The 61,957-nt window shown below is 32.0% G+C and overlaps 5 protein-coding genes across 10 annotated transcripts; 2 read left to right on the forward strand and 3 right to left on the reverse strand.

Annotated features, from left to right (window-relative positions):
• Nucleotides 1-5,754: 5,754 nt before the first annotated feature.
• Nucleotides 5,755-7,627, reverse strand: LOC110660768 (pentatricopeptide repeat-containing protein PNM1, mitochondrial). Its single transcript, XM_021819195.2, has one exon. The coding sequence runs from the start codon at nt 7,541-7,543 to the stop codon at nt 6,011-6,013; it is 1,533 nt and encodes a 510-aa protein (XP_021674887.2). The 5' UTR covers nt 7,544-7,627; the 3' UTR covers nt 5,755-6,010.
• A 5,721-nt stretch (nt 7,628-13,348) lies between these two features.
• LOC110660771 (cytochrome P450 78A5) lies at nt 13,349-16,023 on the reverse strand. Its single transcript, XM_021819198.2, has 2 exons — nt 14,791-16,023; nt 13,349-14,294 (listed from the first exon to the last, which is right to left on the reverse strand). Exons 1-2 carry the CDS (start codon nt 15,775-15,777, stop codon nt 13,689-13,691), a joined length of 1,593 nt encoding a protein of 530 aa, XP_021674890.2. The 5' UTR covers nt 15,778-16,023; the 3' UTR covers nt 13,349-13,688.
• Nucleotides 16,024-33,572: 17,549 nt separating this feature from the next.
• Nucleotides 33,573-43,393, forward strand: LOC110660772 (uncharacterized). Of its 6 annotated transcripts, none has more exons than XR_002496006.2 (12): nt 33,577-33,989; nt 34,959-35,108; nt 35,328-35,495; nt 36,813-36,965; nt 37,136-37,288; nt 37,783-37,947; nt 38,086-38,256; nt 38,997-39,183; nt 39,289-39,505; nt 40,345-40,470; nt 42,798-42,991; nt 43,128-43,393. XR_002496006.2 is itself a non-coding variant. In XM_021819199.2 (11 exons), exons 1-10 carry the CDS (start codon nt 33,800-33,802, stop codon nt 40,462-40,464), a joined length of 1,674 nt encoding a protein of 557 aa, XP_021674891.2. In that variant the 5' UTR covers nt 33,577-33,799; the 3' UTR covers nt 40,465-40,470; nt 42,798-43,393. The 6 variants fall into 6 exon arrangements, 4 of the variants coding, with proteins under 4 accessions (XP_021674892.2, XP_021674891.2, XP_057988363.1 ...); XR_002496007.2 differs by having other exon boundaries at nt 42,798-42,970; XM_021819199.2 differs by having other exon boundaries at nt 42,798-43,393.
• A 782-nt stretch (nt 43,394-44,175) lies between these two features.
• On the reverse strand, nt 44,176-51,040 carry LOC110660773 (protein SPIRAL1-like 3). The gene is made up of 3 exons (XM_021819203.2): nt 50,911-51,040; nt 49,785-50,086; nt 44,176-44,531 (listed from the first exon to the last, which is right to left on the reverse strand). Exons 2-3 carry the CDS (start codon nt 50,046-50,048, stop codon nt 44,451-44,453), a joined length of 345 nt encoding a protein of 114 aa, XP_021674895.2. The 5' UTR covers nt 50,049-50,086; nt 50,911-51,040; the 3' UTR covers nt 44,176-44,450.
• Nucleotides 51,041-52,810: 1,770 nt separating this feature from the next.
• On the forward strand, nt 52,811-60,637 carry LOC110660774 (uncharacterized). Its single transcript, XM_021819205.2, has 6 exons — nt 52,811-53,101; nt 53,550-54,939; nt 55,191-55,367; nt 55,720-56,551; nt 56,713-59,167; nt 60,286-60,637. Exons 2-6 carry the CDS (start codon nt 53,664-53,666, stop codon nt 60,313-60,315), a joined length of 4,770 nt encoding a protein of 1,589 aa, XP_021674897.2. The 5' UTR covers nt 52,811-53,101; nt 53,550-53,663; the 3' UTR covers nt 60,316-60,637.
• The last annotated feature ends 1,320 nt before the right edge of the window (nt 60,638-61,957 follow it).

The following is a 61,957-nucleotide window of genomic DNA, read 5'->3' on the forward strand; positions in this document are numbered from 1 at the left end:
TTTAATTTTTATCACCTAACAACATATTTTACCCTGCCTTTTACTCTATAATTTTATACATAACATGTTTTAATTCTGTTCATGTTTAATTTTATATTTATAAAATAAAAACTTTCATTTTTATATAAGATAATTTTCTTTTTAAATTTTTTTAATATAAAAAATAAGGGAATAAAAATTCGAATATAAAATTACCATATTAATAATATAATTTGAATTATTAAATAAAATAAATTAGACAATTTTCTTTTTAAATTTATAGTATTTTTCAATGTAGAAAAGCATGATTTAAATGCAAAACAAAAGTTAATTGGGAGAATTATCCTGAAAACTATTACTTGTACAAATAAATATTCTTGGAAGGCATCAAAAGAAAGCACTGGTTTAAGTAATGATAATCACCATGAAATAATGATAAATAAACAGTGTTGGTTACTTCAAAAAAAAAATCTTCAAAAGAACTCTTTCCACTAACTTGTTTCTCAAGCTTTGTTCAACTAAAAACATATATTAGTAAGTCTTTCACAAATTACAAATATTTTTTTTTATCCTTTATGTATATATAAATATTTACTATAATTATTCATCTCATATTAATTTAAAATAAAAAATTTATGTTAAATATAAATTAATTTTTAAATAAATTTAAATTCAGACTGCTTCATATTTTAATATTAAATTATGTATCTGTAAATTTTATACTTTAAATTTTCATGTTTAAATATAAAAGAGTATGTCATCTTATATTAATTTGAAATAAGAAATTTATACTAAATATAAATAAGATTTTAAAAGGAATTAAACTCTGATTTATTTTTATATAATTATCAATTTATATGATTTAATATAATTAAATTAAATTTCAATAAGTTAAATAAAAATAAATAAATATGGAGAGGGGATAGGGACAATATTGGTAGAGCGGCAAAATAATTGGCGAAGACAGAGGGGTGTAAAATGTAAGTACCGACAGCAGGAGGGGTGAACCAGCAAGCACCCTAACATTATTCCCTCGCTCGCTGTCGGTGGAGAGAGACATCCGTGACTTGATTTGCTAGAGTCAAGAGAGATATATTTATTATTATTATTATAATTGTTTAACCAACTAATTACTATAATTTCCTATTTTATTAGTACCCAATTATTTGGCTTTTCTTACGTCATTTCAAATTGCAGTCAATTTTTTTATGATTTTCATTATGACCAGTTTCTCACCAAATAAAATTAATTTGTTACTCCAGGTAAGATTTAAAATGAGATTACATATTTAATTTTTATTAAAATTTTAATTTATAATTTTAATTTTATTAAATGAAAGTTTATTAATAGAAAAAAAAATGTTATTTTAAAATATGATGATAATAGGAACAATATATAAAATGATTGATGTCACAGTGTGACCTGCGCTTTTGTTTGACAAAATATTTAATGGTTATGACAGCTGTGTTTGGGGGCTGGAATTTCTTTGTACCATACGTTTTTACCTAGATCAAATCAGACGAGCAGGCTAAGATTTACAGTATGTTTGATATTATTAAAGTTGTTATTTTATTTTAAATTAATGTAAAATAAATTTGAAATATAATAATCATTTGTTAATTAAGTATTTAAAATTTTTAATTTTTTATGAAAAAACGAAGAAATAAATGAGGAAGGAAAAGAATTGTAATGTTATGATTGGATGCATTCTGCAATTCAAAGGAACAAGCCCACCTCAAATTCATCCCCATTGGTGATGGATGTTCCTTCAATGTAAAACTTACTATTATTATTATTGCTCCTTTTATTATTATTATTATTACTCCTTTTTTTTTGAAATATATTTTTTTTCATACTTTTAACATCTGATCTTTACAAACATCATTAAAATTTAATAATGGATGTTGTGTGTGTATATATATATATATTAAATTTAATAATGGGGTGTTTATCTTATAATATAATTTTTTTAAGGTTAAAGATTTAAATTAGCGCATTAAATGTTCTTCAATATTCAATTGATTTCTTAAAGAAAGTTTTGAATCAATTGAACTTCAAAATTTGTTATAGCTATTAAACCATCGTCACTTTTATTGAAAAAAAGAAAGATGTAGTGAGTGGGTAATAGCTTGTTTATAGGATGGCAAGGTGCAGTTTATCCGTGAAAATTATTCTATCTAAATTAAAATTTAATTTAGATTTTTAAAACTTAATTATATCTTAAATTTGATTAAAATTTATTATCAATTATCAAATTCGTTTCAAACTCTATTATTATTACTAAAAAAATACTAAATTCATTTAATTTTATATATTTTAATTAATAATATAAATAAAATTTTATTTTTTATAAATAATTTATATTTTAAAAATTTAATAATTTCATAAAATATTTAAATTCTATTTTATTTAAAATAAAAATGTAAAACTTATAAATATTATTATAAAAAACACATATATATTTTATATTTAATTAAATATTTATATAAATAGATTTGGTTAATGAATACTCAACATGTAAAACTTAAACTTGTCACGAGTACTATTTTTTAAACTCAAATTCATCTTAAATCCGATTATATATTACTCAAATTCATCTTCGATTGGTCGAGTACTCGAAAAAACCCGATCAATTGTCATCCCTATTTGTCTAAAAACTACAAGCCCACTTCTTCCTTTGACAATGATAAACTTGTGTTTGCACTTCAATTGAATATTAATTTTTTTTTGTCTAAATTAATTATGGGTGGTTCAAAAATTAAAATTAAATTATCCACATAAAATGAATCGGCTCAAGATTTAAGTCAAATAGCAGTAACTTTCTTGGAGAGGGCAACTAGAAATGCAGTTCCTGAAATCAAAAAATTGGTTACTGAAGATGAGGAGCAGTTACATGAATCAAGGAGCATCAACATGTTCATTCCTAAAATCAAAACACAGTGAAGGATGTGGTTGCACCACTTAAGGAGCAAGTTTGTTGCACCTTTTAGAACAAACAAAAGATAAAAAATCAAGTAATTTTTATGGCAAAAGGCAAACTAGAGCTGAATCAGAAAATATAGTAATTACATTTAAAAATGCAGAGACTGGTTGGTGCAGTGGATGTAATTTGCTCGTCACCAAATGGCCTCTAAGCAAACAAGTATATAAATAGTGGAACAATCTTCATTTACAATCAACACAACAATAGACTCTTATAATGTTTTATGCCTTAATTATCATGTTGCTATTTTAGCTTTAATTTAGCTTTATACTTTTAGATTCAGCTTTCAATTTATAGTTTTACATCTACTATGACTTTTAATTTCAAATATTACGTTCTTTTGGTTTCAGTTATGCTTTTTACATTTCAACAACCAATTCTTTAGTTTTCAAAACTCTCACATATTTCAATTCAATATTCAATTTACTGTTTCTTGCACTTTAATTTTTATCTATCAACTCTTTAATTTCTAATGCTAGTTTATAATTTCTTGCAATTGTTTCAATTTCAGTGATCAATTTTTTAGTTTCTAAAGCTTTCATTTATTTTTATGCACATATTTTTATAACTCAATTTTACAATTACAATGCACATATTTCCATTTACAATTCAGTTTAGCTTTGTTTTCAAATTACAATCAAGCTACATATTTTCCTAGTAATTTTTAGCAATTTCATTTTATATCACCCTTTGGTTCACAAATCTCTTTCCTAGCTTAGTATTTCTCAAATTTCCAAGTTAATATAGTAAAGATTTTAATAAAGTGCATCATAGTAGAGTTAGGAGACGTAAGGGAAAATTAAGTCTATTTTTTCTTTTCACAATTGTTTAAATTAAAAGTTAGACCTGCGCATTCACACCACATAATTGAAATTTTAGCATTTTTGTCACAATTCCAATCTTACACAGGTGGAAAAAAAAAGGCCAAAATATTGAATGCTTCAAGCTACTCCCTGCAGGTTGTTTTCAATGACACTGGAGAATTTGTACCATCCATGGATGAACAAAGCAATGACGTTTATTCTGCTTTACTTGCATGATATCATGTATTTTTTTTTTATTTGGATTCTTATCCATTGGTGGCGAATGCAGATTGTTGTCTGGGATATGCTCCAACAGCAGAGAAAGTGGCAAGGTGGCCGTCCAAACTTAATGGTGCACGCCATTGGATTGAGCACTCTAAGATAGAAGCTGCCATTATTTCCTGTAGGACTGGAGGTCAGTCCGCCTCTGGAAGGAAACTCTCTAAGTAAATGGAAAGAAATCATAGCTCTCTGTAACATCTTCTGTAAAATTAAGTAACTATGAGATATTAATTGGTGGCTAGTTTTCCAGATAGTAGACCTAGCGACTATTCTTTCTTTAGTTAGAGAATGTTGTAGGAATTTGATGCAATTTTTCAGATTCTTTGCCTTCGTTTCTGCTGCAATGCTGGTGGCACTTCCATGAAATATATCTAAATTTATTTTATTACTGTTCAATGATGATTTTAAAGCCTATATCATAAAATTGCTGATGTTATGTAACAACTTGGACCCTTGAATCATACATCATAACTAATTACAACACTAATGGACAACACGGAGATATAACTGAAATAATTTTATCCTTATTAATTTGTGGAAATAAGAAAGGTAAATGACCTTTATCAATGTCCATAAAAAGTCCAACTATTTGCAGCAAAAGGGTAAATTCAATAGTCAAACAGCTCTAGACTGGGATTATGGAGAAACAAAGAAATCAAAGACAATTGGAAAGATGACCTTAAATCCCTGGTAGTTTTGGAAGCCCTTGGATAGCAGATGAAGATGTTAGGTATGGCCTGTGAATGCCCTGATAGCAATTGTTCTGTTTCTTCCCCTAGATAACTGATAGAACAAACCAATACAGAACTCTTGATTGGCAACTTCTGTGAATGCCTGTTACATTTGAAACTGCCATATTATAGGTTGTTTACCTCTGAAAAGAAAGGGTTAGGCCCAAAATCTAATATCAGAAAATCTAATGTCAGATTTCAGGCGCACTTCATGCGGATATGTACTCTTTGTATTGCATTCCACGAAATCTCGTGCTTAGCATACCACTTGAGAAATCAAGGTGACACCCATAGTAGTCATATCATTTTAGTGGACGAACAGCAGAACAACAGGGCACCAGATTCGAATGCCGGCTGTACCAATGCCAATCAAGCACAAAACAACCTGAGCTATCAAAATCCATCCTAAACCGGGGAACACCAAGCACCCAAAAGAACGGTCGAAAGCAGCACTTTCACAACTACATAAATACAGAATTGAATCCAGAACTAAGATTGTTATGATTGCGCTGGACATAATCAATTTTAAGGTTAGCCAGTCTCAAAACAACCTGAACACGACTATGTTGGCTTCAGGTTAGTAAAAGAGAAACAAGACAGTAGCCTACCAGATCAAACTGAAAGTAAATGCTGCTGGGCCTGCAGAAATATTATCAAGATCATGATAAACTACATTCAAATGCCTAGATAAATCTAATGTTCTTTTATCGCAATACTTACTTCTCCTTAGTTTTAGCAATGCAAGACTAAGAAGCGATCACCTGAACCATTAAAAAAGAAAAACACTATGCCACCTTTTTGCGTCTTGCGAGCAAAGCCATCTATTGCAAGGGCTTTTTCATGCTTCCAAATGTTCCTAACCAGTCTCCCTATCTCAACAAACAGATACACTGAGAAAAGGGAGAAGTTGCATCAACTTACTCATCCAAAAAAAAAAATTACACATGAACATAAGCTTACAGGCACCTTGACAATATTCAAGAAACATGGCAAGTTTGCTTATTCAAATTATCATACCACCTGAAACACATGTGAGTTAGAAGATTTGATTTCAGTTATCAATACAATGCTCATGTTGTTTAAAGTAAATATATGCCTGAAACAAATTCTTATTCCTAGTGTTGCCAACAAAAACTGCATCAGTATCAAAAAGAAATCGCTGCAATTGACCAACTGACTTCAACATATCACAATTCCACTTGCTAGAAACAATTCAAGTATGATCAGAAGGCTCAACGCATCATTTTTCTTGGCTTCTTCACAAAACTTAGCTTTATCTTCTTAAGACGTAGCCTCTTCCTTGCCATTTTCTCAGGCAATGTCTCCCTCTTCTTCTCTTTCTTCACAGCCTTTGGCTTCAAAAACTTTGCATCCACTCTATACTCTTTGGGTGTCACTGGCACCCCATTACTCAAAGCTTCATTAAAGAGGGCATTTGCCTTATCGAGACGATTATGAGCACACCACTTCCCAATCAACAAATCATAAGTTTTTATCCCAGGTTTACATCCATCTGCCTTCAACATCTCAAACACAGTCATGGCATGCTCAAGCCTCTCAATACCGCACAAAACCTTCAAAAAGCTGTAATAAGCCTTCTTATCAAGCTTATCTCCATACCCAGCACTCTTCATTCTATCAATCATCTCATCCCCCTCTCCCACCCTCGCTGCCTGATACAAACTCTTAATCAAAACAAGAAACGTAGTCTCATCGGGATTACACCCCCATTCCCCTATCCTGTAAAACAAATCCAAAGCATCCTGAGTTTTCCTCATCTTGCATAAATTATTGATCAAGACATTGAATGTCTCCACATTTCTTGGAACCCCACGAGAGTCCATTTCTACCAATACCTTCTCTGCCTCAGAATGTAACCTAAACGGATCTTTTGCCCTACAAAGCTTGCAAACACAATCAAGAATCGCATTATAAGCCATTGTACCGATCTCAAAACCACCACTATACATCTCCCCAGCCAACCTTTTAGCCTCCTCAAGTTTCCCATCAACACACCAACCTTTGATCAACAAATCACAAATTATCTCATCTGGGAAAATCTCATTAGCCAAGTTTTTCACCATTCTCTCTGCATAACTCGCGTACCCATTGTCACACAACTTATTCACTATCAATGTAAGAGACTCCCTATCTCGCTTAAACCCATAATCTCTGTCCATCCTATCAAAAAACCCAACAACCTTGGTAGGCCTCCCTGCCCGTACAAGCCTATCAACCACTGATTCCAGACTTTTAGACCCAATGACACCTTTACCTTCACGAAGTAGCTCATGGGTAGATTGGAAATCCTTCCTTCGACCAAAGTAATCAACGAAAAACGATATCGTTTCATCCGTGTGCTTAAACCCAGCAGCCGTGACCAGCCACTGGTGAAACCCTACCACTGTACGTCCAGCATCAGGGGAGAGATTGAGCGTCTGCAGAACCAACGACGGGGTTATGGAGTTGGTGATGTGAGAGAAATTGAGATTGAGTCTTTGCGAAATTGAGAGGGAGTCAGTATCAGGGCTTTTGACGAGCTCTGCGGATATTGACTGGGCTATGGGATCTGGGTCACTGCTAGGTTTTATGGTCAGAGAGGAGAAGGGTCTACAGAGAGGAAGTAGCAAGAACGTAAATTTAGTGAAATGGGTAGGGGTAAAGCAGGAAGAGGAAGCGGACTGAGTGAGGAATGGAGCAGGAGAGAGGCAGCAACGGTTTAGGAGGCAACGAAGTTGCAGAGAGGTGAAGGGAGGCATTTTCATTCCAGAGAGAAGAAGGAGAAGGAGAAGAAGAAGCTGCTCCAAAACTCTGAAGCGGAGCAATTAGTAAACCTAGCTGCTTCACTACTGGAGCATTGATCTGGAGAGGGAGAGTGCACGACAAGCTTTGTGGGCACATAGGTCCAAGCCCAAAGTGAATAATGAGGTTGCTCTTCCTGGGCCTCACATCTATAGTCTGTCCATTTAAATCTACAATTATTTTCATCATCATCAAAGAAACATTTTCAAATCCTAAAATATATACTAAAATTATTTATATTTTTTATTTATTGAATCCTTTGATTTTGGCATAAATGAAAATAAACCAAATTTATTTGTGATATTATTTTACCTTAAATCTAGGAAAAACATTTTCATATATATAATTGTTTATATATAAGTGTCTATGCATTGGGTAATTTATAATTAAGTGAAAACAATTTGGTTTTCAAAGTTTAATTATGTTAATATTAGTCTGATTATTTTTTAATATGAAATAATTTATTTTTTGAAATTTTGTTTCATCGGTAAAATAATTAATATATCTAATTTTTATTTAAATAATTTTATAAAATAATTTTATTAATAGAATAAAACTTTAAGAACTAAATTATTAGAATTGAAAAAGTAATTAAAGGAGTTAATAGTCAATTTAGACTAATTTGTATTAAAATTAAACTTTAAGGACTAAGTTGCCATTCAAAAACATACCGGGGACTAATTGTGGATTTTATTATGCTTCAAAGACTTAATTATAAATTACCTTTATATATTTTATATTTAAATTAGATTTTAATAATTTATCTGATAATAATTATTCATAAAATAAAATTTATTTTATAAAAAAGTTATTATATATATATATATATATATATATATATATATATATATATATATATATATATATATATATATAACAAGTATATGAGACCCTTTCAAAAGAAAAAAAAAAAAAGTGTATGAGACATTTTATTAGACTAAACTCTTGTTTTAGACTTGGATTTTCCAAATTTTTATTGGGTCAAAAAAATGTAGCCCAATGTTCATATATTTAGGGCTAGGCTCAGAACATCCAAATTGAAATCACTGGCCATGAAGGCTCTATGTCTCTTGCTCACTTTCTAATATGGTTTAAATTAAACTCTTTTATATTTTAAAATAAGCATTCAATTATTGAATTATTAATATAGTGAACTTTAATTAAATAATAAAAGAAAAAAGAAAATCAAAATAAACAACTTTGTTGTACCCTAGTATGTATACATATGCGGTCCACATAATTTCATTAGTGCTACGCACAATCCAATCTATCAAAGTATAGTCTTTTTTTTTTTTCTTTCTTTAAAAAAAAAAAATCTTTCTTATACTCAATTATTGAAATTCGTGTGAAAGAAAAATTCTTATTTTAGATTTTTTAAAATATTATTCACTTTTTCTTCAATTAAAGAAAACAAAAATTATTAACAGCTGATTAGATGAGTGATGTGAAATTGATTTCAGACGAACTTTACTTGTAAGGTCAAAGGTTTAAATTCTGTAGTCTTTTATTGTTGGAAAGGGTTTACTTGAATATCAATCTAAATCGTGTGAAAAATCACACACATAAAATAAAATTAATTATTTAAGGGATTAATTAAATTCTAATAAATGGTCCAATTCTCCTACTAAACATCTTAAGAACAAGCAACCCATATAGACTAAGAAAATGGGTGTGAAGATTGGTACCAATGTGAATTAAATTATGGTCCAATTATTTGTTCTCTTAAGTCAAATAAATGTGTCAATTCTCCTAATTGGAATATTATGATTGTAGTTATCAATTAATTAATGAATAAAAATAAGTTTAATTAGCTTTCATTATGTTAATTAAAGTGGCTTTAATCCATTTGTAATGTGCTTCTCATTTGGCACTAATTTGTATTAGTTTTGCTTGAATAATATATCCAACTTATAGCTTTTATATATCCCTAATTATATATCAGTCATCACACTTCAACTGACTGCATAATCGATTCACATTCTTTTTTTTAATAAGAAAATGGGGATAATATTTAAAACTAGATAATAATAATAATAATAATAATAATAATAATAATAACCCCAATAAAAATACTATAAAGCCGAGTCAAAATTTCAATGGGTAAGTTTTACTCATGGTATATGAAATTATTATACAATATTTTTAGAAAATAAAAAATAAAAAAAAAATTATAATTTAGTTGGGAGTAAAGCAAGATTTTCTAATGAATTGTAAGATTTAAAAAAAATTTTTTTTTTTTTTTGAATTTCTCAAATTGGTAAATTGGAGAAATTTTAATATCATACACATAAATAATTAAATTTAGAACATGGAAAAAAAAATAGTGATAATTGTAGATGAAGAAATGTTGGATGGGAATCGGGATGTCAACATCATTTTTATTTTCATCATGATCATCACTTCATAGAAAAATATTCTGAAATTGGACTCAACAACTTTAATTCACGGTCCCAGGTATTTGGGTAAATCACCATCTTTTCTCTTCCACCTACATTACTTTTTGTCTGAAAATGTTTGCTATTGATTCGATATTGCCATAGTATAGCAAGTATAGACAGGATTTCATACTTAAACTCGATATATCATGAATTTAAAATACAAATTATTTTATAAAATCGTGTCTTTAATTTACGATGAACGAATATAAAAATTAGTTATAACTAAAAAAAATTAAGAGAAAAGTAGTCGAATTGGATCCAATAATCAGGTGGAAACTTAATCAAGCATTCCTACTTCTTAAGCACATTGATAATCTTTCAATAATTATTCATCTCTCTCCAAGTAATGATGATTATTAAAATTGTTCCTGTCATGATTGTCATCACATAATGGGTGAAGATAATTATAATGAAGAAGATGCAAAATTAGGTATTATAGTAGGGCATGTGGAACCCATATTACACTTGCTCACCCACAAATTGATAAACTCATATATATAATACTAAGTCCTAACTATTGCATGTAGACCTAATAAATATTAGTATGAAACCTTTGAAGCAGCCGCCAATAAATATATATATATATATATATACACTTCCAACAGTGTTTGATTGTGTTCCTATCTGGGATTTGGCAAGACAATTAGCTAGCTGATTAATTGATTGCTCCATCAAAAGCACTTATGTGGGAAGATATGATTAAGTAATCTTAATTAATTAAGCACTATCTATAAGGTTTAATTTTTGTGGTCCATCAAATTAATTAATTAGGAGCATAATAAAAAGAACTTTTCACATAATGTTTGATTAACGTGTGAAAGCTAATGTTGGAGAAGCATCAAACAAGAGAATATTATGATGGTCACACACACATTATTATATTATATACATATATCAAAATCTCCCACTACTTTACCACGCATGCAAATGCAGTGTCCCATTAATAACATTAATGAAAGGATTAATTTATTATTTTTAATTAATTATTTCAAAATTATTTATCTTAAATACATCAAGAAGTCAGGTAGATGTACAAAAATATACTCTTAAAATTACTTTGAGGGGGGTGTGTACAAGCTTACAAATGTTGTCATGTATTGGGGTGTTATTTTTTTGGAAGCATCATATTCACATTAAAAAGCTAAGAAAGAATAGAAAGTGATGGAGAATGGAGACAAATATGTAGCATACATGGAGAGAGAACTTTCTTTGCAAATAGCCAAAAATGGTTCCATGTTAATATTCGAGTTAAATAAAAACAAAGAAGAGAATAAGGTGGCGAGGCATGGGATTTGCTTCACAAAAATCTATTGGTGGTCAAGGGAATATATAATTAATTAACAATTATTTTCCTTATTATTATATATATTTTTGTGGCACTAGCTAGCTATTAGCTAACACAACATATTACATACACACATTCCCTTTGCACCCAATAAGAAAGACCTCGAATACTTTGATGCCTCTAATCGAATTTCTTTTCCCTCTCTTTTAATTTATATGGAACATTAATTTCATTTATAATTAATCAGGAATTCTTGAAGTTAATTGGCTTCCCACATTAGTATTAAAATTTCTTAAAGAGAGACTATTAATATTAAAAGTTATACTATTTATAATGATTTTAAAATCTTCTTTAAAACTGTGTTATAATGAAAAAATATTCGATTATTAAATTATATATATTGATCAAATAACTTTATAAACGATAATGGAATCCCAAGCTTTTATGCCATCGCAAGGAATAAATGTAGAGCTTGTGTACGGATATATGCGGTTTGAAAATTACTGTATTTGCAACTACGAGGTAAATAACTTTTTTTAAAAAAATATTATTAATAGGAAAAATATATATTCTTTCTTACATTGTTTTTGCATATATGTGCACGTTATGAGATTTGATGTGAAGGAAAATTCACGTTTATACTTAATTTATTATAAATTCAAAACAGAAGTGTGTAGGTAAGTCTCACCGTATATTTTATATCTTAGATTTATACAATAAATTTAATTCATAATAAATCTAAAATATAAATATATTTTAATTACATTAAAAAAATCTTACTTTACTTTCAAAAACTTGCTCTCAAACCAAGTGCCGGGAGGTCTTAAGAAGCCAGAAAAATCAAGGAATGGAAAGGAGGCAACTTGCATTCAAGGAATGGAATGGAAAGGAGGCAACTTGCATTCAAGTGGATATAAATCCGAAACCCTATAATGGTTTAATTTTTGTATATCCAAATCCAAGATGCATCTTTCTTTTGGAGGTGGGACAAAAGGAGAAAAGCTTTTCCACACAGCAATGCTAGCTGCTTCCTTCAAAATATATTCTTGGCAAGGATTTGGATCCTTATAAAAGAGGCGAACCATATCATTGTTATTCGGCTTATCTCTAGGTTCTTATTCTTCAATCATTTAAAAGTTTCTGCACTGTGTTGAGATCATATCGAAAAAGAAAGGAACCCTCCCCAAAAAAAAAAAAAAAAAAACACCAAAAAGACAAAAAATTCTGTGTTTGCGATTTATTGGAACCCTTAACTGAGGAATCTTGGTTTTGTTTAATGCACAACTATAATTAACCTAGCTCTTCACTTCTTTTTCCCTTTTATTTCACACACAAAAGGCTATATTCAAGGGATAAAAATGCAGCAGGAATCATCTGAGAATAAAGATAGTGAAGAAATAAAGATATTCCTTAGAATAGATTATTTTTTTTTGGACCACCATGCATGCAATTAATTTCATCTAAGAAAACCTAATGCATATGAATTAAAACAGACTTGCTCTAGATTTTTTTTTTATTTTTTTTTTTTGCAGATTTAGACGAAACCCTATTCCCTAGAATCATAAATTCCACATGGAATTATTTCTATTTTTTGAGGAGTTATCTACATTCCTCTGATAAAAAATTTTTGATCATATTTGGAAAAACCCATGTCAGATTGGTTAGAAATGATGATGGGAAGCCCTTGTCATTCTTGTTTTGTGCAGTTGAATTGTTGCAATTCTCATGTGGTAAGGTCAAGAGCAATCATCATAACATATATTTAATTAATGGTGATCTTGAATTGATAATATCGATAATATTGGCTTAATCTGATTAGCAGTCCAAGTGTAACCGATATTCACACATTCTTAATCTGTAACCAAACTCTCAACTGAAATCAACTCGTTTCCTTGGCTTAAAAATCATTTCATGAGACACACATGACCAATATATATATATATATATATATTCACATGAAATAAACATGACCGCGATGGATAAATATTCTAATTTTAATTTCACACATGCAATTAACTAATTTAATCTGGAATTACAACACAAAATACAAACTGATCATATACTGCATTACGTCAAATGACAAACTTGTATACACAAGCGAAAGGAAAGTTTTCATGCTTAGTCGACATATTAGGGTTTTACACAGAAAGCCAAGACCTAACATATTAAACAAGGATCTTTTTTCACAAAAACATCCAAATACTAGAAAACCAACCCACTTCCTTGCACAAAAACCTAATTAACGCCCACAAGACAAACTAACTTAGTTTAATTATTGGGTTTGTTTTTTTAATCTCCCCCATTCCAGAGCTTTCAAAATTCAGAGGAGATTTAAAAGCAAGCCAAGCCAAGCCAAGCTTTGATGACATCCATATTATGTATGTATCAAACAGAAACCCTAGGCACAGCTTTGCACACCAGGGAGTTCTTCATCTCCAGGGAGAGCTTCAGGATTTCAGACAAATCGACTGCAGACTCACCAGCTACCCAATTCAGATTCTGGAGCAGTTGAGCAAGCCAAAGCTCCACAGTTGCTAAGCCCATAGCCTTACCAGGACAAACCCTTCTACCTGAACCGAAGGGAGCCAACCTGAGATCACAACCCATGATGGCAACATCTTCCTCCATGAACCTTTCCGGCTTAAATTCCTCCGGCTCCGACCAGAACTGCTCATCGTGGGTTATAGACCACATGTTGACCATAGCAGTGGTGCCGGCAGGGATAAAATGGGGGCCTATCTGGGTGTCATGGATGGCTAACCTAGCCCAGGAGAGGAGAGGACCTGGTGGGTGCATTCTTAATGTTTCTTTCACAATGGCACGGAGGTAAGGGAGATTAGGCAGGTCAGAATCGGATACTGGCCGGCTAGTGCCCACGACAGTGTCGATTTCAGACTGGGCTTTGGCTTGGATATCTGGGTGTAGAACCATTCTTGCAAGAATCCATTCAAGAAGGATTGCCACTGTATCAGTACCCCTAAAGATCATTTCCTGATAACAAAGAACTAATTTCAGTTCTAAAATATAATATTAGCTAGTTAGGGCATACATAATAGGGTATAAAAACAAAAGAAAGTGAGAGATAGCATCTACATAAAGCATGAGAGCTACGAGACAAGAGAATATTGTCAAGGGAAAAACGGGAGAAAATATTCAGATTCGCAAGTTGTTTGGATACCAACGAACCATGTTTCAAGCATCTACACAAGCAACAGCTTCAAGGAGATTTCTATATTATAAAACAACAATTCATAAAGTACATAGAAGGATATCAAAGAAAGGAAACAAGAAATTTTCTGCTGAAGAAAAGTTCAGAAACTAAACGTAGCAGTCAAATACAAGTGTCACATGTGGTTAAGGATCGAACCCCATTCAAAGCATTTTTTACTTGCAACAGTACTTTTCAATGACAATAAATCAAAAATTATGAAAAGATCTAACTATACGAGGCTATATCAATCTTTTAATAATGAGATTCAAGGCATACCCATAAAACAGCAATCATATCAGAGTCGCTGAGCCTGTTTTCCTCCTGTAAATCTAGCAACAAGTCAACAAAGTCACCTGAATTTTCATCAACACCTCCTCCATTCTCAGCCCTCCTCACCTGGTGTTCCTCTATGATCTTCCCTACAAAAACATTCACTCTTGAGACCAGCTTTCTACACCTCTTCCTCACTCCTTGCAAATCCAACCAACCCAGGAAAGGAAAATGGTCACTCCAGTTAAAAATTCCAAGTAATTCATAGCCTTCACTCACCAAACCCTCAAGCTCACAGGCATCGATATTATTGTGATCATTGAACTCATAACTCCTCCCAAAAACACTTCTCATGACATTGTTTAGTGACCCAAAGTGCAACACCTTCCTAACCTCAGCCACGCCATCTCTCTCCACTAACCCCTTTATCTCAGCCACCATTTTTTGCCCTATATCTGCCCTAAAGTGGCCAAAAGAAGCGATTCTCTTAGGGCTAAACAAATGGGTAGCTGATATTCTCCTCAAATTCCTCCAGTACTCCCCATAAGGTGCAAAGCCCATTGCCCTATGGAATAAAAGCTCATAAGCGGATTCTTTGACAGGTCTATCAGCGAAAGCTGAGCTGTTCAAGATCTCTTTAGCCGTTTCAGGATGGCTAGAGATAATGAAGCGAGTGAAGCCCACAGAAAAGGCCATCAACGACTTCGATTTGACCAGCTGAGAGGTTTTAGCAAGAACTCTATGAGTCAAGGAACCAGTAAAAGCCAAGACCATCCCAATGAAAGGCCAACCTGCAGGGCCAGGAATAGCTGTTCGGGATTGAACATTAAACTTTGTCTTGTACAAGGCCCAAGCAAGGCCTCCTGGAGCTAACCAAAAGGAGAAAATGGAAACAAAGAGAACGAGGCAGAGAACGACCTCCATACTGAAAAATGGCGAAGACCCAGTACGAGAAATGAAGGGAAAACACTCAAACACGAATTCTGGTGACATTTTTGGTGATGGTTAGTTGACAAATGGAGAGACGCTAGAATTTTTTTTTCTTTTTCAAGGTGCTGAGATAAAAAAAAAAAAAAAAAAAAAAAGGCTGTGATGCTAAGGAGTAGGAATATAAACACGGGAAAGCTAAAGAGTAATGGGGGTGCAAAATGAAGGAAAAAGGGAAGCTGAAAAGGCAGTGAAACTGAAAGCTTTGCAAGGAGCGGGAGAGAGGAGGAGAGGGGAAGGCAGAGAGAGCCGAGAGGTTCCAGATGAAGGGGAACGTAAGTGATGGCGGCTTTATAGGAACGGTTTAGGGAATTAATTGACCATGGTTAAAATTTATTTACCGCAGTTATTTTTAAACTAGTCCTTTTTTTTTTATGGCAACTCTAGTCTTTTATTTAAAAATAAATAAATATCGATACAAAAGTTTCTGCCACGTTTGGCTTTATTCCTTGGAGGGCTTTGGGTGCGTCTGATTATAGGAGTAATTACATGATGAGTAATTATATGCTGTCATGGGATTTATATGAAATGATAAATTAATATTATAATAAATAATAATAAAATTTATAAATAATTTATATTTTAATGTTTAAAATTAATTATTTTTAAATTATAATTATTTTTTTATTTAATTATAATATTGTAATTAATTTATTATTTTATGTCTTAATCTTGAAATAATAATAGAACTATGATATAATTTCTCCTTATTATAGGGTGTGTGTGATTGGATTAGGATTGGATAGAGGCGTAGATAAAGATGGTGGAGGCAATCATTCGGGCCCATGTTAGATTCAATTTTGATGGTCTTAAATCAAACTGTGATCGGGCTCCCTCTTGCTTTGGAAAATATTTTTTATAAAATATTTTATATATTTTTTTGATGTTTAATTTTTTAAAAATTTAATTAATAAAAAAATTAAATTATTTTTTAAAAAATAATTTTTTAATTAATAAAATGCCATTTTTTCCTTTAATAATCTAATTAAAAAGCAAAAAATATATACACACAATATTATTAATTTCACTTTACAACTAAACAATAAAAAAAAATTTTCATATAAAATATTATAAAAAAATATATTTTTATCAAAAATATTTTTTATACATAAATTATTTTTTATAAAAATTAACAGGGCTCAAATAAAAAAAACCTTGGTAAAAAATTTTAAATATTATTATTAGCATTAATATTATATATTAGGCCTAATTTAATTGTATTGGTTTATTCATCTATAATCCACCACTGTAATTAGAAATTTTATGTGAGAAATTAAAAAACAATTATCAAAATCAGTTAATATATGGAAAATTTTACATGAATGATTAATTTGATTGGAGAAATAATTAATGGTGGAAATTGAAGTGGCAAGTCAACATTATGTTATGAACTGGTTTTGTGGACTCTAATGATGCTTACATAAAAGCAGTTTGATGATATAATAATTATGTAACAATAATATCTTTATAGACATTAACATATATAAATTTAGTCTTTTAATGAGAACCGCACAATCCACAATTACAAAGGGTAACGTAGGGCCATCAATAATGAAAATTTTCAGGGTGTCATTTGCAATTTTATATGAGCAAATTAATTAGGCCTCGTGTCCATTTGACATTGCGTTTAGAGGACTAAAGTCATTTTTTTGAACACAAATATTATTTTAGATGACATTTAAAAAAATTATTTTAAAAAATTATTTTAATATTTTTATGACTAAAATTTATTAAATTTAATTTTAAATTATTTTTAATATTTTCTAATTAATATATTTAAAAAATAATTTTTTCAACACCAATTTTAATAGTAATATAAAACATACCTAAATAATTAAAATAATTAATTTTTTTAATAAAATTTAATAATTTAAACTATTTTATACGTCATAAAAAGTTTTGAAAGAATAATGTTATATTTTGCTGTTTAAAATGAAGAAAAAAATAATTACTAGCAAAAATATTATTTTATTTATCTAAATACTCCAAGGAAAAACATTTACTGCTCTAATCACACTAAATTTAATTGAAATTATTAAATGATGATATTTTCAATTAAAGACTTATTTAGTATTATTATTGGAATTATTGTGAAGAAAATAATTTTAAAAATATATTAATTAAATAATATTAAAAAATAAATTAAAATTAATTAATTTTAATAATAAAATAATTTTTATAAATAGCTTCCTTTAATAATATTTAAAATAATATTTTTATTTAAAAAAATAAATTTAATCTCTCAAATTTAATGGGAAACAGGTAATGAATTACTGAGCCAATTATGGAATCAAGATAATACTGTGAGGAGATTCCATCACCACTGTCAATGTGGATTTGAAAATGACATCCACTTCGTCGTTAACTACGTACAAGCATCAAAAACAGTTTAACATATCATAATCGAAATCGGTAAAGAAGAAAAATGGAGTAATCGACAATGCTTGGGCAAGAGAGAGAAAGATAATGGAGATTGGTCAGGTTGGTCGATGATCAAGAAGGACGATCTCATTATCAATTTGAATTAATTCGGTTCAGCTCTTATTAAAATCATTTCAATTTAATTTTGTATTTTAAAGATTTAACTCATTCAATTTGACCAATTCGACTTAAAGAATAACATAAAAATTCATATCTTTCATTTGAATTTTATATGACTTTATTTATGATTTTATTCTTGTTAATATAAAGACTTGTGTCTTTCATTTCAATACTCTATGACTTTAAGGCTTTGAATTAAAAAAACACTTTTCATAAAAAAGCATTTCATAGTTCTTATAAATAAAACATATTAAAGTTAATTTGAAATCAATTTTTAATCTCTTTTAACTAACATATTAAGAAAAAGTATTTTTTTTTTAAATTAATGCTAAATAGAAATTGTATGTATTTGATATTGAATTTGAAGGATTAAATGAATAAAAGTATTATTTTAAAGTTGTAAAAAATTATTTCAAAAAAATTATTTTTTTAATTTGAGTATGCTCATAACTAAATTTTATTAAATTATTTTTTAATACTCTCTATTTAGTATATTTTAAAAAATATTTTTCTCGTTTTAATAGCAATATTAGATAAATTATTTATAATTAACAAAAAAACAAAGAAAAAAAATTATGGAAGAACCTTAAATATAGTTTATTGGACTTAAATTATAGAAGATAATTAATTAATTTTTTAAAAATAAAAAAAATTTACATGTGAATAATTACAAAATCTAAAAATTAAATAATAATCTCTAAATAGTTGAATTTTATATATATTTCGTTTACTTCACTTGACTCATACTATATTTTGTAATTGGTATTATTTGGGGTGTACAATAAAATATTTGGTTAATAAAAATTATTTTTAATTAAAATTTAGAAATTAAATAATTTTAGATTTTGTAACAGTCAATTTAGTATTTATTAATTATTCATTTTTTTTTAAAGTAGGATTAATTGTTGAAACAATCATCCATATTGGACAATAAAGCGTCTAATGGTCATTTCAATCCACCAAATTTTTTATATTTTTTTCTTTTTTATAATTTTTTTTAAATAAATGAAAATCTAGTAAATAAAAATAAAATATTTAAAAATTGAAATGAAGAATCCTAAAAAAAACTAATTTTCATTAATTTAATTTATTTATTTTTATTTATAATGACAAGTAAACTAAGCATTGATAGTTTAATTTAAACATCACTTTAAACTACTCAATAAATATCTAACTTAGTTTTATTTAATAATTAAAAATATATTACTTACTCGATAAGTGTTAATTTCAAATTTCTATTAAACTTGGAGAAAATTAATATCATAGTAATGAGATTTAGTTAAAAAATAAATAATTTTTATCATAAGGATGATATTATCACATAAATATCTTATAATAAATTAATAATATTTTAACATGAAAGAATTTTAATATAATATTTTTAAAAATTAAATATTTTATGATAATAAATTAAAAATAACGAATAGACGTGAAACAATTTTAAATTTGAGAGGCTAATAGTTAAGTTTACCCTAAAATAATAATAATAATAATAATAATAATAATAAAACAAAAGGGTCAGCATCTCTTTGCTCTCTTCATTCAACCCAACCATAAGTATACAGCTCCTTCAAAGTTCTCAGTTCTACTGGAATTCGTTTCCCTGAGACCTTTTTTTCTTCTTTTCTTTTTATAAATATCCGCATAAATTGAATTTGAGTTTGAGTTTGAGTTTGAGAGCTTATTGATAGAAATTTCCCCTTAAAAGTTGATTCTCTGAGAGACGAACCTTTTAACCCTCAAAACGGCATGTCGAGATGTAGAAGGAAGCTAACTTGGTCTGAGCAGAGGTATATATAAATATATATATTAGGTAATCTGAAATTGTATATAAATGGGGGTGGGAAAGGGAAGAAGATCCTCTTAGTTAAAAAAGAAAGTATTATTGTCAGCAAGTAATAAAGAAAGAGTAAATGCTAGTGTATATATTAGGACAATGCCATGCATGCACGCTATCGATGTTATAGCTGATGACCTCCCTGCTGCAATCTCTTTATAGTCCCGCCCCATAACAGGGCAAGGTACCCTAAACAAACTAGTGTAAAAGTGACCCCTTAAAAAGAGTGTGATCACGCGCACTGCAACAGCTTTAATAAGCTGAGCACTTGCAACACGCAGAGGCAGAGATGGTACATATTGACAGATATATCGCACTTGTAATCCATGATTCTTTCCAATGGATTCTTGAATATCTGTGTCTGACCACCCTATTCCCTACTGCGATCTCCGCCGTTTGCCATTAAATAAATTAAAGAAAAAACTCACTACCCAAAAAATCATTCCCATCATTAATGGGCTGTTCAACTAATCCATCATTAATCCAATTAAAGAATCCATCTTGGACTTTCACTGCTTAAATCTGGCTGCTATTGATACAAGACTCGATGAGATGTATTGTATTATGAGTAGACCACTCTCTAAACATTTAAATAAGATGTGAAAGTTTGCTGCATGCATGCAAGGTAGAAATCTTTATAGTTCTGTAGCTAGGCAGCTAGTCTAGAGAGATGGAGAGGTAAGGAATAGAGTTTGAATTAATAAAAAGAAATTAATTAATGGAAAAGGCATCACATGGTTTGCTATAATTTGCAGAAGAGCTAGAGCTGACCTATCATATCCAACACCCTTCTCAGTCTAGTGTGATAATTGCGTCGATCGAGCTATTTAAAATTTGCTTAATTATTGGATCTCCCAAGTTTAATGTGATTAATAATCATTAGTTCAGTTAATGCAACTCATTCATGCCATTTTTTTTTTAAACAAGAAAAGGATATAATTCATTGAAGAATAATATCAATGGAAGACTCTACCCCAAAAGAAAAATTAAGCAACCTTAAATCCGAGCCTTGTTAGCAAAATCTTGTTGTTTGAGTAGATCTTTCTCTAAGATAATAAATTCAAAACAGAATATTAGATATTAGTTTTGGAATTTTTTTAATAATAAATTAAAAAATATTATTATATGTAAATGTGAAGAAAAAAAAGAAGATAATTATATATTTTTATTCAAAATTATTATTTATAAAGTATTTATATTCTTTTAATAAATATAATAATTCACTATGTATCTATTAGAATAATTATATTCGTTCACTTACCTATTTTAAAATAGATATAATAATTCATTTCATATCTCTCGAAATAATTATATCTATACACTTAAATTTTTTAAAATAAATATAATTTCTAAAATAAATATGATATAGGATAATTTTTTTTTATTATTACTAGCCGTCTCTAACAAACCTATAATAGCAAGCCCAAAAACCTTACCATATGCCTAAAAACCACCAGGTACAACCCAAACATCAAATTCCAGCAGTCATGGCTTTGGAACTATACATCGCTATCGCTGGTCAAGAATCCCAACTATAAGGAAAACTACAAAAGTTACAAATAAGAAAGCACAACAATCTCCTTAGACATAAGAGAGGCTCAAATTAAAACACAACTTCCTTTCATAGCCAAAGGTTTTCCTAAGACAGCCTTCAACCTTAAAAACACGAGGTAAATAATGCAACAATCAGTGTTTATATAGAAGCTAGAAGCTTTGGCTGGACAAGCCGGGAGAGGAATAGCATAGTTACGGGCTTCTCAATCTCCTATAGCCCTTGCAAAAACGGTGGCCAACTGAGGACAACGCCTTCACTTCCGAGATACCAACAAACAAGAGAGACCCTGTGAATATGCATTGATCATCCACAAGTAGATCGAATCACCATTTTTCTCTTATTTTTTAAAATATTTATTATATTTATACCTACCAATATAATAATAATAATAATAATAATAATAATAAGTTATTAATAAATTATATAAAGTGTAAATAATATCATCATATAACATAATAATCTCTTATTCTTTCATAGATCATGTACATGATACAATATGTGAACAAAGAAATTGAAATTTAAACTCCTTTTATTTTTTTCATATTTCAGTTTGACCAATAAAAAGGATACCATAATTATTAAGTTAAATTTAATTACTGATTAAAATTTAGTTGAATTAAGATTAAATTTTATAATTTTCACAATTTTAAAGATAATTTTTGTATTATTAAATTAAAATTTATTGATATATTGTTGTGAGGGCTTAAATGGTCATTGAGGGTAGCTTAGGCATGCAATATTCGAGCAACAAAAAGTGATGTCACTTAGAATGGTAGAATCGATTCTCAAACCCATAGAAATCATAATATTAATATTTTATAAAAATTGATTAATTTAATATAAATAAATCAAACTATTTGAATTTGAAATTTCTTTTACCCTCTATGTTTTAAAGATAGAAAAATAATAATCAAAATATTCTTAAATCAATCAAAAATTAAAAACTATTAGAGCCTACAAACTTATTATTTTTCTATATTCTTTTCCTTTTTTTTATTTTTTATTATTCAGTGAATATTTTTATCAGATGCAATCATTTTATTTCTTTTATATTAATTTTTTATTTATATTAACTCTTAAATTTACATATATTTGAAAAATTTTAGACATATCTCATCAGATTTATCATTATTATTAAATTTTCTGTAAATAAATTCTTAAATATATTTTTATTAGTGGATATTGAGTTTCTATATTTAATAGAATATATATATATATATATATTAAATAGAGGTGCATATCATCCATTCAATAAAAAATATAAATTTAAATGTTATCTTATTGTAGTCATAAAAAACTATAGGTTCAAAGAGTATAATGCATAATTCGTCTATTGTGCTCTATTTATAATAAATGAAATATTTCCTAATTCTTAAAAAAAAAAAATCTCAAATTACTATATATAATCATCGTGAATGGATTTGATTCTAGTGATTTTGTGAGCTTCACCAACACATTAAAGCCATAGCCTACATAGCTTTTTTTTTTTTTTTTTTTTTTTTAAAGATATGATTGATTGAAAGGCCACGATTACATATGTCGAGGATTGAAATAAAAAGAATCATCTAATAGACATTTTCTAACTAAACTATATAATGCTCCATTCCTAATTCTTGACATGAAGAAAATTCTAGCTACTAATGCTTGACCGATTGATATTTATTTATATACCTTAAGATCTATATGTTTATATTGTAAGTGACGATCCAAGCTTCGTGTGTAATGGCATTGCACCGACAAATAGAATATTGTACTCCAAAAGATTGCTTTAAATATAAGAAATATAATGTTTCATTAATTTCCTTTCGATGTAAGTAACTAAGCATGTAGCATAATTTCTCTTTAATCTCGTCTTGGTTAGCTAATTAATTAATATTATCATTTTATAACTTGCAAGTGCAGCGTTCAAAGGAATCATTCTTCATACAATTCAATGGTTGGAGGCATGGCCTCTCGAAGTTTTTAAAATTAAAAATTCACCTATAATTCTTAATATATACATGCACGTTAATATGTACATTCTCAAACGTGTAATTTAGAATTATAATAATCATGGTAAAATGGACAAAAAATCAATGGCTATGGTAGCTAGTGATCTCTATTTTCTAACCCAACTAATAATATATAATCTTCAAGTGGACAAAAACTTGAGACAATATCTAAAGTTAATGATTTGGACAATATATATGTTGGAGGAAGAGGAAACCTTCTTGTTTTGGTCATAGCCATTTGGTGGCCAGCTTCATAAATCTACTACCTAATAAGGGGTAAGCAAGAGAAGCAGAACACAGATTTTCATAATGCTTTCCACACATATATATATATATATATATATATATATATATATATATATATATATATATATATATATATATATAGTGGTTTTATGTTTCCCATTGAGGTTTTAATTGGATCATATTCATTTTCTGTATTGTTGATTGGACCTTTTTCCATTCAACTATACTACAAGCAAATGGATTTGAACAGATCTTTTTTGGGAGAAAACAGATTATAAGGTCAATCATTATTAAAAATTTGTTTCTCAGTTTCCCAAGCTTTTGAAAATCATGCAAACCAGGGGCGGGCAGAGACTCAGTTTTGTTCTTATATAAAGAATTGGAATCCAGTAAGAATCAGAACTGAATCCAACAAGAATTCAAACTCGATTAAACTTTATATATATATTAATAATGTAATAATAATTTTTTTTATTAATTTAAAATGTAATTTTATTCATTTAATTTTAATTAACATTTAAATCATCAGATTAATCTTTAATTTAACAGACCATTTAAATTCAATCATAAATCAAATCAGATGAATGAATATATATACATAAGCAAATTATGAATCCCCTCTGATGTGGTAAGTCGACAGTGGGTGATGTTTCCTGTTTTGTTTTCTTCTTCGTTTGTCATTTAAATAAATAAATAAAACCATTGACTGTAAAACAATGTGCAACCGTTGTTTTTCAATGGTGTCATTTTAATGCTGACTTCACTCAAATTAATAGGTGAAGAATTGCTTAATTTAGTAACTTGGTTTAAAAATGGCATTTTACTCACTTGAACTCTCAAGTTACAATACTTTGACCAAAAAAGCATGGCGATAATAATAATAATAATAATAATAATAATAATAATAATAATAATAATAATAATAATAATAATAATAATAATAATAATAATAATAATAATAATAATAATAATAATACTCAATTCAACTCAACTAAGCATTTATTCCAAAAATTTGGGGTCAGCTATATGGATTCGCTTTCTCCACTCTGAACGATTTTGGGTTAAATCCTCAAAAATGTGTAATGCTTCTAGGTCATGTTGTACTACTCTCCTCCAAGTCAATTTAGGTCTACCCATTTTTTTCTTTCTATCCTCTAACCTAATGTGCTCTACTTGTCTAACTGAAATCTCCGTATGTCTACGCTTCACATGACCAAACCACCTCAATCTCTCTTCTCTCAACTTATCTTTAATTGTCACCACTCCTACCTTTTCTCTAATACTCTTATTACGGACTTTATCTAGTCTAGTATGGCCACTCATCCACCTTAACATTCTCATCTCTGCAACTCTTATTTTAGATGCATACAATTCTTTCAGTGCCCAACACTCACTACCATATAATATAGCCGGTCATATGGTTGTACGGTAAAATTTTCTTTTCAATTTATTGAGAATCTTACGATCACATAAAACTCTCGTGGCACGTCTCCACTTCAACCATCCGGCTTTAATCCTATGACTAACATCCTCCTCACATCCCCCATCTACTTGAAAGACTGAGCCTAGATATTTAAAGTGATTATTTTGGGACAGTATCACTCAATTCAAACTAACTCCTACCCTATCACTAGTTTGGCCTTCACTGAACTTGCAATACATATATTCTGTCTTTGTTCTACTTAACTTAAAACCCTTTGACTCTAGAGTACTTCTTCAAAGTTCTAGCTTTCTATTGATTTCTTCTCGTGTCTCATCTATCAGAACAATATCATCTGCAAACATCATGCACCAAGGAATACTCTCTTGTATATGTTTCGTCATCATCTAAAACTAATGTAAAAAGATAAGGGTTTATGGCTGATCCTTGGTGTAATCTAATTGAGATCGGAAAATTTCTTGTGTCCCCTCCCACTGTGCACACAATAGTAGTTGCTCCTTCATACATATCTTTCAATACTTGTATGTACCTAATAGATACCCTCTTTTGTTCTAACACATTCCATAAGACCTCTCTTTGAACACTATCATAAGCCTTCTCCAAATCAATAAAAACCATGTGTAGATCTTTCTTTACATCTCTATATTTCTCTATCAAGCTTCTAATGAGAAAGATCGCTTCCATAGTTGAACGACCGGGCATAAAACCAAATTGATTGAGAGAGATAGAAGTATCATGACGTAGTCGATGCTCCACAACTCTCTCCCACAACTTCATAGTATGGCTAATGAGTTTAATCCCCCTATAGTTTGAGCAACTCTGTATGTCTCCCTTATTTTTAAAAATAGGTACTAAAATACTCTTCCTCCATTCATCAGGCATTTTCTTTGAGTTTAGAATCTTATTAAATAATTTAGTTAACCATGCCACTCCCATATCTCCCAAATACTTCCATACTTCAATTGGTATTTCATCGGGTCCACAGGCTTTACCCACTTTCATTCTCTTAAGTGCTTCCTTTACTTCTAAATATCTAATCCTTCTAGTATAATTCACATTCTTTTTTACTGTTCTATAATATATATTCACGCTATTACCATTTTGACTATTATTAAAGAGATCATTAAAATAATTTCTATATCTTTCTTTAATGTCCTCATCTTTTACCAACACTTTTCCTTCTTTATCCTTAATGCACCTAACTTGATTGAGATCTTAATATTTCTTTTCTCTCCTCCTTGCTAATCTATAAATATCTTTCTCCCCTTCTTTAGTTCCAAGTTTCTCATATAACTTTTCAAAAGCCTATGCTTTTGCTTGACTAACTGCCTTTTTTGCCTATTTCTTTGCTATCTTGTACTGTTCATATGCCTTATTATTATCACATTTAGGTAATTTCTTATACCATTTCCTTTTTCTCTTCACTACCTTTTGTACTTCCTCATTCCACCACCATCTCTCTTTTGAGGTTGGTCCATGTCCTTTAGACTCTCCAAGTACTTTTCTAGCTACTTCTCTAATCTTTGATGCCATTTATATCCACGTATTATTGGCCTCCATATCCAGCTTCTATACTTCGGACTTGAGAAGCTCATTTTTGAACTTCACTAGCTTTACTCCTTTGAACTCCCATCAATTTGTTCGAGCTACACTATTTCTTCTGACCTTACTTGACCTTACTTGAATTGTTCCTAAACTTGACATCCAAGACCACCAACCTATGTTGACCTGTTAAAGCCTCTCCTGTAATGACCTTGCAATCCTTGCATAGAGCTCTATTTGTCTTCCTAGTTAAGAGGAAGTCGATTTGACTTCTATGTTGCCCACTTTTGAAAGTCACTAAATATGACTCTCTTTTTATAAAGTAGGTATTTGCTAGTATTAGGTCGTATGCCATAGCAAAATCCATGATGCTTTTTCCCTCCTCATTTCGACTACCAAAACCAAAACCTCCATGAACATTCTCATAACCTTATCTATCACTTTCTACATGCCCATTCAAATCTCCACCAATGAAAACATTCTCTTCATTCTGTATGCTTTGCATTAAATCATCAATATCTTCCCAAAACCTTTGTTTACTCTCACTGTCTAGTCCTATTTGTGGGGCATAAGCACGGACTATATTTATTGTTTCTCCTTCTAGTACTAGCTTTACTAGTATAATTATATCCCTACTCTTTTCACAGCTATTACTGCGTCTTTCAATGTCTTGTCTATGATTATGCCCACCCAATTCTTGTTTCTCTCCTTTCCGGTAAACCACAGTTTGTACCCTGAATTACCCATTTCCTTACTTTTCTCTCCTACCCATTTAGTCTCCTGAATGCAACCAATATTCACCCTTCTCCTTTCTAAGGTATCCACAAGCTCCATTAATTTTCCTGTAAGTGATCCAACATTCCAAGTACCAACTCTGATCCTCCTCCTATCCTGCTCATTCCTAATTGATCTCCTTCTATGATATCTTCTATTGTTTTCTATGTTTATCTTGTGTTCTGTTTCACTATTTATTCTACTATCTGTCCTATGGACTAACTTCTTTACCCACACCCGTCCATGATGTGGGAACCCTTGCTCACTTAACACCACACCCGGGCGCCAGCATGGTGCGTCGCTTTCGGTGAACGCCCTACACCCTTGCATATTTCTCACTACACCCGGGCTCCGATGTAGCGCGTCGTTAGTAGAGGACGCCCCAACGTTTATATCATTTGAATCCATATCATAGAGTGTGACGAAATTTTTACGCTGATTGTCACCTACCGCAACCCTCCTCCTTTATCCGGGCTTGGGACTAGTTAAGCGCAAACTACTTAGGCGGAGTTAATAATAATAATAATAATAATAATAATAATAATAATAATAATAATAATAATAATAATAATAATAATAATAATATTATTATTATTATTATTATTATTATTATTATTATTATTATTATTATTATGAAATTTTGAATGGAAGGGTGTTGAAAATTATTAGCATAATTTAATTATTGAGTTTAAAATTATTTTTATCAAAATGGTCTAAACTAATTAAATTTGACTCTTCCTTATATTATTATTATTATTTTTAATTTCTTAAACAGTATAACAATGTGATTTGGCTGATCTACTTGTAAATAAAAATTTTTGAGTATTAATATGAAGATTGAATTCAAAACCTAATAAAAAATTTTAAAATCACAGACAATTAAATCAACTTAATAATTGTATATTTTTTATTTTTTTATATATATATAATTTTTTTTAATGTATGATTAATATTTCATAAATAATAAAAATAGTTACCAAATTAGAAAGCTTTTTATATATTATTCATAAATATTGAAAAATATTTAATAATAATATTTAAGATTAAATGTTTTTATATATTATTATAATATATGTAATATAATCTAATAAATATTAAAATTTTGATTTTAAATAATTAAAATTTAATTAATTATATTTATTTATCTATATTAATGGATATTATGTCTAATTAATTTATATACTTAGTTAGTTTTTAAATAATTTATTGGCTAAATTATCTATATTGATAAGTATTATATTTAATTAATTATCAGCAACACTTAAGCGTGCACGAAATGGAGAAAGAGCCCTGTGATCAATGGGTTAAGCTCTAAGCCTCTGATAAAAGCCCAAGGCAAAGGACTAGCCCTGAATTTCACGTCTACGCTTGCTCGCCTATTCAATAACCTTTTTTCTCAACTAAGAAATCCAAAAAAGAAAACTAAATACACCAGTTGCTGCATGGAGGCACTGACAAAGAATACGCCTGTCTGCTGATTGAAATGCTAGTCACTGTACTAAACTCATGCATGCTCCAGTCTCCACAGGGAATTCTGTTTCAGCGAAATTTGGCCTCGACAAGAAGTGCTAGGCAATTTGACTTGGTTAGTTGTCCATTGATTCCTCACCATTAACTGTTTTCAGAATTTGAGCAGGACACCTATGATACTCTCCATAGCATAGATGTACATGCCAGGATTTGAACCCAACTTCAACTTCAAACCAATACTCTCCACACCATAGGTGTCCCTGCTACAAAGCATCCAAGAGTTGTGGAAATTCGACTTCACTGCCTGTTATACATGCCAGGATTTGAACCACGTTTGAACACATAACAACCAATATCGTTAATAGAGGAAGAAGAAGAAGACAATATTTCACGATCAGCATATGTTTGAGGGGTGCTGCAGTTGCAGCTATATAGCATATACTCGAATTAAGAAGGGACGTTTGTGAACTCCTCAGATCAAGATCAACTAACATCTGATTTCAACTTACGCCTGATTTAGTTTCAGTTATCTTTTACTATAGAACGTCCCCTTGGTTTCATATTCCCAATATTGTAGATGTCAAGAGAAGTTATTTCCAGTTGCTTCTGTCTTGGGTTGAACTTCTTATTCATTATTAATAATGGTTAGTTTACACTATATACATGAAATTGTCTGGTATATGTTATTGGTTTAGACTATGGTACGGGAAGGTCACTCGAACAAATACTATGCCAGTGAGAAGCTGAAATACATAAACTGGTGGGACATGAAGGCTGTATTTGTTTTGCTTTGATGACAAAGAACATGCTATTTTTAATTACTACTTGAATCCACCAAAGAAGCTAATGAATTTCTGTTACAAGGTTACACTGGAATAACTTTTCTAGGTGTCTGGAAGGGAGTGGGAAGATATGTTAGGCTTACACAGATTGAAGTTGGAAAATAAACTTCTTGGAAGTGAACTAAGTTCAGGATCTGATGCATGCTCGTAGATCATAGGCTTCATTGATCTGGAGAAGGCTACATTCACATCTGTGTGCAAGTAAAATCTGTTTGATGTCATCATCATAGATTTTTTTGCAGCATTTGGGAAAAATACTAGCTGTCAAAGAATTGACAAAGGCATTCAGCTATTGGGAAAATGATATGTATTTACGTACATGAATCTTTTGCATATTTTTATCACTGTACAAAGAATTGACAAAGAAGCACACTTTCACCCCAGGAGAGAGTAAGAGACAAATAGCCTTAAATTTTGTCTTCCCACACACACCCTCTGGCAACATGAACATGTTTAAATGCGAGGAAAAGAGTGATATAACTTTTCTTTTCCTATAATTTTTTTCCAGAAGTCTGTCAATCTCTGCCAATATCTAGTTTGATACAATCCAGAGTATATATCACAGATTTCTTGTGCAAGGCATGGTATGGTAATCTTTGCCAGAGATATGATGATGAAATTGCAACCTAATGAAAGTGGCACCTTCTCCAAGGCCCAGGTGCCCTCATCGATAATATGAAGCAGGGATTTCTTTAATTTTGTCAGCAAACGCTTTGAAAGTCCCAACTTTCTTTAAAGTTCAACCAACCAACTAAAATGGAAGTACAACCTTCTCCCAACTTTTTGCCACGTTCGATTATTGTTCACTCCAATTTGAATCTAAACTCCAGGATCTAAAGGCCAAAGCTTTTAAGGGTTAATTATTTAAATAATATATTTTTTAAATTATTTATAATTTTAATATGAATTTAAAATTATTTATAAAAATAATTTTTATTTAAAAAAAATATTTTCAAATTTTAAAAAAGAAATATAAAATTATTAATTAAAGAAGTACTTTTAATACTAATTTATTAGCACCTCTTGTAAGTATGTAAGTCAGTAAGTGTATATCAACGTATCAATATGTATCAGTACTTAAAAAATCACCAAGATAATATTTTTATAGTAAAAAAATATCATTTAAAATTATGTTTTTTGAATATACATCAGAGAATGATTTAGATTATTGATAGACATAAAATACAAAAAATATATTTTAAAAATATAAAAATAAATTATAATATTTTTAAAATTTTACCTTACTTTTATATCAATTTTTCCCCTTATCTTTCTTTTCTTATAAAAAAGATTTATTCTGTTCATCATATAAATAATTATTAATGCATATAATTTTTTTAAGAGTATTGCAACTCTTTTTTATTTAATTTTTGTTATGAGTGTAATTATTTTTTATTAATTTTTTTTAGATTCAATAAAAGTAAATTAATTAAAATTAAGATGAATAAATTAAATAATAAATTAAATAATAAATTAATATTAAACATGAAATTTTTTGAAATAGAAGCATAAAATAGTTGAAGGTGTTTGATTAGGTGAGTAAATAAAGAAATAATATTATAAATTCTTGGGTGGAAATTAATAATTATTGCACAAAATATAAACAAAAATATTACATGAAATATATTGTTAGAATGTATTCTTTCAATTATCACAAGTTTAATAGCATAATACCAAAATTAAAATATTTCACATCATATCAATATACTAATTTAATTTTTAACTAAATTTATCATAAAATTTGACATATATATTAAAAAAATTATCAAAATTAAATTATTAAATAAACATATTACAACATTAATTAAAATAAATAATTTATATTAAAATTTAAAATTTACTGTAATTGCAATATTTTTACTTTTTAATGTCAAAATCCATATAGTAATTCAATTTGCAAATTCTGTATATAATATGAGAAAAAAAAGGTTGCATACATAAAAAAAAAAAAAAAAAAAAAAATATATATATATATATATATATATATATATATATATGCTAAATACAAAGGCGATAAAAGAAAAAAAAAAAAAGAAAAGGGAAAGAAGAGAGAACTTACTTAAGGGAAGGAAACTCTTTAACTTTAAAAAGAGTTATTTTTTGTAATTTTTTTTTTAAATGTTGCGATGTAGCTGTACCTGCTACTATAGAATTGCGAACTCAAATGGCGTTGTTATGCTATATTTATTAATTATATATATTATTTTAATATAATTATTTATTTTAAAATTATTCCTTAAAATCCAAATTAATGAATAGTTTTAAATAAATTAAAAATACTGTAATTATTTATCTATTTATAATTTTATTATGAGTGTAATTTTTTTTTATGATTTTAATTATGCTTTAAATTAATTTATGATATTATAACTTTGATTTTATTAAATGATCTTATCATAGAATTTTACTTTGCTTTAAATTAATGAAAATTTTTGCTTACTAAAAAAATTCATTCATTTTATTATATATTTTTTTTCAATGCAATACAGCAGTTTACTCTTAAAATTATTAAATGAAATGATAATTTTAATATAAAAAATTAAAAATTTTAATTAAGGTCAGTCTTTATGAATAAAAATTATATTTTAATTGATAATTTTTTATTTAAGTATTTAAATATAAAATTATTTATTCAATTAGTGAGTTGTGCGGGCCCAGCAAAGATTTTCAGGAGAGCCTGTCGGTTATCACGTTTAGCCACTATTTCTTTCCATTACTAACCGCTTAAAATGGAGTTGTTTTGCTGGTTGTCATATCTCAATCACATTTACTCTTGGCTGTGCTGCCTAGTACTGTAGCACAGTTCTTCTTCCATCCCATGAGAAAATTCAAGTCCTGGTTAGTGGTTAGCTCAAAATTCTAACCCCCAAAATTGTTATGATCAATCATTCACTCAACAGAAAAAATGCTTCCAGATATTAGCTAAACTATGTGAGTAATCTCATATATTATAGTGAAAATGATTATATTAAACACATTACATCTTATTTTTCTTTTTAATTTTAATTAAGATTAGAATTCGATTCTTGTAATATTAAAGACAATTTCAGTATCACTCGGCTAAAGCATGACAAAGCTTTGCGATAGTGTATCTCTCTTGCCTCTTGGTGGGGTCTTGTCATGATTAATATCAAACACTGGACACAAATATATATATTTTTTTAACGTTGGAATTGAACTATCAATGAAAAAAAATATTTTTTAAAATAAATTAATTAAAAAAATTAAAAATAATTTAAAATTAAATTTAATAAATTTTAATTATAATAAAATAATAAATAACTTATTTTTAAGAGTTAAAATATATATATATATATATATATATATATATATATATATATATTTTTTTTTTTTTTTCTTGAAAAAACAGTTTTTCCGTTTCAACCCAGACGGTACTCATAAGATGAGATGGGCCATGCCCGAAGGCATCAGTGAGGTAATCCTCACCTGAGACTTTAGTGTGGAGCCCACATTAGGCCATTGATATATGCCACGTGTCCGACAGCCCTCTTTTTGAGCCCATCAGAAGCCAGATTCTCCTTCTCATCCAGAGATTACTCTTCTTTCTTTAATCCCCTCTTGAACTCCATTTAATTAAAACTTGTTTACGCCTTTTTCACAAAAAAAAAAAAAAAAACTTGTTTAGGCCTTTACATTTTTCTCTTGCATGAGAACTCAAAACGAAAATCAGCATTAAGAATCCTAACTTTATTTCTTTTAGATTCCATTTTTCTTAAAATAAAATCTCACTGCATCCACTTTATCAGCCACTAAGAATTTTCCCATAAAATGAGGTGGGAAAGGCTCCAGTTACAACAAACCCATCAACAAGAAGCTCAACAACCCCAGAAGAGTAATGGGCCAGGCAAGAGGTGGGGGCATACCTGCAATTCCGTTAGAGGAGGGAGATTTCTTTATGTTTTCGGTGGATATGGCAAAGATAATTGCCAAACTAACCAAGTTCATGTCTTTGACACCGGTGGGTCTTCATTTGATTTCCTTCATTTATTAGTTTCTCCTCTTTTTTTTTTTTTTTTTTTTTTTTTTCATCCTGTGTAACCTTTCAATTTTGAGGTTTGATTCCGTTGTTCTCAGTCATTCTGAGATAAAGTTCTCTTTTTTAGGTTTTATGTGCTATACCTTTTCTGTTTGTTATGATGGAGAACACCTGAAAATGTTCTTTTAGGGTTTCTACGGGTTTATTTTATGGGGTCCTTTCTTTGGCATTAATTCCTATCACGGGTTATTTTTGGCTAAGATAAAGTAAGTTCCCTTCCCCTTTTTTCTTTTTTTTTTTTTTGAGAAGGGGGGGGGGGGGGGTGGGGAAGGGTGGGCGGGCGGGGCATGTGGTGGGGTGGTTTGTTGGGGATTGTGGTGGTGTGATAACCTCTTGATTGACCAAGGGATTCGATGGGGTTATAATTGGAGTTTTGTAGTGTTCTTGTTGCGAGGCATTAATACTTTTTTGGGACTTTGTTATGTAAAATGTGTTTGAGGTGCTTGTTAAGTTGTTGTCTGTTAGCTGTATTGACTGGCGCTAACTTCTTACCTTCTCTCTTCTGCTTTGCTAACTGGTATGGCTGGAGTATCGCAGTGCCAGAATTTTGTTTCGGAGGTGGCCAATGTTATGTATGAAATTGACTCGAGAAATGATTAATCATACTTAGTGTATCAATATATATCCTATTTCAGAATCTATGGACCACATGGTTCTATTGAAGTTTTGATCAATGTAATGGAGAGTAGTATATATTAAGTAATGCTTAATAGTGTTTATGGTTTGCTACTTAAGATGCATTTATCTTCTCTTGCTGGTGTTTTCATGGTTTCTTTGTGCTACAAATTTTTTCTCTGCTTTAAAATCATTACATTTTCTGTTATTGATTTTTTTCTTATGGAGATTTTTCCTCGGCATGGACATTGTTTACTCTCTGTTGCTGACATGCAGCGATGCAGACTTGGAGCCAGCCAGTGATAAAAGGCACTCCGCCCACTCCAAGGGACAGCCACAGTTGTACTACTGTTGGTGACAATCTGTTTGTGTTTGGAGGCACTGATGGGATGAACCCTCTTAAGGATCTGCATATATTAGATATTTGTGAGTGACACCATTCCCTATAATTTTTCCAATATATATTGTCCCTCTTGGCAGTTGGTATTGTTGCAAAGGAAATGCACTTATGTTGCTTTCCAGTTAGTATTAGCATGTATGATGTATGAGATTTAGACTTGCTGTTCGTTGTCTGTTTTACTCTGGAAGTCATGATGAGTTTGCTTGATTCATCTTCTTAGCACGTTTCATGTGTTTTAATTGTAGCATCACATACATGGATTTCTCCAACAGTGAGAGGAGAGGGACCAGAGGCACGAGAGGGTCATAGTGCTGCTCTTGTTGGTAAACGTCTCTTCATATTTGGTGGCTGCGGAAAATCTTCAAATGATAATGTTGAAGTGTATTACAATGATCTTTACATATTAAATACAGGTAAGCTTGATGTATGTATAGCTAGCTAAACCCTTGGGTGAGAATTTGACAAATTTGAACTTCGGTTAGTGTCTGATAGTGCATGCCATGCTTCTGTGTGGAAGTGTCTCAATATGGATAGGTTTCTTTCCCCTCTCTCTCTCTCTCTCTCTCTCTCTCTCTCTCTCTCTCTCTCTCTCTGGGGGTGTTTAGATTGTAAGGGTGTGTAAACATTTGGTGTGGTTTCAAACTGAACCAACCGAAATTAGAAAACCAAAAAAGGCAAAAACTAATATTATAGAAGCCAACCAAACTGAACATTTTTTGTTCGGTTCAGTTCATCAGTTCTCAATACACAGAGGCCATTTCTGAAATTCTCAATTCTAGATCCAAAATCAATACAGAAGGAAAAAAAAAACCAATGGGTCAATACAGAAAAAATATTGCAATTTCCAAACTGAATCTCATAAGAATCTCAAGAATCACAAACAATTTTCATAAAACAGAATAAGAAAAGTTGAATAAAAAATTAAGGAAAGAATCAACAAAGACAGATGCCACACCCACAAGCCACAAACATGGGCACTGAGTGAGGACCCATGAATGAATGGAGATCCATCACATAATTTTCAAGAGGGAACGCGAGGCAAAGGGATAGCCGTTGAGGGAGGCTGTGACTGCGTTTGTACTTCGGAGATATGCATGGCTGATGAGGGCAAAAGTATGGCCATCAAGGGTGGCTTCGTTGAGTGAGGCTTCCGGGCTTGAGGGAGTGAAGGCAAGAAGGACAGGTCACAAGAAGGCAGAGCAAAGGGAATGGAGGCAGAGGGATAGGGAATGAAGATGAGCTTGAGGGCTAGTGAGACTGAGAGGTGTGATGAATCTGAGAGTCTCAGGCATGAAACGAAAGGGAAAAGTGAGGGCAAGGAGGGGAAATCTTCTTTTTATACCAACATTCAAAACAGCAGTGTATTAAAGGGAGGAATATTGGTCTGTTCGGTTAGTTCAGTAATTTTGATAGGATTAACCAAACTGAGCTGAATAACTTTTTTTTTTTTTTTCTGAAATTGATAACTGAACTGAACTGTTTGACTTAAATAACTGAAAAAAAACCAATTTAATCGAATCGGTTCGGTTCGGTTTTCCAGTTATAGCCAAAACTTGCTCAGCCCTAGTAGGTTGGGAAGGCGAGTAGAGTAGACTGTTTAAATTGAACTTTCTAAATATTTTTTCGCCTTTTATGGACCCTGATATCTGTTTGTGTGGCATGTCAGTAAGTCAGTTATTGATACAGATAATGAACATATTATTTTCTTCCGTTTCCCTTTGTCGCAACAGAGACATTCGTATGGAAACAAGCAGCTACATCTGGCACTCCCCCTTCTGCGCGTGATAGCCATACCTGCTCATCTTGGAAGAACAAAATCATTGTGATTGGTGGTGAAGATGGACATGATTATTATTTGTCTGATGTACACGTCCTTGATGCAGGTTTTGCTTATTTTTATTATGCATATATATGTACATACACAACACACTTGCATGCAAGGGTTTGATTTCAGGTGTAGTGTCTAAATTAATGTATTTGTTTTAACTGGAAGAGATGCTTACTAGCATTTTATATGCTTCTATGCACTGTTTGATATTCTTGTGTTTTTTAGAAACTCTTGTATGGAAAGAGCTCAACACCACAGGCCAGAAGTTGCCACCTCGAGCTGGTCATTCCACTGTTGCTTTTGGCAAGAATTTATTTGTTTTTGGGGGATTTACAGATGCTCAAAATCTGTATGATGACCTGTACATGCTTGATGTTGGTATGTATAATGCTGCTGTCTATAAAATTTTTAGTGACCATCCAAAATCCAATTCCACTTAATATTCCCTGCTTTTCTAAAGAAAGTATTAGTAATAGCAATGGTTGAAGAATAAATTATTTAGAAGACTTGTGCTGTGGGTTGACACTTGACAGACATGTCATTTAGACACAATCCATACAGCAAGGCTGGTGCTTCATTAACTTAATATGTGCCATTGAATGCTTTTGAGCGCCAAATATATCATGTTTTAGATTGATAGTTACTGCTGTTTAAGAAAGATTTTTCTTTGACCGTTTGTATTACTAGATTTTCTTGTGAGGTTTACATCGGGTGGTGAATGGTTTTCAAAACATGTATATGTGGCTAGTTTGAAGACTGACAATGCCCATGCTTTCCTCTTTAGTGCTCTATTTATTTGTACATATGAAGGTTCCCCAACCCCCCCACCCCAAAAAAAAAAAAAAAAAAATCACATTCCTTTTCTGCTGCAGACGCCGGTGTATGGACAAAGGTGATGACTACAGGAATTGGGCCTTCTGCAAGATTTTCTGTGGCGGGGGACTGTTTAGATCCACAGATGGGTGGTGTATTGGTGTTCATAGGTGGTTGCAATAAAAGTCTTGAGGCACTTGATGATATGTTTTACTTGTATACAGGTTTAGTGCAGTCTTTTCAATTTTTATTTGAATTAGTTACTAAAGTTTCTTGGGATTTGATTATGTGATTCCACATATCCTTTAAAGAGCTCATAATTTTGCATTATTTGGATAGCTTGACAAACTGTTTAATTTTAGGATTTACAAGCGAACAAGATGAGCAACGGCTAGAAAAATTATCCTTAAGGAAGCAATTGAAGCTAAAGTGCCAAGAACAATGCCTTAATTCTCCTGTAAATGATAAAGCTATGGTTAGAATTGACACAAGTAATGACTTCCACCACACTCTGCCAACTTATTCCAGACCAAGTAAGATATTACTTGCTGTATTTTTTTATTGATTTAGTGTACATTAGGCCTGTACTAGGAGGTTGGGTGAAGGGAATGGGATGGGTTAAGTGCTTTTACATAAATCAAGTGTAAAGTTAGTTATTGACAGGGCTCTTTATCTAAATTTTCTCACATGCTTGCATGCCTTTAAAGATGCATAGGAAGTTGTAAGACTCATTTTATTCTCCCCTCCGTTGCTGTTGTTTTTATGCATTTTTTTTTTTAGAAAAAAAGGGCGGTTGTTCTTTAATTGCAATAAGAAGTAATGATTGAAATCAAAGCCGCCTCTGAATTTCCAAATCTCAATAATGGTCAACACTTAATCACTTGTAGTAATAGACCAGTGATGGAAAGAATTATGTAACAAAAACTTGCAAACAGATGTTCTTTTTTTTTTTTCCTTCACTCATCTATGCTGATGATAGATGTAGCGAAACGCTTTTCGAGTGGGACGCTTAATGATCAAACTTCTTTAGTATGCTAGCTGGAAACCTTTCCAATTACTTATACTGTATAACTGACTTCAGTAATCTTTTTTATCTGCTGAAAACTAAGCCATTGATATCTTACTCTGATGTTACTAGCACTTGGTGGATATGGGGTTCACAAGTTTGGTTTTATCAATAGAAACTAAGAATAGTGGTAATAATGGCGTGAAATTTATATATATGAAAAGGAATGTGAATTGGGTTCCGAAAACATTAGTGCTTTGTTTACAGGCAGAGAGAATTTGCAATTGAATCAAGTGCAACTTAATCAAGGGAAGAAGACATTTCAAGCCAAAGTTACCGAAAGCTTCCCCCATTGTTTTACCGTTGAAACCATCATAGATGGGAAGCCTCTACGCGGAATATTGTTTGCCAACAAGCCAATCACCCCCCAAATGGCTAATCATAATAATATTAGGTAAGAAATTGGTTATTTTTATTTTCCTTGTTCACCAGTGATGAATTAATGTGAATACATTTCCTTTGAATTATGGTTTCCTACAATTTTGTATGCCCATGTTAGGAAAAGGACTGGTGGGCTAATTGGCAGTGGTATGTTGAATGGCGATCACAACAACAAATCAAAAGCATCTAGAACCCTCAAGCAGGATGCAGAAGACCACATGCGACCGGACAATGCTTGTGGGAAGGAGCCTGCATCACATGAAAGCAAGACAGAAACAGTTGTTGCTTCTGATTCAAAGAACCTAGCATCTTGTGATGTTTCTCAGATCTGCAAGGTCTAAAACTCTTCCCTCTTTTCCCATACCTTCTGGTTTTTAGAGTATTGCTAGTTTGTTTTACCTGAAATTCTCTTCAAATGCTATGTTCAATACTCTATAGGTTAAAGTTTGATCACTTTGCTGAAACATGGTGAGGATCTTTGATGATAGGAGATGGAAATTACCCAATTTTGCATTTATCTTATCTTTATTTGTATAGAAATTGCGTAATATTGTAGAAGTTATTGTAGACAAAGTTTGGCGTAACTACCTACCTATAATTTCTTAACGGTCTATGTTAGCTCATTAATAAAAACTTGGGGAATCTTTGATGAACTCGCATTTAGTCTTGCCTAACGTTTACTGTGCATTGTTTGTTTAATGCTAATGCAACTTGAAATTGGAGAGAAAACATTAAAATACAATTCAGTTTCTTTTCTTTTTTCTCCATAAAAAGTTGGGGGAAGAAGAAATAAGTTTGATTGTAAAAGGTGATCAGGAACATTCTGTCACACATGTATTGCAATTAGTTGCTTTGCTTTTTCTACTGCGTACCATAGGATAGTTGCAAACATTTTGACTCTCACGCATGCATTGCAACTGTGCTCTTTGTGCTACACATCACATGATTGGTTAATGGCTCTTCTTGTGTTCTACAAACTTCTATGCTTTATTACCTCTTTTTTTTTTCTTTAATTATTTTTTGATGAATGAAATATGTTTTTGCTCTGAAATACCATTTTTATTGACGACATTATCAGCAGTTTGTTCAAACATTGGATGAATAACTAATTCTGCATTTTTATTAGTCTAATGTGAATTGACTTATTGATCACTATCTTTTGAATTTTCTGCAGGTCCATGTGAACCCAGAATCATCTGTAGCTTCTCTGAATTTAAATGATGATATGATAAATGATGCACCAAATTCTGGTGCTAAATTTCCAAACATAGCCATGGGATCACTTTGTCACTAAATCAAGGTATGAGTCGAGGTTCTGGAAGCATTTTATTCTAGAGAACATCAAGGGTGGCAAAATCCAACCAAGCTCTATTTAAAGGTCCCAATCAATGTTTGATAATGTTGGGCTAGGTTAGGTCAGAAGGTTAGAAACCATTTATAAATGGGTTTGTTTGGATTGTGTGGGGGATGGGACCTATCATATGATCTAGCCAATAATCCTAACATTAAAAGGAAGGATAAAAATGCAAAGGGAAACATGAAGCTTCATAGGAAGCTTTCTTTGAGTTAGTGAAGTATAATTGGGCTATGTTTTGGTGGTGACAGCATGGTGGTTAGATGAAAAGAAAGTGGTGGTTTGTTAAGTGAAGGTGGTGGATTTGTGGTGGATTTGGTGAGGCTTATGCAAGTCTTGAGAAAGAGCGGTAGTGAGGGCTTAGGGAAAATCAAGAAAAGGGGAACAGTAGCTAGGAAGAAAATTTCATGGAATACCTTAATGACATAGTTATTTTTAATATAATAACTAGTTCTACTAGTATTAGGATTATAAATCCCAAAATATGAAAATACTAAGCCAATCTAATTAGGAATATAAAACCAATACCAATTAGGAAAATAGTAAATCTAAAGTAATAATAAAATTTCTAAATAATTGAAATACTATTTGCTCATTAAACTTTCTAAACAATAGAAATTTAAACAACTTAATTTTGCAATGAAAAATTAAATCAAAATAATTCTTAAATCCGGTCTTCCTTAACTGCATCAACTAGATTCCCTAGGTTGTGGATACACCACAAGGTGGAGTTATTTGTGCAGGCTCTTTGGAAACAGTGAAGGGAGAAAAATTACCAAAAATTTTTTTTAAGTTGATGCGAACGACCATTGTTGGTGGAGCCTGTGGTGGAGCTCAATGTGAAAAAGAGAAAACGGGTATTTGCAGTGGCATTAAAAAAGAGGGTGCACTTTTGAAGACTATATGAATAGATGTCAACTAGTGTCTGGAGGCGGGATTTGGTATGTTCCAGCCCATAATCCTAACATTAAAATTAAGAATAAAAATGCAATAGGAAACTTTGAGTTGGGACCAAGTATTTTACAGTAATACTTGGTGCAAAGTCTTATGGCAAGCAAAGCTAGTGTGTGCAAGTGAAGTTGAGATAAGCTTCTCTAATCTTGAGTGTGTGAGAGTGCTATAGAGAGAGCACTAAGTTTGGGAGGTTAAACATCATTGTGTGTGTTGGGTTAAATGGTTTGTTAGTATGTGAGGTTGATCAATGGTTATATAATTCTTCCAATCAATAGGACCTTACAAGACTATATGAATAGATGTCAACTAGTGTCTGGAGGCGGGATTTGGTATGTTCCAGCCCATAATCCTAACATTAAAAATAAGAATAAAAATGCAATAGGAAACTTTGAGTTGGGACCAAGTATTTTACAGTAATACTTGGTGCAAAGTCTTACGGCAAGCAAAGCTAGTGTGTTCAAGTGAAGTTGAGATAAGCTTCTCTAAGCTTGAGTGTGTGAGAGTGCTATAGAGAGAGCACTAGTTTGGGAGGTTAAACATCATTGTGTGTATTGGGTTAAATGGTTTGTTAGTATGTGAGGTTGATTAATAGTTATATAATTCTTCCAATTAATAGGACCTAACAAGTTCTGATGACCCAATTTTATCGTATTCTTCATATAGTACTAATTTATGATTACTCATGATCTTCAACTAGTTTTTGTTTTTATATGGGGAATCAGTTTGAAAAGTCAACTGTCCCCAATATTATTTTGGGGTTGGATTAGGGTTTTGAAGTTGCAACTCGAGTAAATAGGTTGCTTCAATGCTTATTGAAAAGGTGTTACTCTTCGTGCTAAGCATGTTGCCATACAGCTATTTTCTGCTTATTTCACTAGTACAAAATGAACTTTTTCTCCTCTTACTTCACAGAACAGAAAACCTATTTAATGCATTGCCACTAGTGACAGTTGCCTTCAAGTTCAATTCTGCTTGATTTTGATCGTGTGAATCTTGTTGATACATTCTCAGTTCATTGTTTGGACTTTGGTTGATTTCTGTGCTACACAGCACTCCATTCTAATGCAAAATCTGCAACCCAATGTTCCCAGACAGCTAGAGATGGGTTTCTAATGGGAATGGGGAGGGCTATCTTCTGTTTTATATCTCAAGTCCGTTAAGCAAAGAACAATGCCACAAGGGACAAAGCTGTTCTTTTTTTAATTGGTGTGGTTTAGTATTTTTCCATAACTTGCATGGTTTAAGTTATATACATTAGAGGGAGGAATTTTTCATTTGCCTTGTCAAAGATTTTCGTGTGAACTGATTGATGTTAACAGATCACAGGACAACTGTCGAGGTAGACGGTGATCCAGGGAAATCAGTTTCATTGGTGAAAACACTTGACCTTGTGGAATGACACTACAAAAACCACCTGCCCTTGAACATTAGTAGCTCAGAAGGTGGTCATAGATGCGCATGACTGGTGGTGATGCACAGATTCTGCTAACCGGTGTGATCTACGACCTACCAAGTTATTACTTTTTTTCTTTCTCCACCAACTCATAGTCTCTTCTAAATTTAAACACTAGTTGTTCTAATATAATGATTAACTGTAGCTATATATGTTGCCCTTTACGTGCTATGTCTTTGATTAGTTACTGTTCCAGATCTGACTGTTCACGGCGACGAGGAAGGAAAAGAGATTGCTTATACGAAATCAGACTCTAATGGGTAGCTTATTTATGTGACAGAATGTTGTTCTCAATGTAGTTCAAGTAGGCTTGAAGTAGTAATATCTTTCAGCTTCAGTAAAGTCTATCATGTCTCGTAGGTTATAGTTTCACGGAAATTGCACGAATTTGTCTTTACTTTTTTAATTTTGTAATTCGTTCTCTGAAAAGGAAGTAAATTATGGGATACCATTTTTACAGCAGTCGCTGATGTTTCTTTTATTCATAATTCTTCTTTGTTGTGGATTAACTTGGTAGAGTTTTGACAAGGAGATGATGAAGTTGCCTATGTCTAAATAGGTAGTGGATGGGCCATCAATGCGCATAATTTTAATTCTTTTTTTATTAATCCATGGCGCTTAAAATAGATATGTATATATATATATATATTTTATTCATAATAAATTGTTAATAGATAATATATTTTAAAATAAATAAATTAATTCATGTACTTGTAAAATTATAATGCAAAGACAATATTTAACAATCGAGGGAAAGCATCAAAACGGGAAGGGAAAAGTTTGTTTATAATTCAGTCCTGTCTTTCCTATTTGTTTCAAAAATGAAAATCACAGCTAATCCCTCCTTCAAAGTCGGAACAAATGAAACACAGCATGGTTATACGATTCATGGTTGGGATTATGCAACAGAGGATAAAAGAGAGGGGAAGTAACCTAGGATAAAAGAGAGGGAAGGAGCAAAGTATGATAGGGAAGATTGAATGATTCTATATAGAATGATAAGCCACTTAAAATTAATTGCATGTACCTTAACAAATAAGGAAGAGGCCCAAAAAAAAAAAAAAATTAACCCGTCAATTTTATTTTTAAGTAGTCGTTTCTATATGTGTTAATCTTCTAATGGCTTTCATCCCATGTATTTACCTTGCATGAAATCACAGAGCCACATTTATCACATGAGATGAGCATTTAGTTAAGAAAAAGGAAAAAAAAACTCTAGGATTGCCTATGTTGTGTAAGATTCATTTGTTCAAACAAAAGTACTTATAAATAAGATCCAGAGAGCACCGGTCCAGCCACCAGAGCAACACATCAAGTGGTCAGGTCCTTGAGATCATGTCAACACAAAACGAAACTGAGGGATCAAGGAAAAGAAAGCAAACACGCATAACTACATAATATGTATGATACGCAATACAGATAATTGTTTCCAACTTTTAACACATTAAAATATTTTTTGTCCTGAAATCGAAACAGCCCTACAGCAATAGTGAGCAATGGAATGCCATGATATGATATCTCATTTCCCGTCACCACCAAACAGGTAGTCCAGTGAAGACCCACCACCAGGAGCTGCATGGACCTTTGTTGTAGGCCGATCCTGTATACACAGCATTTCCACAAAATCAGCTACTGGAGAATACCCATCAAAATCATTTTCATTCAAACACACTTAAATTTTATGATTTTTTTTTTTGTTTGATACACCTATAACCACTTGTGGTGATTGACATTACACTAAGGCAAAAACTAAACATGCCAACAATAAATTCCAAAACAAAATGATAAAAGAAAGAAACAAAAAATATATGCTCTGGCAATATCTTATTAACTTGTGACAAATAGACCATCAAACCAGGTGTTCGGTAGCATTAGATGTGTTAAAGGGTCATGCCAATCGCCAAGAGCAGTAGCAGCAATCATTCTGTCCAATCCTCAGGATCCTCTCATTTAGCCATAATGAACTATGGATAATGTAGAATGGAAAGATGAAGAACTTAATACAATTTAGGAATTTTTTCATTGTAAAATTAATTACAATTAAGAAATTTAAGAGTTTTATTTGATTTAAAATTTTATTAATAAGCTTATTATTATTTTCTAGGTTAATTTTGTTTAATTTAGTATTCCTAATTAGGTTGAAATTAGGGTTCTAAAATTCTAATGTGATTGAGATTTTTAATTTTATAAATAAAACCTTGACTTTTTATTGTTATTAGATTAGATTAGCTATGATAATTTTATGAAATCAATAATATTTTAAGAATTAGTTTTCTTTCCAAGAATTAGTCCTTAATTTGTTCTTTATTCCTTTTTGTTCTACATCAATAGCGAAAATTTGATCCTTTGACCCTTCTGCTGTGCCTTCTAAAATCCCACCCTTCCATTGTGCCATCTCATAGTTCCTTCTACCTTCGCTAAATTTCTGCCGTTAGTTTACTACTATTTAAAAAAAACAAAAAATAGAAACTCAAAGAAACAAAATCATCGAGAGAAACCTAGCACCAACAGTCCCTTCACCAAGCCATTAGCACCACCCTTCCCTGCACCTATCCATCACCGTCCAGTCACTAGACAAGCATGCCGCCATCACCAGACCGCCCAGGTAGCCCTCAAGCCAGTCGTCCAATCATAAACCCACCACAGATTGAAGTAGATCTCATGCAGCTTACTGTGAGTTGTGTTGCACTAGATTCTATTCTTTATTGCTCTCGTTTGCCTCCCACATCACTCTCCAACTGCAGATTGTGCCACAACTAAAAGGAGAAATTTGAATTTTCTTGGATGAGGTATGCTTTTTTAATTCGAATACCATGTAGTGGACTGATAATGAAGGACTATATAGTGAAATTACTTATTCTAAGGTACAATCATATGAATTATGGGATACAATTCAAATAATAAAAGCTGAAATCAAGGACTATTATGAACAGCTTAATTAAATATCTTATTTGATAGATTTTCATGGTGGTCCTACTTGTGCTCCTTATGGTTTATTTGATGAGTATCAAGATATACAACTAATCTTACAACACAGGAAGAAAACACTTAAAGAATGTACGCATGATTATCACGTTCAACAAACTCGTCAACAAGTTAAGGATAAAGAAGTTGATGAATTTGAAGCATGGAAAGAAGCACATCTGTTTCAATTGAGAGAACGTTTTGATACAATAAAAAGTAATGAAAATATAAAGACAAAAAGTGTTAAAAAAGTAAAGCAACAACAACAAGAACAACAAGAGAAGCTTGAAACTGAAAAGCAACTTGAGGTTGAAGATGAAATTGAAAAAAAGCAACATGAAGAACCTAAGACTGAAGAATTTGAAGATTTGAATCTTGAACATACACCTGTTGAAGAGCTTATTCTAGAACAAGAAACTGATGAAGCTACTCAAGCCATGGAAGTTTCAATGGAGACTGTAGAAAATCAAGTCGTTCCTATTGATTTGAAGAACATTTCTGTTATATAAATATTTTTCAATTAGGAGTAAAACTCCTATAGGATATCCTTGTAAAGGATTCCTAATTTATGTAGAAGTAGAATTTTAATCCATTTAGAATAGGATATGATTGTGTGTGTGTGTGTCTATATATATATATATATATATATATATATATATATAAAACTCAACTCAACTAAGCTTTTATCCCAAAAATTTAGGGTCGGCTATATGAATTCGCTTTCTCCACTCTAAACGATTTTGGGTTAAATTCTCAGAAATGTGTAATGCTTCTATGTCATGTTGTACTACTCTCCTCCAAGTCAATTTAGGTCTACCAATTTTTTTCTTTCTATCCTCTAACCTAATGTGCTCTACTTGTCTAACTAAAGCCTCCGTATGTCTACGCTTCACATGACCAAACCACTTCAATCTCCCTTCTCTCAATTTATCTTCAATTGGCATCACTCCTACCTTTTCTCTAATACTCTCATTACGGACTTTATCTAGTTTAGTATGGCCACTCATCCACCTTAACATTCTCATCTCTGCAACTCTTATCTTATACGCATACGACTCTTTTAGTGCCCAACACTTACTGCCATATAACATAGTCAGTCGTATGGCTGTACGGTAAAATTTTTCTTTTAACTTATTGGGAATCTTACGATCACATAAAACTTACGTGGCACGTCTCCACTTCAACCAACCGGCTTTAATCCTATGACTAACATCTTCCTCACATCCCCCATCTACTTGAAGGACTGAGCCTCGATATTTAAAGTGATTACTTTGGGACAGTACCACTCCATTCAAACTAACTCCTTCCCTATCACCAGTTTGGCCTTCACTGAACTTGCAATGCATGTATTCTGTCTTCGTTCTACTTAACTTAAAACCCTTTGATTCTAGAGCATTTCTCCAAAGTTCTAGCTTTCTATTGACTCCTTCTCGTGTCTCATCTATCAGAACAATATCATCTGCAAACATCATGCACCAAGGAATACTCTCTTGTATATGTTTCGTCAATTCATCTAAAACTGATGTAAAAAGGTAAGAGCTTATAGCTGATCCTGGGTGTAATCCAATTGAGATCGGAAAATCTCTTGTGTCCCCTCCCACTGTGCGTACAATAGTAGTTGCTCCTTCATACATATCTTTCAACACTTGTATGTACCTAATAGATACCCTCTTTTGTTCTAATACATTCCATAAGACATCTCTTGGAACACTATCATAAGTCTTCTCTAAATCAATAAAAACCATGTGTAGATCTTTTTTCACATCTCTATATTTCTTCATCAAGCTTCTAATGAGAAAAATCACTTTCATAGCTGAACGACTAGGCATGAAACCAAATTGATTGAGAGAGATAGAAGTATCATGACGTAGTCGATGCTCCACAACTTCATAGTATGGCTCATGAGTTTAATTCCCCAATAGTTTGAGCAACTCTGTATGTCTCCCTTATTTTTAAAAATAGGTACTAAAATACTCCTCCTCCATTCATCAAGCATTTTCTTTGAGTTTAGAATCTTATTAAATAATTTAGTTAACCATGCCACTCCCATATTTCCCAAACACTTCCACACTACAATTGGTATTTCATCGGGTCCACAGGCTTTGCCCACTTTATTCTCTTAAGTGCTTCCTTTACTTCTAAAGATCTAATCCTTCTAGTATAATTCACATTCTTTTCTATTGTTCTATAATCTATATTCACGCTATTACCATTTTGACTATTATTAAAGAGATCATTAAAATAATTTCTCCGTTTTTTTTTAATGTCCTTATCTTTGACCAACACTTTTCCTTCTTTATACTTAATGCACCTAACTTGATTAAGATCTTGACATTTCCTTTCTCTCCTCCTTGCTAATCTATAAATATCTTTCTCCCCTTCTTTAGTTTCAAGTTTCTCATATAACTTTTCAAAGGCCTGTGCTCTTACTTGACTAACTGCCTTTTTTGCCTCTTTCTTTGCTATCTTGTACTGTTCATAGTGCTAAAGATGCAAAAGAAACCGTGAAGTTCTTCATTTCAACTTTGACGTTGTCTTCCAAGGAAACAAGACTGTGCATTCTCCTCGTGTGTTTCTTGATCTTTCAACACTTCAAGACTCAAGGACGAGTTTTTTTCCAACCAGGGGAGAATAATGTAGAATGAGAAGATGAAGATCTTAATACAATTTAGGAATTATTTTCATTGTAAAATTAGGAAATTTCAGAGTTTTATCAAGTTTAGAATTTTATTAATAGGTTTATTATTATTTCCTAGGTTTATTTTGGTTTAGTTTAGTATTGTTAATTAGGATGTAATTAGAGTTCTAAAATTTTAACGTGATTGGAATTTGCTATGACCTAGGGTTTCTATTGTTATTAAATTAGATTTGCTAAAACAATTTTATGAGATCAATAAAATTTTGAAAATTAATTCTCTTGCCAAGGATTAGTCCTTGATTTGTTCATTGTTCCTTCTTGTTCTACATCAATGGGTAAGCCATAAATTCCTATTCACTACAGTAATGTCCCACCCCCTCGAGATGCAGGGAATGGTTTCCACCCTGCCCTCCCCTCTCCAGTCCCTACCCCTTTTGAACACACAAAGGTGAGCACCCACACTAATGGCAGATATTCAATTCATGAATTCAATCTCCAACACTCTTTAATTATAACTCCAGGAAAAAAAGCAGTTGCCAGCAACTCTTCCACTAAAAGTGGCACCTATTTTTGGCAAAATGTTAAAAGAGTGATACCTGGCTTACATCCTCAGCATTTAGCCCAAAAAAGAGAATCACATCATTATTATTAAATTATAATCAGAATGTCCAACATGTAAGCACTAATCTAAAGTTTTCTTTGTCCAAACTCCAAGGTGGTGATGTGCCAGTTAACCACGCAGCCCTCTAGAATCAATTGTTAGCAAAAGTCCTTTCACAGGGTTAATAAAGTTCAAGGATGTAGAAATGGAATTGGGCATACTGCATATTGGCAACCTCCATGACCACCCGGGATTTGCCGGAAAAATTTTCTAGATCATAACACTCATAAAAGGCTTGCAATTCAAACATGTTACTTCACAGCTAATTTTATGCATCCTGTCCCTAAAGAATTTATTTATGGATGTCTTACCAAATGGACATTTAAATCTGACTCTGACATGAAGAATGAGAATGTGAAAATGTTGATAAAATCCAAGGGCAGCCTAAATGCACATGATCAACTACTATCAGGCTTGTCATTCAGAAAATAAATCCAGCCTTCCACAAAAGCAAGATAAAATGTTGCAATAGTCTAGTATCTTGTGGAAGACTGGCTATATAGTACTAATTTATCTTTTTTATTTATTAATTATAGATGTTTGATGCAAAAAATGTGGCAGAAGAATTTATTTGTAACTAAAAACATTACAGTGAGGAAGTTGCCACAGTTCTGGCCATCAGCACGGAAATAGTTGTTAGCATTGTTCCCTGGGACACCAGCTGGAGTCTGTTGGCTGGCATCTACAGGTGCAGCAGCAGGGGCGGGCTTCTGAGCAGGTCCATTGCTCGCAACATGTCCCAAGTTTTGAGGAGGAGCTGCAACGTTATTATTAGTTGGTTTTGGAGCCTCTCCACTTCCAAAAAGGTATCCCAAAGAACTCTGCCCTCCACCACTGCTTACTCCACGACCCATTATATCAATTCCAACTGTTATATGAAAAAATCTAGGGTCTGCAAATATTATCCATTAGAAAAGAAAATAGAAACTCGAAACTGGAAGCACACAAATTTCTAGCAAATGTGCAAAGGAGAAGGATAAGAAAACTTCAGTGCTCAAAACTAGCAACACAGTTGGAGAAAGATTTCAGTATGCATTTAACTTCCCGTTTGTCAAAAGAATTACGAACAGAGAGAGATTTCTAAAGCAAAAATACAAATGATATTCAAGAACTTGCAAACAGTGACGCATGCAGATTCCAGAGACAAGAATATAACTCGTGCTGTGGCCCGTTAAAATTTAACATTTACAGTTACCAAGACTTGGAAGTCCTTAATACCAACCACAATCACAATCACAATCACAATCGCAGACATCATTCACGATTAAGCAACCTCCAGCGAAAAAGCAACACCTATTAATGTGTGTGTGTGTGTGTGAGAGAGAGAGAGAGAGAGAGAGAGAGAGATTTTTAAAATAATTAACACATTTCACATAAGAAGCACCTTAATTAAACAGCATAATTAGAATAAAATAATACTAATTCCCACATTAACCAAACAAATCTCATATCGCAAAAAATCAAAGCTCTTTCTATGAACATCCACCCTAATTGATCAAAATCTCACAGATCCAAGCGAGATGTGACTGAACAGAACGAGATAGAGAGAAATCAGAGAAAATCACATTCAACCAACAAATCATTGAATTATAGCGCACACGCTAGGTAAAACTTGACAGGTTGCAATTTTTTTTCCTTTTCATCACCCACATTTCCAAGCGAAACAAACAGAAAATCGAAACGTAAGGAGAGCGCTAGAGAGAGAGGTGCACTAACCCGCAAATGGTTTTTTGGATCAGATCTGAATGCAAGCATGTGAAGCACTTTGAAATTAAGAACTAAGGTGGGGCCACTAACGAGATTTTATTTTTAATTCAATTAATTTATTTTAAACATTAAAATAATAAAAATATATATTTTTCATATTATTTTCTATTAAAAAACATTTTAAAAATTGAATTTATATTACAATAATTTAAAATTTTTTTGAGGTTAGTAAAAATTAAAAGAAAATGTTTTATATAGTATATATAATAATAATAATAATAATAATAATAATAATAATAATAATAATAATAATTTAAAGATATTAAATGTAATTGATTTTGATAATTAAGATATAATTTAATTAAAGAATTCACAGGCTAAGTTTTTTGTTTTTATTTTTTGTAATTAATGTTACTAATTTATTTTTTTAGGGTAGATAATAAGTTAATATTTGAAGTATGTAAAAAATTATAGATCAAACTTTTAATTTTAATTTAAAATAAATTAATGTCTTAAATTTTATTATATGAGTAAAATATTTCATTCATTTAAATTTAATTTAATTTACTGTTAACTATAAATTAAACATTACGTAAAGTTCTAATAATTTTAATGTTATTTTTTAAATAAAGTTTGATAATGCCACTTGAATTTTGTTATTGTTAAATTAATATTAAATTAAATAAAAATTAATTATTTTTATCAATTTGATTTCAAGCAGAAATAAAGTATGTTTACTTCTATTTTTATTTTTTAAGAAAAATAATGAAAATATAAAAAATGTGTTCACCTCTCAAAATAATTTTTAATTTAAAAAATTTAAAAATATTTTTCTTATATTTTATAATTAAAAGAAATAAATTATTTATCTTAGCCTTCGACTTCTTTTTATTAAAAAATAAATTATTATAAAATACATTTAAAACTCATTTTATTAATAAAATTATTTGAATATGTGTTGTTCATTCATTTTATAATGATATATATTTTTATTATAAATAAATATTTAATTTTAATTATGATAAGTTATAATATGAATTTTATTACAAAAGCTTCATTTACAAAAAGAAAAAATTGTAAAACAAAGGCTAAATTATGAAAAAATAACAATTTAATCATAAAATTTTCATATTATTTTTATTTTTATTAATAAATTTATTTAAAAATATAATTAAATTTATTAATTAACAAATTATTCAAAATTTTCATTTATATATAGTCATGTTTAATTATTCTATTTAATTTTTATTTATTTGCTTAATAATTTTGATATTTTTATAAATTTTAACAAATTTCTTATTGATAAAAATATATAATCATTTTTAATTTTAATTTTTCACCATTTTATTATATTTTTAATTGACATATTTCTTATTATTTTATCTCAAATTTAAAGTTTAACAAATAAAAAATTTAAATATGTAAATAAAACATAATAATAAATAATATAAGAAAAATAATATAATTATAACTTTTAAAATAATAAGTATTTGATTTAGTAAAATAATATTTTTATTTAATTTATACGAGAATAATTATTAAAATATTAATAAATTAAAATATGAGCTAACATTAATAATATCATACATATTTGAATTATTTTTATTATGTAAATATTATTTAATTAAGTTAATTGTTAAATTTAAAATTAATGTGAAAGTTTAGAACTAAATTAATAAAATTAAAAAGATTTGTTAAAATTTAAAAAATTAAAAATTTAATTTTTAATTTTCCATTTCAAAAATCGACATATTTAAACATAAAATTTTATGTTTTCAAATTTTTTAAAAATTTTTTTATACTACTCCAATATTCCATTGGTGTATAAGCTCCTATTTTTTTTTTTTATTTGTTTTTCAAATTTAATCAAAATTTAAATAAAATAAGAATGGAAACCATATAGTAACTGGGAGAATCCTACAATCTATTCTTATCTTATGACTCGACGGTCACCTTAACTTTGTAATTTAACCTTTCCTTCGTTCTTACGCCGAGTTAAACAGAACCGAATCAACATGTACCATACACACACACACAAGCAAGAGAGCAACAACTTCCTTATTAGGGCAATAAAAAAAAAAGGCATCACCTCAATCTCACCCAATCCCATCGAAACCCTAGAATCCATGCTTCAATTTTTTCAATTCTCAGCGACAAGGGTTTGTTTTGTATTTTGATTTTTGTCCAATTTATGGCCTCGGTAAGTATTATTTCTCGCTTGATTTGTTGATTATTATTTCATGCTTGCTTATTAAATTTACACATGCATACACTGGTCGTTGCATTTCCCTCCTTCTCCATCTGTTTTGCTGCCCAGAAAGTAGAGGAAGATAGAAAAAGCTGCGAGTTTTGAATTTTTGTTCTTTGAGAAATGCATAATATACCTTGGTTTCCATTAGGTATATCGTGAGAGAGGAGTTAAAAACGTTCTAATGATTGTTTTGCTGCGTTTTATACGCAACTGAAGGTGGCATTGGAGATTGATTGATTGTTTGCTTTTATTTTGTATCTGATTTTGTATATTTTGTTTGTTCTGTTGATTATTTGGTGCTGCGATTTGCGTGATGAAGTTGCTTATTGGGTTGATTGGAAAATGGCGCAAGTATCTCATCATTCTTGTTTAAGCTTCTTATTTTTACATTTTTCAGATACAATACTTGAGCTCTACGTTGATTTCCATTGGCCATTTGTAGAAGCCCAAGTGTAGATTACACTGGGAGTGGGAAAGTTTTGTTGGTACTAATAAAGTTGTGGAATTTGAGATGTTTAGTCAAGGGAGTTATAATCTGCAATCCGGACAAGGTCCTCAGACACCTAGGCCACCTCCATTTTTACAGCATCCACCGGCTCTGCTTCCTTTACCTCAGAATTTCCAACAAGGTCCACTGCTGCCTTTACCTCAAGTTCTACCTCGCCCTGGTCAGCCTGGCCTGCCTATATATCAGCAAGGTCCTCTGGCCCCACATCTTGCAGTTCGGCAGGTTCAACCTGGGTTGCCTAACACGGGTCAGCCTTATTTTCCTCCACCGCCTGCAGTTCATGGAAGTACCCGGTTGCCACATGTATACACAACTGCGCCACCAAATCCGCAAGGATCGCAGCATTCTTCTTATTTAGCGCCTGGACTCCCTCCTCCTCCTCCTGCTGCTGCTGCTGGTTCACATAATCTGGAAATGTTACAGGTCACATTACCTCCTAGAAGTTTACCTCCTACACCTTCACAAGGCCAGACGTTATATAGAGCTCCAATTCATCAGTTGCCTCAGCAGCCTGGTGGCATGCAAGGTCTACAGCAAATTCCACCACCCCCACCTCCCCCTCCTACTTTTTCAACTTCTTCCCTATCTGGGAATATTTTAGAGGCAACTGTTGGAAACTCTCAAATGTCTTCCATGGTTCCCCCATCAACGTCACCTCCTCCACCACTGCCATCTTCTTCTCCACCGCCAATTCCACCATCTTCACCACCCCCTGTCTTTTCCTCAGCGTCAGTATCTTTGCCTCTTCCTGCTGGATTCAACATGCCTTGTGGCTCTAATCCACAATTAGGCACTCTTGGTCCTGTTACTGAAGTCAGACCTCTCAATCGGGCTGAGCATAGTATATCTGTACAGAAATTTTCTGTGGATGATGGAAGTCTATTTTTGGAAGGTCAAAGTGGAAATGAGTTGAATTATCCTGGGGGAGATGGTTTGTCATTGAATGGAATTGTGGCATCCGATGTTCCTTGTCCACCTAAGCCAGCAGAAGAAAAAATTGTTCAGAAGATCGAAGAGTTTTGCCAACTAATTGCTAAGAATGGTTCTTCTTATGAAGATATTGCTCGTCTAAAGGGATCTGAGAATCCGGAGTTCAAATTTTTGTTTGGTGGCGAGCCAAGTAGTGAAGCTGCAATTGCACATGAGTATTTTTTGTGGATGAAGAAGCAGTGTCTTTTGGCAAGTAAATCAGATGGAATCCAGCCTGAAATGTCGACCAATCATTTGATGCTCACAACTGAAATCCATTCACCTGCTGATTCTGATATGGAGATGGAAGGTTAGTGTAACCGGTTATATCATATTTTTTAATTCTATTTCATCTGGTTTTTCTTTCCTAATTTTCCTTAGATATTGATATTGCACACATGCCCCCAGACAGAGGCCCTTTCGTCTATAAGAGTTTATCTCTTGGAAAACCTATAATCTATCTGTGGTAATTTAGGGTTCATGAAAGGGACAGTATTTAAATTCATAATTTTAATGCATTGCTGAAGTTCTTGATTCTCTTCAGTTGTTTGGTGCTTTCAGATGATATCACCAGGTCTGATGTTGACCAGGCAGTGAATCAGCCTATTGAAAATCCAACTCAAGCTATTGGTCCGATAAGCAGCGAGTTTGATGCAAAAAAGCAGCTGCACAAACTATTGAGTTCAGCCGGATCTGGTGCTGGCACGATGGTTTTATCTGAAAGACAGGGTGAAGAAGGTAAATATTGATCCCCATGCACTGGTTTTTTCCTTTATGGACAAATTAAGCATTTTCCGCTCTCCTTTCATCTTTTCTACAGCCTGTTTTGATCTGTAATCCTTTGCTTCAATGAGGTAATTATCTGTTGTGGAGCTTTTAATTTGTTTGTCAATAAAACTTTCTTTCTTAATTTCATTGTTATTTTATTGTATTTTTCATGTTCATGTTAATATTTACTTCCCAGTGAATTGAGAATGATTCCTAGACTAGAGTTTACATGTGTGATCTTTAGAATGTTAATATTTAGGAGAATAATCTTTATATCTGTTGCTTATCCAATGGGGCAATGAGTTAATTTGGAAATACACAGGGTCAAAGCTAGTCTCCAGTCATGATGACTTGACATTTGGGAGGTCAGTTTTCAGGGTTGAAAGCCCAGTCATTAATCCAACTGGGGCTACTGAATATCCCTTTGCCAGCAACAGAGTGGAATCTTCTACAGTCTTAGCTGGTGATAATAGTTCATCTAAGGTTGCAGCAGCTGCTGAATGCATGAATTCTGACAGCTATTCGGGTCAAGTCATGAAAGGCAGTAGCCCATTCAGACTCCTGCAAGACTATGCTTCTAATGACAGCTCAGAAAATGATGAGGATTCACATTTCAAAGATGCCAATCCTGAAACAGTTTCATCATTAGTTGCAGTTAGTGAAAGGGGGTTTGGGATGCTATCTGAATCTGGCATGTTGTATAAAGCTCTGGAATCTTCCTCGTATTCACAAAGAGGAGTTAAGGAGACTGTCCCAATATCCATTGCAACTGGGCCAAGCACCAAACTTATTGATATTAAGCTTGAGAACCAATCATCTATTGACCATGCCACTTGTCACGAGGCTCTCCCAAAAGAAGATGCTTCGGGAGGTGCGGGGGCAAATGTTGCTTCTAGTGGTAAATATGAGGACAGCAAAGATAAAAATGCAAAATTGGAAGGCGAAGATAAAAATGCAAAATTTACTTCAAATGCCCAGAAAATAGATAAGTTTGGAAGATTGGTTAGAGAAGGTGTCAGTGACAGTGACTCCGAAGATTCACACCATGCTTATAGGCGTAATAAAAGAGGGAGAAGCCGGAGCCGGTCACCTCTAGATAGGAGGAGGAGGAATCATCCTCGGAGAAGAAGAGAAAAGAGAAGTAGATCTCGTGGGTAAGCAACTGTATTTTTGTAGCTTATTTTGTGTTCTATTTTTAGTGGTTTAGAGATCCTAGACTATTTGCTGCATTGATAGCTTGTAGTTTTATATATGGTATGATTTTCATTATCTGTGGAAGAGACTGAATTTCTTGGTGTCTGTTGCTTTGTTTTAGATGGTCTCCCAGGAATAGAAGAAGTAGGAGCAGGTCTCCCTCTTTTAGGCATGCAGGTGAATTTAGCGGTGGCAATAGGAGACTGGAAAAGGGTCAGTTGCCAGACTGTTTTAACTTTCTCAGAGGCAGGTGCTACCGTGGTGCATCCTGTCGTTATATGCACCATGATTTTGAGAAAATTAATGGATCGAGGCATCACAAGAGCAAGCAACAAGAAGTGCAACTTCCTCCCAGTTCAAAGAATTGTAATACTCATGAAGGTAACAAGAAACTCTCACCAATGGTATCAGATCATGGGCAGGAAATCATGAACCAGGAAATGAGGAGCAATCATGATGTGTCTTGTGCTACAAAAGATAACAATGTTGTTCATAATGGAGAAGATTCTGTTGGTGATGCATTAGTTGATTCTGAAATTATCAAATCTGACAGTTTTAGACAGATTGTTGCTGAATTGCCAAAAACTAGAGTAGTTGAAGAAAGATCTGAAGATGGTACAACTTGTGTAGGTGAGAATTTTCAGGAAGCAATGGAATCTGACCAACCAATGGTTGTTGATAGTTTTCCCTCTAAACGTGCAAGTGATGCTAACCTCATGAAGTCACATGGTGAAACTCCTCAGGATGTAATTTCTTCTTTGAAGATTCAACAATCTCAGTCTGTTCAGTCAGATCCGGTGCTTGAAGATGCTGATAATCACGCCCAACAAACTGACGATTCTTCTATATCTGATACATCACCAAATAAAACATCTAGAACTTCTCCAAAGAAACTTCATGGTACAGAAACTCTTCCAAATTCTGCAGATTCTGTACATAATCCTTCCCAGATGCCCCCTGTTCCTTCCTCTGCTCCAAATGCAGAAGGCAATAATACTTCACATATGGCACAGCTATCAAGGGATTGCAACTTGATGCCACAGACTGCAGCATTTCAATCTCAATCTGTTCCTTCGGAAAATTTTCCCTCTTATATGTTGCCCAATCACAATTCTCTTTTTTCTCTACCATCAAATTCCTCATCTGCCACGTTGCCACCGCCACCACCACTATTGCCACCACATGGACCAGTTGGAAATGCAGGCTCTGCAAAACCAAGTGTTACTTCGCAATTTCAGCAGATTTCCTTGCCTCCAAGGGGGGACTTTGGTTCTCAAATGTTCTTGAGACCCTACTCAACTGAATTCTCTGTTAATTCTCAGGTTGGTGAGTTCCAGCATCAAGCGTACCCTTCATTGCAGGAGCCACATCAACCTCCCATACATTTGCAAGGTTTTAAGTTGAAACCTTTACCTGGATGCACCCCATCCAGTCAACAATCTGGTCTTTTCGGAGGAGATCATTTAAAACAGCTCCCACTGCAGGCTGCAAGGGTTTCAGACTCCATTCGGAGCAACAATTACCCTCAACCTATACCCTTTTCCCAAGGACCTGCAAACAAAATGCAATCTTTTTCTGGTGACAATTTTGCTCCAGGAGAGATTTTGAAGTCTTCTACCAATCAGCCATACTTGCAGCGGCAACAGGTGCCCTACAGTTTGCATCATTCTGTGCCTGATAGTGTCTATAGTCTGCCTGGGAAAATCAGTTCATCTGGATATCCACCAGATCTTCAAGACAGAAATCAGCCATCACATCTTGATTTTGGATTGTCAAGAAATTCAACTCACTTTAATCCTTATGCATCTACCTTTGAGAAGCCACTCAGCTCCAGATTCAGTTCTGATGTCTTCAGGCAAGAAAAAGGCACAACCTATGGTAGCACGCATGATAATCCTTTAGGTTTGAGTAATGCTTCGGTTGATGGACTGGGTGTTAGACCAAAAGAGGCAACTTCACCAACTTCTGCTAGTGGTGTTGGGAAAATTATTCCTAGGTCAGGTGGTGACCAGTATGATCCCCTCTTTGACAGCATTGAGCCATCTTCAAACTCATATATGAAATTAGATCATTTTAAGAAGTGGGAACCCTCTGGTGACTCTGACATCGTTTTGAGGCTAAAAGGCTCAAGCCAACCTTTGGATGTGGAAGAGAACAACAAGAAGAAAGAGGTCGGTGGCATTGTGCTTGCTACATCTATTGTTAATGAGGAATTTGGTGAGACAGCAGATTTAGAAATTGGTGACGTTGAAAATGGCAGCCAGAGTAATCCCAATGCTTTAACAAACACAAATATGGGTGAGATGGAGATTGATCAGATTAAGTCCCCAGGGAAGAGCAAGAAGGAGTCCAGATCAATGAAGCTTTTCAAGGCTTGCCTTGCAGATTTTGTAAAGGAGGTTTTAAAGCCTTCATGGCGACAGGGTAACATGAGCAAGGAAACTTTTAAGACTGTTGTGAAGAAGACCGTTGATAAAGTGTCAGAAGCAATGAAGAGCCACCAGATACCCAAGTCTAAGGCAAAGATAAATCAGTACATTGACTCGTCACAGCGGAAATTAACAAAACTTGTGATGGTAAATCCTCATTTTAATCTTCTGTTTTCAGATGGGAATGGAATTCTGATCTAGGAAAGAGATTTCGCCTTACATGACGTAATGGACAAATGCATGTCAACCAAGCTTTTGCTTAATAAATCTTTTAGAAGAAAATTAAAATTGGGTGAATGTGTATGCAATTACATTTACGCGCTGGGTTATGAACCAGCATCACTACAAATAACTGGAAGGGATGTATATTAGTTTCATACCCAGTGCAAGTTTCTTTGTGATATGACTTACCATCTGGGACTTGATGAATGACAGGGATCTGGGGATCTTTTGGCTTAACTTACAAGGCAACTTAACATTGTCTTTGACTGGCCACCAGAAAAGTGTGATCATGATTTTGATTTTGTTCATGCTAGAACTTTGTTTGAGCAATTTCTAGATAGGATAACATGTATCAGTTCCATGAGTGCCCAAAGCAGCTTGACCACTACTGTTGCACAGGCACCCTGCGCATGTGCATGCTTGCCAGTCTCCTAAATATGAAAAATCAGAAAAGATGTATTGTTACAAGAAACCATTTTTTTCTTAGTAATGACTAATGGTTATGAGTGGGACTTGGGATTTGGCTTGTTTGCACAGAACTGGTTTTTAGTTTTCTCACTGAAAATTTTACTTCATTCATTAATAGGATGTAGGCACTGAAGTTTGTTTTATGAGGTATTTTCACTTATCAACTAGTGCATTTTATGACAAGGTTAAATTTAAAGTGGCTGCACCTACTTCCTCCACAGAAGAATGACAACTGAAAGGACATAAATTTGGGAGTTTTTGAAATGTATGGACATAAATTTGGGAGTTTTTGTAATGTATGGATTCTCTCTTAGTGTACATTAGTATGAAACTCTACCTTCTATGTACATGATAAAATAACTCAGGATTGTGTTCTCTGATCAAAAGTATGAAAACTACTTTCAGCTAATGATTGGACATGTATAATGTGATAAATCAATCTTAGTGCAGCCTGAAAAGAAAACCTTAAATATCTTTGTAGAAGATGGGAGATGTAGAAGTTTTGGTTATTTTTCTAGAAAAGTTTGATTTGTACAGAATTTTGATTCTATGTGATTATTTAATTATATTTGCAGGGTTATGTGGATAAATATGCCAAAGGGTAAAAGTTGACATTATGTTGATGATTTTGACTGGATGTACTTCCTCATCTTTGGGACTTCTGTGCCATTGGAGCTGCAGAACTTGATTGATTTGATTCCAAACTGCAGAGCTGTGAGGAACTGAGGATAGATTGAAAAATTTTCAGTGGCATTAGTAGATTGCTGGTATTTGATGAATCTTGTACCTCCTAGCACAAATATGAAAGTCCATGACAAGATGAAATTTATTGGTGGATTATTTCCCAACCTTAGCGAAAGTTCTGAGGGAGCTCCAAAATGTGTATGTAATGTGCATCCTTAAATATAAATGTTGTGCCTTTTATTTTGTCTGTGGCTATTCTGTTCCTGTAGTATTCTCATTGTAAATTGCCTGATATCTATGGTCACATCTCATGACAGAGTGGATATTTAATTTTTAATTCATTAACTATATGGTCATTGTTAGGAAAAATTATGCTAAATTGGGAAGCAGAAATTTGAACAATCAAATAGAGAAACAAGGAGGAAAAAAGTATAATCTTCTGGGATGATATAGATGTATTTTTGTAGTTTCCACTCTCCCTGCTATGGCATGTTTATAAGTTCCAAAATTTGGGGATGTGATCCAGTTTTTTTATTCAACTGTTCATATTTATTTTATGAATATTATTTATTTAAATAGTTTATATGTTTTTATAATTATCTTCATTCCTGATGTTGATAGAAGGAAATATTATCATTGATTTGAAATTAGGATATGCAAAGATTTGATTACTTAGTAAATTACCTATCCTGTTTTTCTAAATCGGTATTATCCCTTGATTATTATTGATTTGAATATTTTATAATTTTTGAAAGATAATTAGTTCTAGGTATTTATTTATCTTGTTTGCTTTAATAAATTATTTATGAACAACTGTTAATATAAAAATTTATTTTTTGTATGCCTACTATAAATTTCCTTTTGAATGATCGTATGTCCTTTGCTCTTTTGTGTATGAATAAATAATATGTACTTATATAGCTGTTGTTAATTTCTTCTTTTGATTCTAGAAATACCATATATTTTGTGAGAGGTTAATTCTGTTATCTAGATTTCCCACTTGCTCAAGGGAATCAATGTGCGATGTGCATTTAAAAGCGAAAATATATGTTTGAAGGAAAACAGTTAAACATATATTTTTTCCTTAGCTCTCTCTCTCTCTCTCTGCCCATATATATATATATATATATATATATAACAAACTTCTCTTCCTTTTCCACTCTAATTTTTTCCCCCTGTACACCTTTACCTTCCAATTTTCCACTCTGAAAGACGTGCAATAATTTTGTCAACAATAATTGCTTCCCTTGTGATAGTTTACAATTTCTTCTTTTTAGAGCTGAATATCGAAATACAATCATCTTCCCATTAAAATGCAATTATGTTCATTGATTCCAAATCAAAGTGTAAGATTTTAACTTTATCATTTTATTGTGTTCCCTGCCTATTTGTTGTGGCTGAGTAAGATGTCAATTTTATTGGTTGATGCATTTGATATTGTGGTCATGTGGTGTTCTATTATTTCACAAGTAAATGCAACACACTGGATAAACGGCTTTATGGTTGCTAATTTTAGTTAAGTGGTTTCTAAAGTTGCTTATCTGGAGTAGATTTATTTTATTC

Source organism: Hevea brasiliensis, chromosome 13, assembly GCF_030052815.1.
Source record: "Hevea brasiliensis isolate MT/VB/25A 57/8 chromosome 13, ASM3005281v1, whole genome shotgun sequence".
NCBI lineage: Eukaryota > Viridiplantae > Streptophyta > Magnoliopsida > Malpighiales > Euphorbiaceae > Hevea > Hevea brasiliensis.

Excerpts from the sequence above, each read along its gene's own strand:
- LOC110660772 (XM_021819199.2), top strand. The coding sequence starts at position 33,800 with ATGAGGTGGGAAAGGCTCCAGTTACAACAAACCCATCAACAAGAAGCT. Across the intron at positions 33,990-34,958 it reads AGTTCATGTCTTTGACACCG|CGATGCAGACTTGGAGCCAG; the intron begins GTGGGTCTTCAT and ends GCTGACATGCAG. Across the intron at positions 35,496-36,812 it reads TCTTTACATATTAAATACAG|AGACATTCGTATGGAAACAA; the intron begins GTAAGCTTGATG and ends TTGTCGCAACAG.
- LOC110660774 (XM_021819205.2), top strand. The coding sequence starts at position 53,664 with ATGTTTAGTCAAGGGAGTTATAATCTGCAATCCGGACAAGGTCCTCAG. Across the intron at positions 54,940-55,190 it reads TTCTGATATGGAGATGGAAG|ATGATATCACCAGGTCTGAT; the intron begins GTTAGTGTAACC and ends TGGTGCTTTCAG. Across the intron at positions 59,168-60,285 it reads AATTAACAAAACTTGTGATG|GGTTATGTGGATAAATATGC; the intron begins GTAAATCCTCAT and ends TTATATTTGCAG.
- LOC110660771 (XM_021819198.2), bottom strand. The coding sequence starts at position 15,777 with ATGTCACCAGAATTCGTGTTTGAGTGTTTTCCCTTCATTTCTCGTACT. Across the intron at positions 14,295-14,790 it reads ATATGATTGCTGTTTTATGG|GAAATGATCTTTAGGGGTAC; the intron begins GTATGCCTTGAA and ends CTTTGTTATCAG.
- LOC110660773 (XM_021819203.2), bottom strand. The coding sequence starts at position 50,048 with ATGGGTCGTGGAGTAAGCAGTGGTGGAGGGCAGAGTTCTTTGGGATAC. Across the intron at positions 44,532-49,784 it reads ACTGTGGCAACTTCCTCACT|GATCGGCCTACAACAAAGGT; the intron begins GTAATGTTTTTA and ends CTGTGTATACAG.
- LOC110660768 (XM_021819195.2), bottom strand. The coding sequence starts at position 7,543 with ATGAAAATGCCTCCCTTCACCTCTCTGCAACTTCGTTGCCTCCTAAAC.